Below are 72,089 nucleotides of genomic sequence, written 5' to 3' on the forward strand. Positions count from 1 at the left end.
AACATGAGACAACGACGGTACGTCGAGCTACTCAGTGATTACGAATGCAAAATTCGTTATCATCCCGGCAAGGCCAACGTAGTAGCTGACGTCTTAAGTCGGAAAGAATACTCTGGTCGTAGAGTCAAATCATTGACTATGACTATCCATTCACACGTGTCCACACAAATTAATGAGGCTCAGCTCGATGCTTTAAAACCTGAAAATGTGGCAGGTGAATCCCTGAGAGGGATGGATAAGAACTTGGAAGTCAAGGGTGGCGGAGCTTTATATTTCATGGATTAAATCTGGACACCGAAACACGGTGACTTTAGAGACGTGGTCATGACCGAAGCGCACAACACTCGATATTCCGTCCACCCAGGTTTGGATAAGATGTATCTAGATCTTAAAAAGTTATACTAGTGGCCTAACATGAAAAAAGAGATTTCTACCTTCGTAAGTAAATGCCTTACTTGCACCAAGGTTAAGGTCGAATACCAGAAACCATCAGGTTTACTTCAACAGCCGGAAATACCTGAGTGGAAGTGGGAGCGAATCACGATGGACTTCATAACCAAGTTGCCCAAGACTACGGGAAGTCTCGATACCATATGGGTGATCGTTGACAGGTTAGCATAATCTGCACACTTCCTGCCTATCAAAGAGACTGACAAGATAGAGAACCTAACAAGAACATACATTACAGAGATAGTACGAGTGCACGGTGTTCCCATATCCATTATCTATGATAGAGATAGTAGATTCACTTCGAGGTTCTGGCAATCGCTACAAAGTTCCCTTGGATTGAGGCTGGACATGAGTACAGCCTACCATCCACAAACCGACGGACAAAGTGAGAGGACTATCCAAACCTTGGAAGATATGTTGCGAGCCTGTGTGATCAACTTTAAGAAGGCATGGGATACTCATTTACCCCTTGTCGAGTTTTCCTACAACAACAGTTATCACACGAGCATAAAGGCTGCTCCATTCGAGGCCATCCATGGCCGAAAGTGCAGATCCCCTTTGTGCTGGGATGAGGTGGGTCACACCCAGTTATCTAAAGGACGGGTTTCTGAAAGCACTCTCACAGGTCTGGAGATCATCCGGGAAACAACAGAGAAGATCATTCAGATTCGTGAACGATTGAAAGCCTCTAGAGACCGACAAAAAATCTACTCAAACAAAGCGAAGGAAACCTTTGGAATTCCAGGTGGGAGACCGCGTTCTTTTGAAAGTCTCACCCTGGAAAGGCTTGATACGCTTCGGAAAGCATGGGAATCTAAATCCAATATACGTAGGGCCTTTCGATATTCTCGCTAGAATCGGCCCTGTAGCTTACAAACACAACCTACCTCATGAACTCAGTAACATACATTCTACTTTCCACGTCTCGAACTTGAAGTGTCTGTTCGATGAGAGTCTTGTAATCCCACTCGATGAGATCGAGATTAGCGAGAGCCTCAACATTATGGAAGAACCTGTAGAGATCATGGACCGAGAGTTCAAGAAAACAAAGCAAAGTCGTATCCCGATAGTGAAGGTTCATTGGAACACCAAGTGAGGACCTGAATTCACTTAGGAGCGCGAGGATCAAATGAAACTGAAATGTCCTCATCTGTTCACTTAGTTATTTATATTAACTTCATTGCTTAAACTCTAATTTCGGGACGTAATTCTCTCTTACGGGGGGATGATGTGGCAACCTGAAATTTCTATCTTGTACAACCATTCACTTCAATCAAAGTCAGACTTGTTTCTGCTAACTTTTAGCACTATTTAGAGTCTGTTTGAGTATTTTGAGACTAGTGCATCAATGGAATTAGTGTTTGGATTTGTCAGTTAAAGTTCTAAACCATCTAGCAAACCGTAAACCTCCTCAAAAGGAGTTTACGGTCAGGAAAGTTAGAGCTTACGGTCATGGTGACCGTAAACTCCCTCTATATACATAATTCATGATCATTTTGACCATTTCTTTCCTTTACAACCCAAAAATCTTGAAAAGTCTCTCAAGTATCATCTGACTTTTCTCTTAGATCTTCAAGATTGTAAGTATTTCCTCTCTTGATTTGTGGATATCCTTCTATATCTAGTGATTATACATGATTTCATCCATGAAATCTCTTCATTTTGATAGATCTTCAAGTGTTCTTCATTTCACCAAGAACACCAAGAACACACACTAGTGTTCTTGGATCCTCATCACCCTCACAAGCTTCTAATAAGTAAGTTCAATACCCTTAGCTTGTTATATACATGAATCACTTGTTAAACATCTAGAAAACATCAAGAAACTCAAGAACAAAAGGTGTTTATGGTCTAGTGCATCTTCATAGACCGTAAACCCTTATAAAGGGTGATCTTATAGCCTTTACCATTCCTAAGGCTAAGCATGGTCCCTAGAATCCGATACCTTTCATTGAAGCCCTTGAAAACCTTCATTTGTGAAAGAATTGGTGAGTTTGCGGTTGAATCTCCTTAGACCGTGAACTCCATAACCGTAAAGTCATTAGACCGTGAACACTTAGACCGTGAACACTTGGACCGTGAACTCCCTAGGTCATGCCATTTGGACCGTAAACTGAATAGGGTGGCCATACACCCTAGTTATAAAATCATATGTGATTGTATCCCTTCAATTTAACAGTTTCGTAGTCTATTAGGGTGTTATCCCTTATAATTAGTTGTTTATACACTAATCAAATATAGATACATGTCATTATAAGTTTATTAGGAGCTTTGTGTGCTCAAGGTTTCACCTGGCACTCTACATCCTTTTTCCAAACGTACTTCCGTATCACTCACTACAGGTGAGTTCATACCCCTTAATCTACCTTTTAAATGATTTTTAAATGCTTTTATGGGGAGGGGGCAATACAAGTTGAAACATTATAGTTATTATATAAATAACATGTGATTAATAACTATCAAACAAATGGATTTGCTATACTTTTAGCTGCTTTATCATACAAACTACTTCAAAAAGTTTATCAAACTCTTTTACATGTTAAACAATTTATCAAACTTGTTCTTACATGCCAAACCTTTTCTTTAAACTCTTTTAAACTTATATATTGTCAAAACTGTGCCTAATGCATATATAGTTATATTAGTAAGGTTGGAAAGACTTTGGACTGATAACTCACTTTATTTCCTGTTCCTTGTTTGGTTGTGGACTTAGAGTACCTTGTTGTTTGTCCGAGTGTCGTTTGACCCTTAGTTATATATTATTTATATATGTATAAGACATAAAAGCTTTTGTCTCAGTTCAGTACACTAAGTTATACAAACAACCTTACAAGTAAACTATCATAGGTATAGTTTAGGAAGTCACTATTCACTATTTCTAGTACAATGAAACATACAAGGAGTCAGTTCATACATGAGTCAATACATACTATTATGAAAAACTAAGAGAACATACTATTATGAGAAACTAAGAGAACATACTATACATGAGTCAATACATACTATACACTATACAAGAGAACATATTATGATGAGAAACAAAGAGAACACACTACATACTAGATAGAGAGAACATACATTACACTAGTACATACAATACATATACAAGAACACTATAACATAAATGTGAACCATTATTTCAGGGCATGGCATCACTACCATGGCTCGTTTTGTATCCAGAGTCTCCTGGAGGGAGAGCATGAATTTGTGTATAGAATTATACTAGATTGACTATCCTACACCTTGTTGTTCGCTACGGTGGGACTTGCAAGTCTACGGGTGCCAAATGTCATTTCTTCCGACGTCTTTCATCGTCGTGTTATTAGTCGATAGTATGGTGCAATCATATCACATTATACCTTAAATAACAATTGGTTTAAGGTAGTTGGTACAACAGTAGTTACTATAATACAACACTACAGTACTTTATTATTTCCCAATTGCATTCACATTGTGATCTTCTCACATAAACGGTAATGTAAAACTATATTTTTGGTTAATGATAGTCACAATTGGGAAAATACACACTCTTACAAGAAACAAACATACAGAACATTTGATGCCTTGTTAGAAGGCTACGTTTAGTAAAGAATATAGGATTTTCAAGGAGATACAAACATTTACTACAAACACCTAGAAACTTATACATCAAACATTTACCAACATTTTCATACAAACAATGACACTAAGATGCTTATGAACTCACTAGCTTTAAAGTTGATCAAATCTTTCAAAATAAGTTGTGTTCTCAGGTCATCAGTAGAGAGGTACCGATGCCAGGTTTTGAGAAGATGGAGCTCGTTCAATACTCCTCTCTTATTTTGATTTACATTTTTGGTGTCTTATAAACTTCACAGAACACACTTGTATTAAATTATATTATTAATTCAATGGATGATGTTGTTGCTTGTTTACTATTATGCTTTGTTGCGATACTGTACATGACGTCCTCCGCCCCCAAACGTTTCCGCCATTCCGGTTTTGGGGTGTGACAATGTGGGTGTAAGCACCTATCTGTGTTGAGCTGTGGAGCATGAGTATGTGAACTCAGTGTAGTGATGACTTGATGATGAGATTATGGGGTGATAAGAGAGCAAGTGGATCCGGGTGTGAGTAATCGCTTGGGATTATCAGGAGAAACCATGGAGTGAGCTCGTGGTGATTCGTTGAGCGAGAGAGTGTTGTAAGACTACGGGGAGCCGTAGCATCCATGAGTTAGTGGGAGAGGGTATCGTGGTATTGTGGGAAGTCGTAGTATTCACTAGTCAACGAGAGAGTGTCGTGATACTGCAGGGAGCCGTAGTATTCACTGGTTAGCGAGAGAGTGTTGTGATATTGCGGGGAGTCTTAGTACTCACTAGTCATTAAGAGAGTGGCGTGGTACTATGGGTAGCCGTAGTATTCACTGGTTAGCGAGAGAGTGTTGTGATACTGCGGGAAGTCGTAGCATTGATGAGCCAGTGAGAGGGTGTTGTAAGTCTGCAGGGGAGTCATAGCATTCATGAGTCAATAAAGGAGCATCTTAAGATTGCGAGGTGTAACACCCAAATTTTCAAATAATTTTTTCACATTTTAAAAACACACTTTCATTCATAATTGTTATAAAAATATCATTGTATCACATAATCAGTTCATAACATCACATCCCAAGATCATAAAATGTAAAAGCTCCTCATGTGTGTACTGATCAAGCTGGCGCCTTCCCACGATCGTCACTGGTACCTGAAACACACAACACAACACTGTAAGCATAAATGCAGAGTGAGTTCCCCAAAATACCGCACACAACAAATATTAGCCACTCGAGGCTATAACTTTGTTTGACCCTCTGGTCAATATGTCTCAGTGGGACCTTCCAGTCCCATAACTCTGTGGACCCTCTGGCCCTAACTCTGTGGACCTTCCGGTCCTAACTCTGAAAACTCTATAACATAAATAGCATAAATCACATAGAAACCACATCATGCAAAAGCATACAAAATACTCTGTCACATAACTCTAATTACCACTCTAGGTAAAGTATAGTGAGAAGACTCACCTCGGGTAACTCGGTAAATCTCAAACTCTCTAAAATCGGGTCTAGCCTCCGCCTAATCATGTGAAATAAACACTCTAAATCAATACAACTCTCAAGGCTAGACTATTCCTTCTCTTAGTACTCTCAGAAGGGTAAAAGACCATTTTAACCCTCACATGGCTCAAAGACCCTAAAGTTGACCAAACCCTAAAAGTCAACAAAAGTCAACTCTCTAGGTTATGTTGCACGTACCAAACATGTACGCTGGGCGTACCCAGCGTCCTCACAGAAACGGGGTGCGCGACCCCTTACGCCGGGCGTACTAGGATTACGCTCTACGTAAATCCCAATTTCAGACTCTAAGCTCTTGAGGTCTTAAACAATTAAGACCCACGTCCAACTTCTAGATCTGACCATTTCTAACCCTCTTAATCCATAAAGTCGGTGACTTTAAGCCTTTGCATGGCTGGACAAGTAACTAACTCCCATAACATTTCATTTCCCAACTCTAGAAAGCTCATAACTCAAGCATGACTTCATAACAACGACCAAGATGGAAACTTTTGATGGGTTTTGAGCATTCTAACACTTCCTAAGTGTACATGCAACCCTAATAAACCTTGGATCTATGTTTGTCTAAGATACATGCAAATAATTATTTTTCCAAGGTTCATATCCTAACTAGCATGGCATGGGGAACTTGAATCAAATAAAGCTAGTAGAAACACTTACCTTGTAGTTGTAGTTGATTCCTTGAAGTTTTAGAGCCTAGCACCAATAGTGTGGATGCCTCAAATGGAAATCACAAATCACCACAAACTTGGAACTTTGAGAGAATAGTCACTACTATCTTGAAATCGGCCCTCACCTCAACAAGTGTCAACTAGTATGATTTCAAGAACCAAAGCCTCCTTTATATAGTCTGATGGATTAGGGTTACATCCATGTAAACCCTAATACCCAAGTCTCTTCATTTCCATGAGATCCATGGGTCAAAGCTCCATGGAGTATCCATGGACTTTTCCATGCAAACCTAGCCCATTCCAAATAAGCACTAGCCCACACTATATAAATATAGAAGCCCATATTTACTTAGTAACATCTTTGATCTCTAAATTAATCCTAGATTAATTATATATCAATAATAATTAAATAATATGATCTTATATTAATATATTAGAACTTATAATATATTAATAAATCATAACCTGTACTATTCTCAAATATTATCCATAAATTGTTCGGGTGAAGTGCAACCCAAATGGACCATGCCGGGTCGGGTCAAGTACATACCAAATATAGTTATGAACTTAGACACTATATCCAACAGTCTCCCACTTGGATAAGTCTAATAACTATAGTTGCAAGTATGACTTCAGGAACCGATCAGCAATCGTAGCTCTTTAAACTCTGTTGAACTAGAACGCGCCATTTAGATAAGTGATCATATAATCCTCTGTTCTAGATATCAGCCGGACAAATACATGGAACATGGTCTTGCTTATTGTTCAGCATTTGTTTCCCGATTTCCGATTTGTTTGACAACGAACTCAACTGAACACATCAATTTAGTTCTGACCGGGCCCGGTATATAGGTTAAAACACAATCATCGAGGGGCCCAGATATCAGCTTCTAATCCAAGAAGGAACAAATAAACTTCGACTCAAATGTTTGTTCTACCACTCATTGAATTACACACAAAAGCACGTTTTATAACATCGAGTTACCAATGTGTTTTCGTACAATCAATGCATAACCAACTCGTAAGTAACAAATCATATCTCTAGGTTTGAAGACTTATATGATATTACCGTCTCACGATCACTCGAGATAAATTCCATGAAGTGATTCTGTAGCACCTGATTCCTGGTATGTATTCGTGATTATTAAATCTCTTTATTTTGCACAATTAGCCTTGGACTCGGTGAGTAGAGGGACTGACTCGCCGAGTAGAAGCAGGACCAGACGCGGGATCTACTCGGACTACTCGGCGAGTAGGTCCGATGGACTCGGCGAGTAGACCCTGTTTGGACTTAAACCCTAACCCGGGTGTTTGCACCCTATTTAATCGATCTAACCCAGCCTCCACTTCCCTTAGCACTCCCAAAGACCTTTTGAACAAAACCCTAGCCTCCTTTGTGTCCTTGTGGGTGATTGTTAACATTTTGAAGGTGATTTGGGGCTTGGGAGAAGAAGTAGAAGATTGAAGAGTGCAAGAAGGGAAGGAGATCCGGAATCTACTATGTGAAAGGCCTCCATTCAAGTAGAAAAGACCCTAACTTGATCTTTAGCTAGTTAGTCCCCTTTTGTCCCTAAGAAAAGAGGTTTTAATCCCTAAAAACCTAAATCTCTATGTGTTTATGGCTAATGTTCTGAAAGAACTTCGGATGTGGACCTTTTAGACTTCATAGTAGCATATAGTCTCTGTGGTTGAGGTAGTGGAAGTCCCCAATGAGCATAGGACCTCTTGTATAGCTTGGAAGTGCATGTTTGAGCTCATAGGGCCATGCATGCACGTAAAGTTTACAACTTTACGTGGTAATGAACCCTAGGACCATGGATCTGTGGTCTGGAAGTGTTGCATGTCCTAGATCTGGCCTACTCAGGAAGTGGGTTGAAGGACTCGGCGAGTCCCAAGGTGGAACTCGGCGAGTTCTATGAAGATGGTCGTCGACTCGGCGAGTTGGATGAACAAACTCAGCGAGTCCTATGAAGATTGCATGGAACTCGCCGAGTAGTTCTTCAAACTCGGCGAGTAATATAAACATCCATAGAACACGAGGGGTTTAAGCGTCAAAGGCCCAACCCTTCGTACCTATGCACGGAATTAACCGTATAACGTAGTCCCGAAACCCCCAAACCCTCGAATGGGGTGTTTTGGTGTGGATTGGAAGCAAGCAGAGGACCTGCTCGAGGAACTCGGCGAGTTGCTCGCAGGACTCGGCGAGTTGGTACTCGAGTCGGCCCCAAAGTCCCGAATAGCGAGTCAGGGGTGACTCAGTGAGTGAAAGAGGGACCTGGTGAGTGGGACCGGATCAGCGAGAGATGGACTCGGCGAGTTGCTCTCTGGACTCGGCGAGTCCAGTCAACTGGAAGTTGACTTTGACCTGGTCCTTGACTTGGTGAGGGGTAAAAGGGTCGTTTTACCCTAAGAACATCTAGCGTGTTTGATTGATCGTTTTATGGGAATTACAGTCGAGGGACGTTAGCAGCAGCAGCAGTAGTCAGCCAGTTCCCACACAGACCAGCAGCCTATTCCAGGTGAGTTACCTTCCAGTAGCGGTGGGTCTAAGGCCACAATGCCGACCCACCATTAGGAGACGTATGATAGATGATTGTCTTTGTGATATCATCTAGGTTGCTACTACTTGATATGTTATATGCTAGCATGATATGTTGCACGTGATAGTAGTCGAGTTCGGTTGTTAGGACCGAAGGGTAGTCAGACACCCCAGATACGTCTAACAGTATGTGATGATATGTTTGCATGCTGGCTTGTTATGTTATATGTGATAGAGGTAGTATGAGGGGACCAGTACTTGTGTTCGGTTGTTAGGACCGAAGGGTAGTCAGCACCCCAGAATGGCTTGACACGGGTAGTCAGCACCCCAGAATGGCTTGACATGGGTAGTCAGCACCCCAGAATGGCTTGACACGGGTAGGACGGCACCCCAGAACGGCCGTACCGGGTAGTCAGGCACCCCAGAATAGCCTGGCAGTATGCGTGTTAATTATTTGTATGATATGTGGTACGATGGGGGAACTCACTAAGCTTTGTGCTTACAGTTTATGGTTTTGGTTTCAGGTACCTCTTCGTCGAAGGGGAAGGAGCCGGCGCGATAGCGGCACATCATGCACACACACGGATTTCCGCACTTACGAGATTCTCTGGGATTCATACTCTGATATTATGATGATTGTATGATTTGATTTTTAGACATGGCTTACGTTTTGTTAGGGTTTGATCAATCAATGTTTTTAACAATTAATGTTTCTCTAAAGTAATGTTTTTAAAACGAAATTTTTGGTTGTGAAATTTGGGTCGTTACAAGTTGGTATCAAAGCCCTGGTTTGAGGGATTCGGACACGCCTTCAGGAGTTTCTGAACTCAAATCGAGGGATTAAAAGATTTTCTAAAAGAAAATGTTTTCTAAAATTGAGAAAAGAGTTTTGAGAAAGAACGAAGTGTGGGATGTGCGCGACCGGCCGAGCTCAAGTAAGTATACCCCAAAGTACCCATACAAGTTTATGTTATGTTTATCAGCTTTTGTAGAACAGCATGCTAGAATCGGACTGAGGACCTAGGAGTGATGCCTTATGTGCCTGCTTTATGTGTTCCAGTTGTATGAGAACTTGCATGCTAGTTGTTGAGTAAACAGTAAGTAGGATAGCCTGCTTAGGTTATGCCCGGTAGTATGAGCTTAGCACTTTATGCTAGCTCAGTTCCTGAGAGTAGATAGAGTTAATTGAGATTGTTACCCTTATCTGAATGCTTCTTGCATCGTGCTACGTGGGACTCTGAATAATGGGAGTTAGCCATTAGGCGAATGCGTCACGTCACATGTGATCAGGGTTGAATAATCTTAGAGTGCCGGATTTGATCCTACTGCGCAGCTCTTGTTTGAGTCCAACCGTTGTAGGGACGAGTCGGGTACTCGAAGGATTATCTGAGCCTCGTCACATGTGATGGTATTCGGGTAATGGCTAGTTGAGATTACAAGGAGGCCTGCAACAGCTGAGGACTGGTTAGAGTGGAATTAGAGATGTCCCTAGGGCAAGCCTAGGATGAGTATAGCAGTGATCAGCAGTAGTGAAAGGGATCTGGTGGAGTCGACGCATTTCTTGAAGAAGGTACGGATAAATGTGGAAGGTAGTATGGGCCCGTACTACTGAAAGTAGAGGATCCGTACCCGAACCAAGGAAGGCCAAGATAAGACCAGGGAACTTGTAAGTAGTTGTGATCCCTTAAGGAGTATGAGTATCACTAATGATTGTTGTGATGTATTGTAGAATGGTGGTACTCTGATCGAGGCCGGTAGATGGCGGTTCAGGAGAGGGGTCAGGTTCGGGATCAGGTTCCAAACCGGTTGATGAGGGACTACGCGAGTTCATCGCGTCAGAGATTACCAGAGGCATCCTTGAGTCGACCCCCATTCTCTTTGGGTCGATCAAGGAAGGGATCATGGAGTTGATGGAGGATCGCCTTCGGGCATTCAGGAGTGATATGGCATCTAGCCAGTCAGGATCTCGCACGCTGTCCTTCAAGGACTTCAGGGGCAGTGGTGCGCCGGATTTCCATGGGGTGAAAGACCCCATTGCTGCCAGGCGATGGATTGCAAACATCGAGTCTGCCCAGTTGACTAGCTTCTGCCCCGAGGGGTCGAAGGTGAGGTATGCAGCAGGATGTTTACGGGACCGAGCCCGGGATTGGTGGGAGTCAGTGGGTGACTCGTTGGGAGCCTCAGCTATCGAGGCGATGACCTGGTCGGACTTCGTGACCAGGTTTAGGGCAGAGTTTGCGCCGGCTGTCGAGCTTCAGCAGCTGGCCAGGGAGTTTCTTGACATGAGACAGACGACGGAGACTGTGGCGGAGATCACCGCCAAGTTCCGTGAGAGGGCTTTGTTGGTGCCCCAGTATGCCGGTGACGAGGACATGAGGAGGACTCGTTACCATGATATGCTACGAGCTGACATCCGGGAGCATGTTAGCTTTTCGGCTTGCCCTACCTTGGACTCTATGATTGCCAGGGCGAGGGAGAGGGAGATAGATTTGGAGCACATCCGGAAACGGAAATTGGAGGAGGGACAGGCAGGAAGGGCTTCAGGGAAGAAGCCTAAGGGATCAGATGGTAGGCCGAAAGGCCAGTCAGGACCGAGCCGTTGCAGGAAATGTGGCAGGCCGCACGAGGGGGCGTGCAGGATGGGATCATCAGGCTGCTACAAGTGCGGCAAGTCTGGGCACCTCAGCAGGGATTGCACTGCTCCGGCAGCAGTTATTTAGACATCAGAGTTGCTGTGTTTTCACTGCAACCAGAGGGGCCACAAGAAGGCCAATTGCCCCCAGTTGATAGTTTCAGCGCCGGTGAAGGCACCAGCTCCAACGACCCTGCAGATCACGGATGGTCGGCAGGGCAAGTCAGAGGCTCCAGTGGTGAGGAGCCGAGCATTTCAGCTGACTACCGAGGAGGCACGCGTCGTACCCGATGTGGTGACGGGTATGATTCTTTCCCTCTATCTTATTTTTATGATGTTATGTTATTGATATGTGCTCTGTATTATATGTATGCATTAGGATCGTTCCATGTGAACGACCTCCCAGTTCAGGTGTTATTTGATTCGGGTGCATCTTGATCATTCGTTTCCCTTGCGCTTAGCAAGAAGTTTCATGAGCCATCAGGCGAGTTAGGTTGCCCTTTGGAGGTGGAGATTGCTGATGATCGATCGGTGCGGGCATCGATGGTATCTCGAGACTGCGTGCTGAGTTTGTTCGAGGAGCGCTACTTGGTAGATTTGGTTCCCATCCCGTTGCGTGGGAACAAGGTGATTATAGGCATGGATTGGCTGAGCCCTAATGGGGCTGTGATAGATTGCGTGCAGCAGCTAGTGCGGGTCAGGACCCCAAGCGGGGGAGAGTTAGTGATTCATGGTGAGAGGCCCCAGTATGGACCCGCTGTATGTTCAGCAGCGAGGGCTAGGCGCTCCCTTCAGCAGGGATGCGTAGGATATGTCGCGTATGTGATGGATACCCGGGAGGCGGGTAAGGCGACAGTGAGCTAGGTTCCGGTGGTCCGAGACTTTGCAGATGCTTTCCCAGAGGAGCTTTCTGGGATACCTCCGGAGCGACAGGTGGAGTTCAGGATTGACCTTGTTCCTGGTGCGGCTCCGATAGCCAAGGCACCATATCGGTTGGCTCCTCCCGAGATGCAGGAGTTGTCTACGCAGCTGCAGGAGCTGCTAGACAAGGGATTTATTCGTCCGAGCAGTTTGCCCTGGGGAGCCCCGATTCTGTTTGTGAAGAAGAAGGACGGGTCGCATCGGATGTGTATAGATTATCGGGAGCTGAACAAGGTAACGGTGAAGAACCGTTACCCGCTTCCGAGGATTTATGACCTCTTTGACCAGCTTCAGGGAGCATCGTGGTTCTCCAAGATTGATTTGCGTTCGGGTTATCATCAGATGAGGGTCAGGGAGGAGGATATGCAGAAGACCGCGTTTCGGACGCGCTATGGCCACTATGAGTTCGTGGTGATGCCCTTTGGGCTCACCAATGATCCTGCCGCATTCATGGACCTCATGAACCGCGTATGCAGACCGATGCTGGACCGGTCTGTGATAGTCTTTATCGATGATATCTTGGTTTATTCCAAGACTCGGGAGAAACATGAGGAGCATCTGAGAGAGGTGTTAGAGACCCTGAGGAGGGAGAGCTTGTATGCCAAGTTCTCCAAGTGTGAGTTTTGGTTGCGCGAGGTGCAATTTCTTGGACACCTCGTCAACCAGAACGGGATTCTGGTCGATCCGGCCAAGGTCGAGGCCATGATGAGATGGGAGGTTCCGAAGTCTCCATCAGAGATTCGGAGTTTCCTGGGATTGGAAGGCTACTATCGGAGATTTATTCAGGATTTCTCCAAGATAGTCGTGCCCCTGACACGGCTGACGAAGAAAGTCGTGGTCTTTCGTTGGGGGCCCGAGCAGCAGGCTGCATTTGAGACGCTGAGACAGAGATTGTGCGAGGCGCCAATCTTAGCCCTGCCAGAGGGCGTGGAGGATTTTGTGGTTTATTGTGATGCATCCATTTCTGGGTTGGGCGCGGTACTGATGCAGAGGGGGCATGTTATTGCCTACGCTTCGAGGCAGCTCAAGCCTCACGAGGAGAACTACCCGACGCATGATTTGGAGTTGGGGGCGGTGGTTTTTGCCCTCAAGATTTGGCGACATTACCTCTACGGGGTTCGATGTACCATCTACACGGACCACAAGAGTTTGAGGTACCTCATGGATCAGTCAAATATGAACATGAGGCAGCGTCGGTGGTTGGATGTGGTGAAGGATTATGATTGCGAGATCCTTTACCACCCGGGGAAGGCCAACGTGGTGGCCGATGCGCTCAGCCGCAAGGCGGCGCCAATCAGGGACGTCTGCTTGAGGATGACCATGGTGACTCCCCTGTTGCAGCAAATTCGGGAGGCTCAGCAGGAGGCTATCAAGGAGGAACATCGGAAGAGCGAGCGTGTGGTGGGTCAGGTTTCCTCCTTTGACTATGATAGCAGAGGATTATTGACTTTGCACCGTAGGGTATGGGTGCCGTATCACGGGGGTGTGCGCCAGATTTGATGGAGGAGGCGCACAAGTCCCGATTCTCTATTCATCCCAGGGCGACGAAGATGTATAGGGATCTTCGTCTGGATTACTGGTGGCCCTGCATGAAGCGGGATGTGGCCTGGTACGTCGAACGGTGTTTGACATGCAGGAAGGTCAAGGCCGAACATCAGAGACCGCATGGCAAGATGCAGCCGTTGGATATTCCTCTGTGGAAATGGGAAGATATCACGATGGATTTTATCACGAAGCTTCCCAGGACCGCACGTGGAGTGGATTCGATTTGGGTCATCGTGGATAGATTGACCAAGAGTGCTCATTTTATTCCGATTCAGGAGAGCATATCGGTCGAGAAATTGGCCGACATCTATATCAGGGAGATTGTGGCACGGCATGGGGTGCCAGTAACGGTGATCTCGGACAGGGATTTGCGTTTTACTTCCAGATTTTGGAAGAGATTCCATGACGAGTTGGGCACTCGTCTGCATTTTAGCACTGCCTTTCACCCGAAGACGGATGGTCAGAGCGAGCGGACCATCCAGACTCTGGAGGATATGTTGCGGGCGTGCGTGCTAGAATTTGGTGGTAGCTGGGATACCTATCTTCCCCTGGCCGAGTTCTCCTCCTACAACAACCGCTATCACGCGAGTATCGACCGCCCTCCCTTCGAGATGTTGTATAGACGGAGGTGCAGGACCCCGATATGTTGGGTGAAGTTGGCCAGAGGGTCATGGGGAGCACCGAAGTGGTGCTCAAGACGACCGAGAGGATCCAGCAGGTCCGGAGCAGGCTTCATACTGCTCAGAGTCGGCAGAAAAGTTACACCGACAAGCGTCGATCGGACTTGGAGTTTCGAGTCGGGGATATGGTTCTCCTGAAGGTGTCGCCTTGGAAAGGCGTCATCCGATTCAGGAAGCGGGGCAAGTTGGGCCCGAGGTTCATTGGACCGTTCAGGGTTGTAGCCCGGGTGGGCAAGGTGGCGTATAGGTTGGATCTGCCAGCCGAGCTCAGCCAGATCCATAACACTTTCCATGTCTCTCAGCTGCGAAAGTGCTTAGTGGACGATTCAGCGGTAGTGCCGTTGGAGGATATTCAGGTTGATGACAGCCTGAATTACATCGAGCGCCCAGTCGCAATCCTCGACAGGAAGTCGAAGGATTTAAGGAACAAGAGGGTGGAGCTAGTGAAGGTGCAATGGCTGCACCGCAAGGGTTCGGAGTGGACTTGGGAGCCGGTGGACGAGATGATGGAGCACTATCCCGAGCTGTTTCAGGATCGAGCAGCAGACTTCGAGGACGAAGTCTAAAATAAGTGGGGGAGATTTGTAGCACCTGATTCCTGGTATGTATTCGTGATTATTAAATCTCTTTATTTTGCGCAATTAGCCTTGGACTCGGCGAGTAGAGGGACTGACTCGCCGAGTAGAAGCAGGACTAGACGCGGGATCTACTCGGACTACTCGGCGAGTAGGTCCGATGGACTCGGCGAGTAGACCCTGTTTGGACTTAAACCCTAACACGGGTGTTTGCACCCTATTTAATCGATCTAACCCATCCTCCACTTCCCTTAGCACTCCCAAAGACCTGTAGAACGAAACCGTAGCCTCCTTTGTGTCCTTGTGGGTGATTGTTAACATTTTGAAGGTGATTTGGGGCTTGGGAGAAGAAGTAGAAGATTGAAGAGTGCAAGAAGGGAAGGAGATCCGGAATCTACTCTGTGAAAGGCCTCCATTCAGGTAGAAAAGACCCTAACTTGATCTTTAGCTCGTTAGTCCCCTTTTGTCCCTAAGAAAAGAGGTTTTAAGCCCTAAAAACCTAAATCTCTATGTGTTTATGGCTAATGTTTTGCAAGAACTTCGGATGTGGACCTTTTGGACTACATAGTAGCATATAGTCTCTGTGGTTGAGGTAGTGGAAGTCCCCAATGAGCATAGGACCTCTTGTATAGCTTGGAAGTGCATGTTTGAGCTCATAGGGCCATGCATGCACGTAAAGTTTACAACTTTACGTGGTAAATGAACCCTAGGACCATGGATCTGTGGTCTGGAAGTGTTGCATGTCCTAGATCTGGCCTACTCAGGAAGTGGGTCGAAGGACTCGGCGACTCCCAAGGTGGAACTCGGCGAGTTCTATGAAGATGGTCGTCGACTCGGCGAGTTGGATGAACAAACTCGGCGAGTCCTATGAAGATTGCCTGGAACTCGCCGAGTAGTTCCTCAAAGTCGGCGAGTAATATGAACATCCATAGAACACGAGGGGTCTAAGCGTCAAAGGCCCAACCCTTCGTACCTGTGCACGGAATTAACCGTATAACGTAGTCCCGAAACCCCCAAACCCTCGAATGGGGTGTTTTGGTGTGGATTGGAAGCAAGCAGAGGACATGCTCGAGGAACTCGGCGAGTTGGTACTCGAGTCGGTCCCAAAGTCCCAGATAGCGACTCAGGGGTGACTCAGTGAGTGAAAGAGGGACCTGGTGAGTGGGACCGGATCAGCGAGAGGTGGACTCGGCGAGTTGTTCTCTGGACTCGGCGAGTCTAGTCAACTGGAAGTTGACTTTGACCTGGTCCTTGACTTGGTGAGGAGTTAAAGGGTCATTTTATCCTAAGAACATCTAGCATGTTTGACTGATCGTTTTGTGGGAATTACAGTCGAGGGACGTTGATGTTATGTTTATCAGCTTTTGTAGAACAGCATGCTAGAATAGGACTAAGGACCTAGGAGTGATGCCTTATGTGCCTGCTTTATGTGTTCCAGTTCTATGAGAACTTGCATGCTAGTTGTTGAGTAAACAATAAGTAGGATAGCCTGCTTAGGTTATGCCTGGTAGTATGAGCTTAGCACTTTATGCTAACTCAGTTCCTGAGAGTAGATAGAGTTAATTGAGATTGTTACCCTTATCTGAATGTTGCTTGCTTCGTGCTACGTGGGACTCTGAATAATAAGAGTTAGCCATTAGGCGAATGCGTCACGTCACATGTGATCAGGGTTGAATAATCTTAGAGTGCCGGATTTGATCCTACTGCGCAGCTCTTGTTTGAGTCCAACCGTTGTAGGGACGAGTCGGGTACTCGAAGGATTATCTGAGCCTCGTCACATGTGATCGTATTCGGGTAATGGCTAGTTGGCATTACAAGGAGGCCCGCAGCAGCTGAGGACTGGTTAGAGTGGAATTAGAGATTTCCCTAGGGCAAGCCTAGGATGAGTATAGCAGTGATCAGCAGTAGTGAAAGGGATCTGGTGGAGTCGAGGCATTTCTTGAAGAAGGTACGGATAGATGTGGAAGGTAGTATGGGCCCGTACTACTGAAAGTAGAGGATCCGTACCCGAACCAAGGAAGGCCAAGATAAGTCCAGGTAACTTGTAAGTAGTTGTGATCCCTTAGGGAGTATCAGTATCACTAATGATTGTTGTGATGTATTGCAGAATGGTGGTACTCCGATCGAGGCCGGTAGATGGCGGTTCAGGAGAGGGGTCAGGTTCGGGATCAGGTTCCGAACCGGTTGATGAGGGACTACGCGAGTTCATCGCGTCAGAGATTACCAAAGGCATCCTTGAGTCGACCCCCATTCTCTTTGGGTCGATCAAGGAAGGGATCATGGAGTTGATTGAGGATCGCCTTCGGGCATTCAGGAGTGATATGGCATCTAGCCAGTCAGGATCTCGCACGCTGTCCTTGAAGGACTTCAGGGGCAGTGGTGCGCCGGATTTCCATGGGGTGAAAGACCCCATTGCTGCCAGGCGATGGATTGCAAACATCGAGTCTGCCCAGTTGACTAGCTTCTGCCCCGAGGGGTCGAAGGTGAGGTATGCAACAGGATGTTTACGGGACCGAGCCCGAGATTGGTGGGAGTCAGTGGGTGACTCGTTGGGAGCCTCAGCTATCGAGGCGATGACCTGGTCGGACTTCGTGACCAGGTTTAGGGCAGAGTTTGCGCCGGCTGTCGAGCTTCAGCAGCTAGCCAGGGAGTTTCTTGACATGAGACAGACGACGGAGATTGTGGCGGAGATCACCGCCAAGTTCCGGGAGAGGCTTTGTTGGTGCCTTAGTATGCCGGTGACGAGGACATGAGGAGGACTCGTTACCATGATATGCTACGAGCTGACATTCGGGAGCATGTTAGCTTTTCAGCTTGCCCTACCTTGGACTCTATGATTGCCAGGGCGAGGGAGAGGGAGATAGACTTGGAGCACATCCGGAAACGGAAATTGGAGGAGGGACAGGCAGGAGGGGCTTCGGGGAAGAAGCCCAAGGGATCAGATGGTAGGCCGAAAGGCCAGTTAGGACCGAGCCGCTGTAGGAAATGCGGCAGGCCGCACGAGGGGGCGTGCAGGATGGGATCATCAGGCTGCTACAAGTGCGGCAAGTCTGGGCACACCAGCAGGGATTGCACTGCTCCGGCAATAGTTATTCAGACATCAGAGTTGCTGTGTTTTCACTGCAACCAGAGGGGCCACAAGAAGGCCAATTGCCCCCAGTTGATAGTTTCAGCGCCGGTGAAGGCGCCAGCTCCAGCGACCCTGCGGATCACGGATGGCCAGCAGGGCAAGTCAGAGGCTCCAGTGGTGAGGAGCCGAGCATTTCAGCTGACTACAGAGGTTGCCCTGTGGAGGTGGAGATTGTTGATGATCGATCGGTGCGGGCATCGATAGTATCTCGAGACTGCGTGCTGCATTTGTTCGAGGAATGCTACTTGGTAGATTTGGTTCCCATACCGTTGCGTGGGAACAAGGTGATTATAGGCATGGATTGGCTAAGCCCTAATGGGGCTGTGATAGATTGCGCGCAGCAGCTAGTGCGGGTCAGGACCCCAAGCGGGGGAGAGTTAGTGATTCATGGTGAGAGGCCCCAGTATGGACCCGCTGTATGTTCAGCAGCGAGGGCTAGGCGCTCCCTTCAGCAGGGATGCGCATGATATGTCGCGTATGTGATGGATACCCGGGAGGCGGGTAAGGCGACAGTGAGCGAGGTTCCAGTGGTCTGAGACTTTGCAGATGTTTTCCCAGAGGAGCTTCCTAGGATACCTCCGGAGCGACAGGTGGAGTTCAGGATTGTCCTTGTTCCTGGTGCGGCTCTGATAGCCAAGGCACCGTATCGGTTGGCTCCTCCCGAGATGCAGGAGTTGTCTACGCAGCTGCAGGAGCTGCTAGAAAAGGGATTTATTCGTCCGAGCAGTTCGCCCTGGGGAGCCCCGATTCTATTTGTGAAGAAAAAGGACGGGTCGCATCGGATGTGTATAGATTATCGGGAGCTGAACAAGGTAACGGTGAAGAACCGTTACCCGCTTCCGAGGATTGATGACCTCTTTGACCAGCTTCAGGGAGCATCTTGGTTCTCCAAGATTGATTTGCGTTCGGGTTATCATCAGATGAGGGTCAGGGAGGAGGATATGCAGAAGACCGCGTTTCGGACGCGCTATGGCCACTATGAGTTCGTGGTGATGTCGTTTGGGCTCACCAATGCTCCTGCCGCATTCATGGACCTCATGAACCGCGTATGCAGACCGATGTTGGACCGGTCTGTGATAGTCTTTATCGATGATATCTTGGTTTATTCCAAGACTCGGTAGGAACATGAGGAGCATCTGATAGAAGTGTTAGAGACCCTAAGGAGGGAGAGCTTGTATGCCAAGTTCTCCAAGTGTGAGTTTTGGTTGCGCGAGGTGCAATTTCTTGGACACCTCGTCAACCAGAACGGGATTCTGGTCGATCCGGCCAAGGTCGAGGCCGTGATGAGATGGGAGGTTCCGAAGTCTCCATTTGAGATTCGGAGTTTCCTGGGATTGGCAGGATACTATTGGAGATTTATTCAGGATTTCTCCAAGAGAGCTGTGCCCCTGACGCGGCTGACGAAGAAAGTCGTGGTCTTTCGGTGGGGGCCCGAGCAGCAGGCTGCATTTGAGACGCTGAGACAAAGATTGTGCGAGGCGCCAATCTTAGCCCTGCCAGAGGGCGTGGAGGATTTTGTGGTTTATTGTGATGCATCCATTTCTGGGTTGGGCGCGGTACTGATGCAGAGGGGGCATGTTATTGCCTACGCTTCGAGGAAGCTCAAGCCTCATGAGGCGAACTACCCGACGCATGATTTGGAGTTGGGAGCGGTGGTTTTTGCCCTCAAGATTTGGCGACATTACCTCTACGGGGTTCGATGTACCATCTACACGGACCACAAGAGTTTGAGGTACCTCATGGATCAGCCAAATCTGAACATGAGGCAGCGTCAGTGGTTGGATGTGGTGAAGGATTATGATTGCGAGATCCTTTACCACCCGGGGAAGGCCAACGTGGTGGCCGATGCGCTCAGCTGCAAGGCAGCGCCAATCAGGGACGTCTGCTTGACGATGACTGTGGTGACTCCCCTGTTGGAGCAAATTCGGGAGGCTCAGCAGGAGGCTATCAAGGAGGAACATCGGAAGAGCGAGCGTGTGGTGGGTCAGGTTTCCTCCTTTGACTATGATAGCAGAGGATTATTGACTTTGCACCGTAGGGTATGGCTGCCGTATCACGGGGGTGTGCGCCATAATTTGATGGAGGAGGCGCACAAGTTCCGATTCTCTATTCATCCCGGGGCGACGAAGATGTATAGGGTCTTCGTCTGGATTACTGGTGGCCCTGCATGAAGCGGGATGTGGCCTGGTACGTCGAACGGTGTATGCTACGGATGTGAATCGAGGATGTGTACTCGAGATCTTCGGTGTTGAGTTCCCGATAGATCTGGTCCTGATTGCAATGGGGGACGTGTGTGTTATAGGGGGCATGGATTGGTTGAGCCGATTTGGGGCTGTTATAGACAGCGAGCGACAGTTGGTGGCGATACGAGACCCTAGTGGGGGAGTACTTACGATGTATGGCGAGGGTACCCGATGTAGGTCAGCGGAGGAGGTGAAGACCGAGGCACCGAAGGCTCGTGGAGGAGGTCCGCGCAGCGCCCGATGTCGTGGCTGGTATGTATTATTTCATTTATTTATGCTGAGTTTGAGGTGTTGTGCTTATATTATGATATGCGTAGGTACTTTTCTTGTGAATTTTGTACCTGCTTTGGTGTTATTTGACTCGGGTGCGAGTCGGTCATTTGTTTCCTTAGCGTTTAGTCAACACATCAATATCTGACGAGAGGCCCCGAGTCAACCTCTACGAGTTTCTATAGACAGCGAGCGACAGTTGGTGACGATACGAGACCCTAGTGTGGGAGTACTTACGGTGTACGGCGAGGGTACTCGATGTAGGTCAGCGTTTTTTTCGACTTCCAGAGCGAGACAGAGTTTTCAGCAGGCCTGCAGCGGGTTTGTAGCCTATGTGATGGACACACGAGTGGCCGTTGGGAGGCCAAGTTCGATTGATGACGTTCTGATAATGCGTGAGTTCCCGGATTTTTTTGCCGAGGAGTTGTCGGGTGTGCCTCCCGAGAGGCAGGTAGAGTTCCGCATCGGTTTGGTTCCAGGGGCAACACCTATCGCCAAGGTGCCTTATCGCCTTGCACCGCCAGAGATGCAAGAGTTATCCTCGCTGCTTCAGGAGCTGCTGGGGAAGGGTTTATTAGACCGAGTAGCTCACCATGGGGAGCTCTGATTCTTTTTTTCAAGAGAAAGGATGGTTCACACCGGATGTGCATTGATTACCGGGAGTTGAACAAGTTGACGGTCAAGAACCGTTATCCATTACCGAGGATCGACGATCTGTTCGATCAGTTGCAGGGAGTGTCTTGGTTCTCCAAGATAGACTTGAGGTCGGGATATCATCAGATGAGAGTGCGGGATTAAGATATCCAGGAGACGGCATTCAAAACTTGTTATGGGCATTACAAGTTCGTGGTGATGCCTTTTGGGCTCACCAATGCGTCAGCACCATTCATGGATCTCATGAATAGGGTATGCAGGCCGATGCTGGATCGGTCGGTGATTGTGTTCATCGACGATATTCTGGTATATTCCAAATCTAGAGAGCAGCATGAGGAGCATCTGAGAGAGATTCTTTGGGTATTCAGGATGGAGAGGCTTTTCGCCAAATTCCCCAAGTGTGATTTTTGGTTACGAGAGGTCCAGTTCTTGGGACACCTCGTTAACCAGAATGGGATATTGGTCGATTCGGCCAAGATTGAGGCGGTTATGAGGTGGGAGGTGCCGAGATCACCCACCGAGATCAGGAGCTTTCTGGGATTGTCCGGCTACTATCAGAGATTTATCAAGGATTTCTCCAAAATTGTCGTGCCACTCACCAGGTTGACCCAGAAGGGTGTTGCTTTTTCGTGGGGTCCGGAGCAGCAGACCTCATTTGAGACTCTTCGCCAGAGGTTGTGCGAAGCCCCGGTGTTAACCCTTCCAGAGGGAATGGAGGATTTTGTGGTGTACTGCGACGCATCGAAATCGGGGTTGGGTGCGGTGCTTATCCAGAGAGGGCACGTGATAGCGTATGCATCGAGGCAACTGAAGCCTCATGAGACGAGGTATCCCACCCACGATTTGGAGTTGGGGGCAGTGGTGTTCGCCCTCAAGATCTGGCGTCACTATCTGTATGGGGTTCGGTGTACCGTACGCACGGACCACAAGAGTTTGAAGTATTTGACGGATTAGTCCAACCTAATTATGCACCAGAGGATATGGTTGGATGTGGTAAAGGATTATGATTGTGAGATCCTTTACCACCCGGTCAAGGATAACGTTGTAGCCGATGCCCTAAGCCGTAGGGCGGAGAGTGACCTGATACGGGATGTTTGTATGAGGTTGACGGTGATGACTCCGGTGTGGGACACCATTCGGGAGGCCCAAGCAGAGGCTGTGAGACCGGAGAACCGTAAGAGAGAGTGTATGATTAGGCAGATATCTGAGTTCGTTACCGATAGCCGTGGGCTTATGACCTTTCAGGGTCGAATTTAGGTGTCGTATGCAGGCGGGGCACGTAACACTTTGATGGAGGACGCGCATAGATCGAGATTCTCAATCCATCCCGGGGACACTAAGATGTATTTAGACCTGAAAAAGAGAGTATTGGTGGCCCTGTATGAAGAGCGATGTTGCGTGGTTTGTTGAGAGGTGCTTGACGTGTCGCAGGGTTAAGGCCGAGCACCAGCGTCTGCATGGCAAGTTGTAGCCACTTGAAGTTTCCCAATGGAAGTGGGAACATATTTCTATGGATTTCATCACCAAATTGCAGAGGACCGTGAGGGATGTCAATGCAATTTGGGTGATCGTCGATCGGCTGACGAAGAGTCCTCACTTTCTTGCTATCCGTGAGAGCTCTTCTGCAGAGAGGCTGGCAGTGTTTTATGTGAGGGAGGTGGTATCACGGCATGGAGTACCGATCTCGATTGTGTCAGATCGGGATGTATGTTTCACTTCCAGGTTCTGGAAGAAGTTCCACGAGGAGTTGGGCACGAGGCTGCATTTCAGTACCGCTTACCACCCACAGACGGACGGACAGAGTGAGCGGACGATTCAGACGCTCGAGGACATGCTTCGGGCGTGTGTGTTAGACTTCGGAGGGAGTTGGGACACGTATTTTCCATTGGTTGAGTTTTCCTATAACAAAAGTCACCATTCGAGCATTGGTATGCCTCCCTTCGAGTTGTTGTATGGGAGGAGGTATCGGACTCCCATCAGTTGGGAAGAGGTAGGGCAGCGAGTGATGGGCAACACTGAGATAGTGCTTCAGACGACAGAGCAGATACAACAGGCCAGACAGAGGTTGCTGATAGCTTAGAGTCGCCAGAAGAGTTATGCGGATAGGCGACGATCCGAGCTCGAGTTTCAGGTCAGAGATTTTGTACTCCTGAAGGTGTCCCCGTCGAAAGGAGTGATCTGATTCAGGAAGAGGAGCAATTTGGGGCCCCCGTACATCGATCCATTCAGGGTGACCGCGAGGGTGGGCAGGGTAGCGTACCATTTGGAGCTACCTGTGGAGTTGAGTCAGATACATGATACCTTCCACGTGTCTCAGCTGAGGAAGTGTATAGCCGACGAGTCGTCGGTGGTGCCGCTGGAGGATATTCAGGTGGATGCGAGCCTAAATTATGTTGAGAGACCGATTGCGATCTTGGATCGGAAGATCAAGGTTCTGAGGAACAAGGAGGAGCCCCTGGTTCAGGTCCAGTGACAACATTGGAGGGGTCCGAGCTGCTTGGCAGCCGGAGTTAGAGATGCGGGAGCTGCATCCGGAGGTGTTTACAACATGAGACTTCGAGGGTGAAGTCTGGTTCTAGTGGGGGAGAATTGTAACATCCCAAAATTCAGGTACAACTATTTAACCCTTCTCTTTTGTCAACTTGTCAAAATTAGCCCTTGAGTGGAAAATGTTGCAAATGAGTACGCTGGGGGTACTGGAGAGTACATTGCGCATACTCATGCGCTTGATATGCACGCGGACTCTTTAAGGTACGCTTGGCGTACCAAAGTTACGCTGGGCATAACTGGTCCAGATGCAAACCCTAAATGAGACTTGAGCCCTATATAAAGAAAGCTATGGCCTTATCCTCAGCCACCATTTAAGAGAGTGAAACCCTAAGAGAGAATCTACATTCGTTCTAAGCTTGTGTGTGTGTGTGTGTTTTGAGCTTGAAGTTCCTTTGAGTGTTTGTGAAGAAGAAGAAGAAAGGACCTTGGTGGAAGCTAGTCTTGGTGTGCAAGCTTTGGATCTGAGCTTTTCAGAGGGGGAAACATCACTTGGAGGTAAAAAGCTCAGAACTTTTCCCTTCATTTTGGATTGGTGTATTATGGGTCATTTTTAGGGTTAAAGTCCCAAAGGTGGAGACTTTATGAACAAAAGGGAATCCATGGACCTAGATCTGTCCCATTTCAGTGATATATGTGTTGTAGATCCATAAAAATCCCAACTTGGTCGTCATTAAGGAGTCATGCTTGAGTTAAGGGCTTTTAAGTGTTGGAAATGGAATGATATGGGTGTTGGTGACTTTTACATCCATGCAAAGGCTTAAAGTCACTGACTTTATGGATTAAGAGGCTTAGGGACAGTCAGATCTGAAAGTTGGATGTGTGTCTCAACCGTTTAAGACCCAAAATCTAAAGGAGTATGAAACTGGGATTTACGCGGGGCATAATCCCAGTACGCGTAGCGTAGGGGGCCGCGTTCCCCGATTCTATGAAGTCGCCGGGTATGCCTAACGTACAGATTGGTACGTGTACGTAACCCAGAGGGTTGACTTTCGTTGACTTTTAGGGTTTTGGTCAACATTTGGACTTTTGGGTCAGGGAGGGGTAAAAAGGTCTTTTACCCTTCTGTGGGATTGTAGGAATGGATTTACTCTAGCCTTTAATAGCCATTATTTATTTGAGAGTATTGTTTATGTGATTAGGCGGGGGCTAGATCAGTGTTCTCGTGTGCGAGATTATTCGAGACACCCGAGGTGAGTCTTCTCACTATATTGTACCTGGAAGGGTACCTATGTGTGACCGGAAGGTCTTGTATGCTATGAGATGTATGTGCTATATGCTGTTATGTGATATGTATGTGTGATGTATGTTATGTAGGATAAGGACCGAAAGGTCAAGATGACTTGGACCGGAAGGTCAGGAGGTTACGGACTGGAAGGTCGATACTGGTAGGACCGGAAGGTTTACCGAGATTCGGGATGGAAGTCCCCTGAGACACTTGGACCGGAAGGTCCCACAGAGTTATGGCCTGGATAGGCGTATGTGTTGTATGTGGTATTTTGGGGAACTCACTAAGCATTTATGCTTATAGTTGTTGTGTTGTGTGTTTCAGGTACTAGCGAGGACTGTGGGAAGGTGCCGACATGATCCGTACACACTGAGAGGATTTATGTATTTGAGATCTTGGGATTTGTTTTTTTATGATAACATTCGATACATTATGTTTTGATATGGTTTAGATGATTAAAAGAATGGTTTAAAAATGAAAAATTGTTTTGGATATTTGCATTGTTATAAAATGAATCCAATTGCACCACATTGTTTGTATGATGGAATTAGAATCCTAAATGAAGCAACTTTTCATCAAACTAGGGAAAAACTTTCCTTCAATAAGATGAAATTAATTCTTCCTATGAAAGAAAATTGACATTTGACCTTATTACCCTATTTTTTTCCATTAAAGAACATCGATATGATCATCGTCTCTAACCTAATGAGCGCTCCAACTCCATCATTCATATTTTCTTTCTAACTCGACTTCGTTGTTTAATTTTACATAGAGGGTTGACTTCTAATTTTTAAAATATCAATATTTTTTACATTGATTTTGAGCATTTAAAGTTTGAAATAATGTGTCATGCTCATGGTTCCTTTTTCTTTTTCCTTTTTTTTTTTTGCTGAAAAAATAATGTGGCAAAACCGTTGGAGTTAACACTTTTCATATTATTATATCATTTTTTGGGAGCGGCAGGGATTGTATTAAAAACTAGAAAGAAGCTAGAAAAGACCAATTAGAAAAGAATGGAAGCTAAAGTTTGATTATCAAGCCAAATAGTCCAACCAATCTTAGTTTTACTACACCTACTGAAAATCCAAAAATACGACCTATATATGACATTATAAAAAATAAGAGAGTTCCATGGTAAAATCTATCCAAAAAGAGAGGAATTTTGAAAATTCAAAAGACACCAAAAACTAGTCAAAATCACAGCATCAACCACCTTTCGTTGGCCTCTCATCAACATAACGTGGTCCACCCAAGAGAGTAAGGTCTAAATAGAAATATGATCTAGAAGATGAACATCCCACAATATAGCAATACGGGTCCGAATGTCACACAATTCACTACGACCATAAAATAGATGATCAATAGTCTCCATACCATTATGGCATATAGGGGACAAAATCGAATCCACCTCAATACCTCTATAATCTCTCTTGGGTAGGAATGACGTGAAAAGACAACCTCCGGATAAGAACATTGAGTTTAATGGGAACCCAATTATTCCATCTACTCTTTAATCCTTCTGCTAAAAGAAATCTATTGTTAAGAAGTGAACAAGTAGAAGCAACAATAAACGTGTTTGACACATCATTGAGCCACCCTAATCTATCTGGTGCGGTATGTAGCTGAACACTCTACATCAACAACATGAACTGGTCCCATTGATTCTGCTCAATACTACCCCTTGGAAAACACCGATAATTTTCCTCACCTCAACCTAGAGACACCCGATCTCTAATAGAAGCATGCTTATGATTATCCAGAGTGTAGATCCCATGAAAAGTCAACATAATATGAAAATTTCCCTTCCAAATGTCCTGCCAAAAGGACGTAGCCGACCCATTACCCACTCGAATTGGACAAAGGGAATGAAACTTAATCCCATAATCACAAAGATGAGCTAGTATCTGAGGCATACTATTGCAAGGTCCTATCCCAAACCTCAATGGAGTCAAATCAACTCAACCCCTATCAGAACCATAAATAACTTTAACAACCCTCACCCAAACAAGATCAGGAGAATGAAAAAATCTCCAACGTCGAAAAATCATTGATCTATTAAAAGAAACAAACTCACACTCCCAACCCTCCATTAATTTTAGAGGCCAACACTTTTCCCCATTTAACCTAGTGCATGCGTCTACCATCCAAATTTGCCCCCCAAAGAATCTAGCCCCTAAGAATTTTAAGAGACTAAGAATCGTGACTAGTGTAACACCGTAAATTTTTTAAACAAAATTTTCATTTTTAGAATCACATAATTCTCATCACACATTTCACAAAAATCTCTTTTATTTAATTTAAAAAACGCAACTCCATAATTGTTTGATTTATAATCTAGGATCCTTGAAACATAACTATTTCTTTGGTCTGTACAATCAAGCCGACACCTTCCCACGATCCTGAGAAAAACCTGAAACACATATCACATAACACGGTAAGCACGAAGCTTAGAGATTTCCCCAAAATACCACACATATTACATTAGCCACTCGAGGCTAACTCAATACGAACCTCTGATCAAAGTGTCTCAGTGGAGGCCCTCCGGTCCCACAACTCGGGTGGACCCTCCGGTCCTAATATAATAAGCTCATAACAATAAAACTCAACATAAATCACAAAGACATAATGCAAAATATCACAATACACAGGTAAGCACATAAGACATCACGGTCACACAAAGATACCACTCATGGTAAGTATAGTGAGAAGACTCACCTCGGATGATTAACAACTCCTATAAACAGTGTTGTTGCACACCGGCCTCTATCTCTGAGCCAAACCCACAATTAACCCAATTAGGAACTAATTCCAAACTCTCACTCAAGGTTTAAAGGTAGCCCACTAACCGGCCCATCCATAACCCAAAACCCATTGGGCCCACCAAGGCCTAATAATAAATGGTTCTCCCGAGGCCCAACTCTCAAGTCTAGATGGCAAGCCCAATACAAGGGCCCAAGGCATATATATATATATATATATATATATATATATATATATATATATATATATATATATATATATGATATTCCTCTGATCCAAATATGTAGTACACAAGCCCAAAAATCCAGGCCCAACCCTCAACGCCCAAAACTAGACTTAGACCAAAAGTCCATAGTGAGGTTACGTGGGGCGTACCTCCCTTGGTACGCTTAGCGTAGTCACGAATCCTGATTGGCCGTTAGGGACACTTGGTCAGTACGTGAGGCGTATTAGAATTACGCTCAGTGTACTTCCCAGTTTCACTCTTTCTACTCATTTGGTCTTAATCAGTTAAGACCTTGGCTCATATCACAGATTTGGACTCCCTAAAGGCTCTTACTCCGTAAAGTTAGTAACATTAAACCATTGCATGGATGATAAGGTCAAAAACACACAAAACTCTCACTCTTCTATCACAAAATGCTCATATCTCATGCATGGCTTGATTCCAATGTCCAAGTCTTGATTTTAATGACACTACACCACTAAATACACTCAAAGGGATTGATCATAGTCTCTGGAGCTCAAATATCACATAAAGTCTCCAACTTTTGGGACAAATCCCTAAAATACTCTATTATGATGCACAAAACAAAAGATTGAGAAAGCTTGGAGCTTTATACCTCTAGATGAAGCTCCCAACTCAGTTATGCTCAAATCTAAGGCTTGGACTCTCACTCCTTCTTCTCCAAAGCTCCTTCATCACTCCAAGAACACACAAAATTACTTAATCAATCTCAAATGGACACTCACAAGCTCAAGAACAAGGATTAGGGGTTGAGAGGGTTTATTTTCTAAGGATGGTGGCCAGGAATGAGGCCATCTCATTCTTTATATAGGGACACCCCTCATTTAGGGTTTTCATTATGTGCCTAGTACGCCCATCGTACCCTCTGGTATGCCCAGCATACTAGGTGGCTCCACTTAAAAGTCATGCACATGAGTACGCTAAGCGTACACACACATATGCCCAACGTACTCAACTACCACCTTTCTTAAATAAGGGACTTATCCCGCCAAAACTTCAAACTTCCATAGCTTCCTCGATATAACTCCGTTTCCAATGAACCTCATATCCCCGGAAAGGTGACAAGATGCCCTATGTTGCTAGCAACTTGTCGCAACCCCGAGGCTTCGTCATGCTCAGGTTGCAGGCCACAAACCCTAATCACGGACAATCTGAAACGGTATGTTACAATTCTCCCTCGCTTGAATTAGATTTTGCCCTTGAAATTGCTCCTTATCACATATAGATCGAATCTAATAACCCAAAAAGCACCACCGAAAGGAACTCATATCATACAACAATATCTTCCAAAGACACCTGAACCCAACAGAAACTCTCAACCCTGAAGAAGGACAGACCCTTCTGCCGTTGCAGTACTCGATCTGTCTCTCAAGAACTTGGAAAATCTAGCGGTCTGTCTCTCTGTCAGACCACCCTCGCAAAATATCATCATGTTAACCGCTCATCGAATAGTAGACTCTAAGAACACTCTACCTAATCTGATTCTCTAATCGATCCCGATCGTAACTCAAAACGAAAGGAAGGGTCATATCCCACTAAGGACCCACCGCCTGAACAACTATCGGAAATCTTCTGAAGGAATAATCCTCAAAACTCTGTCCTCAAACAAGAAAGCGGTCAAGCCAGCTTAGAATGATCCTCTGACACCCTTAATCATAAGCCCCAATTCATCTCAAATGTCCCTTCCAACACTGAGCACCAGGTCAACTCCGACCCAATAGTTGAACCTCCAAAGGTTACCCACTGCACACCCAATAAAACGACTTATCGACTTCCTTCTCATAATAACTATCTCGGCTCATTGTGACACACAAGTCATGAAGTTCGCTTTACCCCAAGAGAATACTTCAACCCCGTCTAAAGTCGACTCACCTCCGACCTCTGTCATCTACCACCTACTGGTTTAATGCGTCTCGTGGTTCTTCCCATACCAACGAAACTGACCCACTCCGGTCCGAGACATCAGATGGAGATCAATACCCCTCAAAATGTAACCCATCTATGAATTCGGAACCTCATCTTGCCTACTCAATACACGAATTATCCCAAACTCAACTTGAGAGTCTGATTCAACAACATAACTGGAACCACTCATTTCCAATCTGATACTCAACCCATACCCATGATTCGTGAATTTATGCATACACCATCTTTCCACCTTACTTCCGATTACGGTAATCCCTCCACAACCCGGGATATAATAATTCCCGACCGCCATGGAGGCCCCATTCTCACCCCTGGTCCGGCAACCAGGTTCTCAAAGACTCAAGTGGTAAGGCTACCCAAGCCTAAGAACTCCTCTGCGTCATACTCTGACTAGTGAATACTACAGCTCCCTGCAGAAGAGTATTCACTCTTATCGACTACTGAGTATTACGGTCCCCCTCCTCCTCCCCCTTCGCGTAACATCCCAAAATTCAGGTAAGCTAATTAACCCTTCCATTTTTTTTAAGATGTCAAGAATGGTCCCTTGTGAGAGTTCTTGTAGCAAATGAGTACGCTGGGCGTACTGGGGGGTACGTTGCGCTTACTCATGCACTTAATTTGGACACGGACTCGCCTGGGTACGCTGGGCTTAACGGGTCCAGATGCAAATCCTAAATGTTTGGCTTGTGCACTATTTAAAGGATGCTAAGGCTCATTTCTCAGCCTCCATATCAGAGAGTGAAACCCTAAGAGAGAGCCTTCCATCGTTGTTAGCTTGTGTGTGTGTTTTGGAGCTAAAAGTGTCTTGGTGTGTTAGTGAAGAAGGAGAAGAGCTTATGGAGGCTAGGGCTTGAAGTGCAAGTTTGGATCTGAGATCTATAGATAAAGGAGCTTCATCTAGAGGTATAGAGTTCAAAACTTTCCTCTTTATTTGGTTAGATGATTGCATGGACCATTTCTAGGGTTAAAAGTCCCAAAGGTGGAGACCTTATGAGTGTAATGTACTCCATGGACCTAGATCTGTCCGATTTCAGTGATATTTGTGTTATAGATCCATAAAGTTTCCATCTTGGTCGTTGTTATGAAGTCATGCTTGAGTTATGAGCTTTTTAGACTTGGGAAATGAAATGTTATGGGAGTTAGTGACTTGTCCATCCATGCAAAGGCTTAAAGTCACCAACTTTATGGATTAAGAAGCTTAGAAGTGGTCAGATCTAGAAGTTGGACGTGGGTCTTAATTGTTTAAGACCTCAAGAGCTTAGAGTCTGAAACTGGGATTTACATGGGGCGTAATCCCAGTATGCACGGAGTAAGGGGTCGCGCACCCCATTTCTATGAGGACACCGGGTACGCCCAATGTACATGTTTGGTACGCTCAGCGTAACCCGAAGAGTTGAATTCTGTTGACTTTTAGGGTTTGGTCAACTTTAGGGTCTTTGAGCCATGAGAGGGGTAACATTAGGGCTGTCAAATCGGGCAATCGTGTTGTGTTTTTGTCTGACATGACACGACACGACACACTTTTGTATAACACGAACACGACACGACACGATGTCGTGTTTTTTTCATTAACATGAAAACGAACCAATTAAAACACGACAACACGACACGATATGAAAAATATAATATTACATAACTATTAGTGTATTTTGTTCATACTTAAAGGTATATAACACGACGAAAACGACAAACACGAAAAACACGACAACCACATGCTTAATCGTGTCAATTTTGTGTCGATTTATGAACATGAACATGACACAACACAACATCGTGTTTTTTAATCTTGACACGAAAAAGAAACAAACATGAATTCAAATTTTGATTTCATCCCGATTTCGTTTCGTTTCGTGTATTTTTGTCGTGTCGTGTCATAAATTGACATTCCTTGGTAAAATGGTCTTTTACCCTTCTTAGAGTACTAAGAGAAGGAATAGTCTAGCCTTGAGAGATGTATTGATTTAGAGTGTTTATTTCACATGATTAGGCGGAGGCTAGACCCGATTTTACAGAGTTCGAGATTTACCGAGTTACCCGAGGTGAGTCTTCTCACTATACTTTACCTAGAGTGGTAATTAGAGTTATGTGACAGAGTATTTTGTATGCTTTTGCATGATGTGATGTCTATGTGATTTATGGTATGTATGTTATAGAGTTTTCAGAGTTAGGACCGGAAGGTCCACAGAGTTAGGGCCAGAGGGCCCACAGAGTTATGGCACTGGAGGGTGCCACTGAGACATATTGACCAGAGGGTCAAACAAAGTTATAGGCTCGATTGGCTAATATGTCTTGTGTGCGGTATTTTGGGGAACTCACTAAGCATTTATGCTTACAGTGTTGTGTTGTGTGTTTCAGGTACCAGTGAGGATCGCGGGAGGGCGCCAGCTTGATCAGTACACACATGAGGTGCTTTTACATTTTATGATCTTGGGATGCGATTTTATGAACTGATTATGTGATACAATGATATTTTTATAACAATTATGAATGAAAGTGTGTTTTTAAAATTTTGAAAAAATTATTTGAAAATTTGGGTGTTACAAGTTGGTATCCGAGCCTTGGTTTGAGTGATTCGGGTGCACCTTCGGGCATATCTAAACTCAAACTGAGGATTTGAGAGATTTTCAAATAAAAATCACAAAATTTTTCTCAAGAGTAAAAAGTTTTTGAAAGAACAGAGCAGAGCAGTTTGTACGATCAGCCAGCGCCCGAACGTTGATTTCCCAAAATACCCTTACATTATGAGTTATGAGATATGTTATGACATGATATGCATGCTAGAGTAGGCTAGGTATTCTTATTAGGACTAGAGTGGCCTGATTTGTGATGCCTTAGCCTAGGGGTTTTGCTGCTAGGAGATGCTTGAGAGTGAATAGATAGCAGCGAGGAGCTTATGAGAGATCTGCTAGAGAGTAGACTATGTATAGAGAGAGAATAGAGTACTTGGGATTTGGGATCCTAGGAGGAGGACTTGGGGTGAATATTGATGCGGTGTGGACGGTAGTATTGGGCCCGTACTACCGAAGGCATCGGATCAGTGCACAACCCAAGTAAGAATCCTTAGGGTACCAGGGATCAAGTAGGATTAGGATATCGAGTGTGTGTACACTCGAGCAAGTATCTGAATCTTGTGTTGTATTTCAGAGAGACATCATGGTGGGGACACGCCACATACCAGAGACTAGCGAGGGGGTGTGAGCGATGAGGAGCTCCGCCTGATGATTCATGATGAGGTGGCTGCTGCCATCCGCGTTGAGATTCTTGAGATGTTTGGATCTATCAAGACCACACTAATTGAGACTTTTGATGAGCGGTATGCTGCTCTTACTGATGTTGTTGTTGCTGCGGCCACTGCAGCCGTTGCTACTACCAGGCCGCAGGGGGTGACGCGTTGCTATACCGGGTGTTCAGTAACACGAATCCACCAGAGTTTGATCGGACTCAGGATCCGATAGCCGCGATGAGGTGGATCTCTGACATTGAGGGGTGCTTCTACACATGTTCATGTTTGGAGCATCTGAGAGTTCGGTTCGCGTTGAACCAGCTTCGCTTGGGGGCGAAGGACTGGTGGAAGTTTGTGACAACGCACTATTCTTCTGCAGAGCTTTCTGCGGTGACCTGGGAGAGGTTCACCGCTATGTTTCGTGATGAGTACGTTCTTTAATGCCCGCAGATCCAGACTAGCCAATTTAGAGACAATGAGCGTCAAATATGAGTTTTTAATGGAAGATTATTTAGAATAAATAATCCTAACTAAGTTGTAGAATATGTCTCAAAGGTTCCGTACATATAAAGAACACCGAAATCCGAGTTATAACGATGAAGTTATGGCCCGTCGAAGTTTTACAGCAAAATCGGCACGGCATCGGGATGCGTAAAAAGTGAATTTATGATAGAAGACTTTTTAGCCTTAGTAGTCTAAACCAAATTCGTAGAGTATGTTAAAACGAGAAAATCCATAAAACGAACGCCCAAATCTGACTTCGTATGATGAAGTTATGATTTTCCAAAGTTTCGGCTTAGCAGTGTACAACCCGAAACTCGAATTTTAGTTCGAGCGGTTTTTCGATTACACAACCTAAATGAGAGTTAAAGATCTCATTAATAGGAACTCAACGGTAAAAATACATATGAAAACGAAGTCCGTATGAAGGAGTTACGAATTCTTCGCGGTCATTTAGCAGTGTAATCTCCTCGTACTTTTAAATTTAAGATTGGTCGAGAATTAGCCGATGGAGTCTAAATGAAAGTTGTAGATCTTGTTTTTACCTATGCATGGAAAAAAAACGTCGAAAACGGAGCTCGTATGAGAAAGTTACGCGGTTTAGAAGTCGGCAGGGTGCTGCCGTAAAAGGGGTGACGTGGTTGAATATGGGCCAAGGCTTTCTCCCCAAGAAAAGCCATCAAGTGATGACACATGGCACCGACTCGGCGAGTCCGTGAACCGACTCGGCGAGTCTGTCAGGATTTCACCCTATAAATAGAGGTATCGGGTTCCCTCATTTTCTTACCCCTTAACCCTCTTCTTTCTCTCTCTAAACTCTCTCTCTAAGCTCCCTAACCCCCCTAAAAGCCTAGGTAAACCCCCGAGGCTCCTGGAGTCCCAAGAAAAAGGGTCTTTCAGCTCGGAAACGTTGCTCCAGCGAAGCTCGGTTTTGTGAAAAAAACCCGCTGTAAGTGAGCTACGCCTACGCTATTTTTAATATGGCTTCTAATTAATTATAGTAACATTATTAGGACCTTAAAACAATTATTTGGGCTATTATTATGAGTTATATAGTGTTGCTTAACGCCTATATAATAATAATAACAACTAGACTATTAAATTAGTCTCGGTAAATACTGAACTAAACCCTAATGGTAATGATACTAGGTTTTGTTGAGGGAAATTGTTTTAAGAGTAATGAAGTGTTGTCCAAGTACCGAGTCACCATAATATCAGGTGAGTGCATAGTCCCTTTCATGAACATTATTTTAATAAAAGTATTGATTGAAGTATTAATTATATGTCTATGTGCGAGTTAATTGATGTTGCCTGAAATACATGTTAAAGAAAATACCTGATTATATATGATGATTTAGGATAAAGAGTAGACCTAAATTAATTATGAGGAATACTGGGGAGTATTGTCTTATGAGTACAAGTGAGTGATACTCAAAGAATAGAACTTTAGTATATGTCATTTATCCGAGAGTATGGATTATACACAGTCATTGTCCCTAGTCCGAGAGTATGGATTGGACATAGTCAACTGTCATTAATCCGGGAGTATGGATTAAGACATAGTCAGTTGTCCTTAGTCCGGGAGTATGGATTAAGACATAGTCATTCGTCCCTAGTCCGAGAGTATGGATTAGGCACAATCATTCGTCATTAATCTGAGAGTATGGATTAGTCATTCGTCCCTAGTCCGAGAGTATGGATTAGGCATAACCATTCCTCATTAATCTGAGAGTATGGATTTGGTAAAGCCGTTCATTTCTGATCCGGGAGTATGGATTAGGTAAAACGGTTAATCTTAGGTTTGAGAGTATGGATAGTCTCATTGTAAGGATCAACAGGTGGGGATAAAAGTTGCTTATACATATATTGTCAAATTTTATATTTTGTGAGTTCTAAATTATACATATGATATAACATTGTGGGATTGAAATCCCTATGTACTCACCAGGTTTCCCAACCTGACCCACTCAGTTTATTTATATCACAAGTGTCGATACGAAGCTACTTTACACTGAGAGATTAAGGAGATATAAATCACTAGTGATAATGAATGTAAGTTCTGTTTATGTTTATGTTTCTATATTGACGATGACATCCCAAATGTTTTAAAATGAATAAAAATACTTTTATTCGAAAATGATTTGATAACATATTTATCATGTTTTACTGGGAACAAATTCAGCAACATTTTTCTTAAAAAGAGGTACTCTGATTTTTATAAAGCATAAACAAAATCGGTCTTTTCTGGCCGTGAAAATGGGGATGTCACAGTTGGTATCAGAGCATTAGTTTAAGCGAACTAGGAATAAGGATTTATTTCTAGACTTAAACTTAGAATGCTAAGAGATGATCGTGAGGAGTGTGTCTAGTATATTTAGATAATACACCTTAATAGACACAAGAACTATATTATTTAGGGAAGATGCCTAAAATGCTTTTATGTGCTAACTGATTTATGATGCTTTATGATGTTATTATTTGATCGGATCTATGGTCTATTGCCGATCGGATCTAGAAACTTTATGTGTTCAGATTTCTAAACGTTGAATTACGGTATTAGAATTGGCATGTAACTTTTCGGAGTAATAAGGAGGATTACACGTCTAAATCTTCTCTATCTATATTCTTGTCTTGATTCACTGAACGCATGCTTCCGTGAACGTAACGTCATGGTGAAGGCTGGTAGCAAATTACGTAAATGGTGGAAATGAAAAGGCTTATGATAGTGAATGACATCTATCGGAAGATATCGTAAGAGTGGTATCTTGTCTTTAGAATATGTATGGTAAAATAACAGTGCGTTTAGAGGAGTACAGTATGTCCAAAGTACACCTTCGATTGGCAGGATAATGGAATGATTGACATCATTCATGAAGTTGATCCATCGTATGGCATTTCCACCGAGCTAAAGCAGAATTGATGATTGAAGATACGCATGGAAGAAGTCCTAGTAGAATCTTGGGAAAATTTTGTGATTGTTTGGACACATTTTTATGTGATAAAATTGTTTTTGTGATGATAACTTGGAAAACTGAGAGACAATACTTGGGACGAGTATGAGTAGGTGTGAAAGCTAGTAGATGCCTATACTACCAGAAGCACAGGACTCACACTTGGGTCAGGGAAAGTCACAAGGTTACCAAGAAGCTAGTAATTGATACCATTTTATTCAAGTATGTCATTACCATTGTTTCAGTAATAACTAAGAAGATTGTTGTTATTCCGACCCTAGTGGTCATATCAAATCGAGTCCGACTAAGATGAACATGCTACGTGGTTCAGAGAACCAAGTTTAATGTAGCATATGACTTAAGTTGGAAGATTGAAATAAAAGATAATCGAAGCAATCAATAGAAGTATCGCGGATCGCCGTTAAAATAAGAAGCTTAGCTAGAAATACTACATGTTAGAATGTGATTATATCACATTAGAACATGAAGGAAAGTATATTCCATTCCAGAATTTGACTCTAAGAGACCTGAGTCTATGCGTTACGACATACGATGACAAGTCATTGGAACATGATCCATCAGTCTATTGTGGGAATCAAACACCTTATCTTAAGTTGTTAAGAAGAAGAAGGAGTCTTCAGTAAGGATCGAGATTGTGACTTGAAGGTCATAATTTGGAGTCTATTGTGAGATAGGGAGCAAGTACAAGATCGAGCACCGCCTGCAGTCAAGGAGTCCAAGAGTTAGATACTCATTCGAAGAAACAATTAAGTTACGATTATTACCTAGGATGAAGAGATAACGTATGGAGTCATTATACTGCCCTGTTTCGTTGATGATTGCGGGACGTAATCATCCTAAGGGGGAGATAATTTTAATGCCCGTAGATCCGGGCTAGCCAATTTAGAGACAATGAGCGTCAAAAATGAGTTTTTAATTGAATATTATTTAGAATAAATAATCTTAACTAAGTTATAGAATATGTCTCAAGGGTTCCGTACATATAAAGAACGCCAAAATCCGAGTTATAACGACGGAGTTATGGCCCGTCGAATTTTTACAGCAAAACCGGCACGACATCAGGAAGCGTAAAAAGTGAATTTACGATAGAAGACTTTTTAGCCTTAGTAGTCCAAACCAAAGTCGTAGAGTATGTTAAAACGAGAAAATCCATAAAAAGAACGCCCAAATCTGACTTCGTATGAGGAAGTTATGATTTTTCAAAGTTTCGGCTTAGCAGTGTACAGCCCGAAACTCGAATTTTAATTCGAGCGGTTTTTGGCTTACACGACCTAAATGAGAGTTGAAGATCTCATTAATAGGAACTCAACGGTAAAAATACATACGAAAACGGAGTCCGTATGAAGGAGTTACGAATTCTTCGCTGTTATTTAGCAGTCTAATCTGCTCGTACTATTAAATTTAAGATCGGTCGAGAATTAGCCGACGGAGTCTAAATGAAAGTTGTAGATCTTGTATTTACTTGTGCATGGAAAAAAAGAACGTCGAAAACGGAGCTCGTATGAGAAAGTTACGGGGTTTAGAAGTCGGCAAGGTGCTGCCGTAAAAGGGGTGACGTGGCTGAATATGCGCCAAGGCTTTCTCCCCAAGAAAAGCCATCGTTGATGACACATGGCACCGACTTGGCGAGTCTATGAACCGACTCAGCGAGTCCATCAGGATTCCACCCTATAAATAGAGGTGTCGGGTTCCCTCATTTTCTTACCCCTCAACCCTCTTCTTTCTCTCTCTAAACTCTCTCTCTAAGCTCCCTAACCCCCCTAAAAGCCTAGGTAAACCCCCTATCACCCGAAGGAAGCCCCGAGGCTCCCGGAGTCCCAACAAAAAGGGTCTTTCAGCTCGGATACGCTGGTCCAGCGAAGCCCGATTTTGTGAAAAAGAACCCGCTCTAAGTGAGCTACGCCTACGCTATTTTTAATATAGCTTCTAATTAATTATAGTAACATTATTACGACCTTAAAATAATTATTTGGGCTATTATTATGAGTTATATAGTGCTGTTTAACGCCTATATAATAATAATAACAGCTAGACTATTAAATTAGTCTCGGTAAATACTGAACTAAACCCTAATGGTAATGATACTAGGTTTTGTTGAGGGAAATTGTTTTAAGCGTAACGAAGTGCTGTCCAAGTATCGAGTCACCACCATATCAGGTGAGTGCATAGACCCTTTCATGAACATGATTTTAATACAAGTATTATTTGAAGTATTAATTATATGTCTATGTGCGAGTTTATTGATGTTGCCTAAAATACGTGTTAAAGAACATACCTGATTATATATGATGATTTAGGATAAAGAGTAGACCTAAATTAATTATGAGGAATATTGGGTAGTATTCTCTTACGAGTACAAGTGACTTATACTCAAAGAATAGAACTTTAGTATATGTCATTTATCCGGGAGCATGGATTAGACACAGTCATTGTCCCTAGTCCGAGAGTATGGATTGGACATAGTCAACTGTCATTAATCTGGGAGTATGGATTAAGACATAGTTAGTTGTCCTTAGTCTGGGAGTATGGATTAAGACATAGTCATTCGTCCCTAGTCCGAGAGTATGGATTAGGCACAATCATTCGTCATTAATCCGAGAGTATGGATTAGTCATTCATCCCTAGTCCGAGAGTATGGATTAGGCATAACCATTCCTCATTAATCTGAGTGTATGGATTAGGTAAATCCGTTCATTTCTGATCCGGGAGTATGGATTAGGTAAAACGGTTAATCTTAGGTTTGAGAGTATGGATAGTCTCATTGTAAGGATCAACAGGGTGGGATAAGAGTTGCTTATACATATATTATCAAATTATATATTTTGTGAGTTCTAAATTATATATATGATATAACATTGTGGGATTGAAATCCCTATGTACTCACTAGGTTTCCCAACCTGACCCACTCAGTTTATTTATATCACAGGTGTCGATATGATGCTACTTTACACAGAGAGATTAAGGAGATATAAATCACTAGTGATAATGAATGTAAGTTCTGTTTATGCTTATGTTTCTATATTGACGATGAATTCCCAATTGTTTTAAAATGAATAAAAATACTTTTATTCGAAAATGCTTTGATAACGTATTTATCATGTTTTACTGGGAACAAATTCCGCAACGTTTTTCTTAAAAAGAGGTACTCTGATTTTTATAAAGCATAAACAAAATCGGTCTTTTCTGGCCGTAAAAGTGGGGATGTCACACGTTCCCCCGGTGGAAAGGGAGCGTTTGGCCCAGGAGTTCATGACCCTCAAGCAGGGTACTGAGTCTGTTACTATAATCACCAGGATGTTTCATGAGAGGGAGATGTTCTGCCCTAAGCACGTGTCTTCCGAGCAGGCACGTATTAGTCGGTATTTGAGTATTTTGAGGAGAGACATCCGCAAGTTCGTGGTGAAATCGACGTACCAGACATTTTTCGAGCTTCAGGCAAATGCCCAAAAGATGGAGATTGAGCTAGAGACTCAGGCCAGGGTGGAGGCGGAGTCTCAGGGGAGGGATTGGCGACCGACACAGTCCTAGCCGGCTGCCAAGCGGGCTAAGCCCGCCGATTCGATATTAGGGAACTAGAAAGGCCGCACTTGTGGCAAGTTCGGCAATAGTCGTGAAGGGTTGTGCAGAGCAGGGTCTTGCTACAAGTGTCGCAAGGAGGGGCACATGGCCAAGGATTGCCCCAAGGGGTTTACAGTTTGTTTTCACTGCAACCATTACGGACACCGGAAGGCTGAGTGTCCGTAGTTAAGAGGGTCAGCTCAGGGAGCTTCTCAAGGATCTATCCCTGCTGCTGTTCGAGCTACAGAGAGTCGGCCGGTGAAGGCCGAGGCGCCGAAGGCTCACGGGAGAGCCTTCCAGTTGACAGCGAAGGAGGTCCACGCAGCAACCAATGTTGTGGCTGGTATGTATTCTTTCCTCTGTTTATTTTGAGTTTGTGGTGTTATGTTTATGTTATGATATGCATAGGTACATTTCTTGTGTGTTGTGTACCTGCTTTGGTGTTATTTGAATCGGGTGCGAGTCGGTCTTTTGTTTCCTTAGCCTTTAGTCAGCACATCAGTATTCGTCGTGAGGCGTTGAGTCTACCTTTGCGAGTTTCCATAGCTGACGAGAGAGCGGTGTATGCCACTGATGTGATTCGAGGATGTGTACTCGAGATCTTCGGCATTGAGTTTCCAATTGATTTGGTCCTGATTGCTATGGGAGATGTCTGTGTCATCGTAGGCATGGACTGGTTGAGCATATTTGGAGCGGTTATCGACTGCGAGCAACAATTGGTGACCATTCGAGACCCTAGTGGGGGAGTTCTTACGGTTTATGGCGAGGGTACCTGTTCTGGGTCGGCATTTTGTTCAGCCGCGAGGGTGAGGCAGAGTCTACAGCAGGGCTGTAGTGGGTATGTGGCTTATGTGGTGGATACGAGGGTAGGTGCAGAGAGATCGAGGTCGGTCGATGTGGTCCCGATAGTGCGTGAGTTCCCGGATGTTTTCCCCGAGGAGTTGCCGGGTGTGCCTCCCGAGAGGCAGGTGGAGTTCCGTATGGATTTGGTTTTGGGGGCAGCGCCTATCGCCAAGGTGCCCTATCGCCTTGCACCTCCAGAGATGCAAGAGTTATCCTCGTAGTTTCAGGAGCTGCTGGAAAAGGGGTTTATATGGCCGAGTAGCTCGAAGTGGGGAGCGCCGATCCTTTTTGTCACGAAAAAGGATGGTTCACACCGGATGTGCATTGATTACCGGGAATTGAACAAGCTGACGTTCAAGAACCGTTACCCCTTACCAAGGATCGACGATTTGTTCGATCAGTTGCAGGGAGCGTCTTGGTTATCCAAGATTGATTTGAGGTCTGGATATCATCAGATGAGGGTGCGTGATGAGGATATCCAGAAGACAGCATTCAGGACTCGTTATGGGCATTATGAGTTCGTGGTGACGCCTCTCGGACTCACCAATGCACCGGCGGCGTTCATGGATCTCATTAACAGGGTGTGCAGGCCGATGTTGGATCGTTCGGTGATCGTGTTCATTGATGATATATTGGTATATTCGAGGTCCAGAGAGAAGCATGAGGAGCATTTGAGGGAGATCCTCGGAGTTCTGATATCGGAAAGGCTTTACGCCAAATTCTCCATGTGCGATTTCTGGTTACGAGAGGTCCAGTTTCTAGGACAACTTGTCAACCAGAATGGGATATTGGTTGATCCGACCAAGATTGAGGCGGTGATGAGTTGGGAGGTGCCGAGATCCCCTTCGGAGATCAGGATTTTCCTAGGGTTGGCTGGTTATTATCGGAGATTCATCCAGGATTTCTCCAGGATTGTTGTTCCTCTCACCAGACTGACCCAGAAGGGTGTGGTTTTTAGTTGGGGCCCGGAGTAGCAGGCCATATTCGAGACACTTCGCCAAAGATTGTGCGAAGCCCCAGTGTAGGCCCTTCCGGAGGGAATGGAGGAATTTGTGGGATATTGTGACGCGTCGATATCGGGATTGGGTGCGGTGCTGATCCAGAGAGGGCATGTGATATCATACGCATCGAGGAAGCTGAAGCCTCATGAGATGAGGTATCCTACTCATGATCTGGAGTTGGGGGCTATGGTGTTCGCCCTCAAGATCTGGCGTCAGTACTTTTATGGGGTTTGGTGTACTATATACACGGACCATAAGAGCTTGAAGTATCTGATGGATCAGCCCAACCTCCTGAACATGCGTCAGAAGAGATGGTTGGACGTGGTAAAGCATTATGAGTGTGAGATCCTGTTCCACCTGGGCAAGGCTAACATGGTAGCTGATGCCTTGAGTCGCAGGGCAGAGAGTGCCCCTTTGCGAGATGTTTATATGAGGTTGACAATGATGACTTTGGTGTTGGACACCATTCGGGAGGCCCAGGTGGAGGCCATGAGACCAGAGAACCGAAAGCGAAAGTGGGTAATTGGTCAGATATCTAAGTTCATTGCCGATAGCCGGGGGCTTATGACCTTCCAGGGCCAGATTTGGGTGCCATTTGAGGGTGGGGCACGTGCCATTTTGATGGAGGAGGTGATGGGTTTTGAGCATTCTAACACTTCCTAAGTGTACATGCAACCCTAATAACCTTGGATCTATGTTTGTCTAATTATCATGCAAAGTTGAATTCCAAGGTTATATTCCTATCTAGCATACATGTGGAACAATTTTTAACTTGAATGAAAGATAGAATAACATACCTTGTTGTTGCTTATGATCCTTGAAACCTTGTGATCCTAGCACCCCATGTGTGATGCCTCAAATGCTTCACACAACACCAAATGCAAAGGAGTAAACTTTTTGAGAGAATACACACTTGAAAAATAGGCCTAGCCCTCACTTGTTCTTGTGTAGCCGATTTTGATGGAGAATGGGTTACACCATGTAAACCCTAATGTGTCATGACTCTTCATTTCCATGACCCATGGGTCTGAAACCCCCATGGGGCATCCATGGAACATCCTATGGGTTTAACCCAACTTGATAATCCATGGAGCCTCTTAGCGCACTATACAAGTTATGGATGATTTACATAATCAACCCATATATTTAATTAGTTATCGTTTGATAACTTAATTAATTCTAAATTAATTCTTGATCAAACTAATTAAATAATATTATTAATATATTAGAACATATAATATATTAATAAACCATAAGTGTTATTTCTCTCATTTTAGTTTATCCAATTGCATGGTGCCATGCAACCCAAAAGGATCATGCCGGGTCGGGTCAAGTACATACCAGAAATAGTTATGGACTTAGACACCTTATCCAACATTCTCCCACTTGGATAAGTCTAATAACTATAACTGCAATACTTCAGGAACCGATCGGCAATCATAAGTGATCATATAATCCTCTGTTCTAGATATTAGCCGGACAAATACATGGAACAATGTCTTACTTATTGTCCAGCAGTTTGTTTCCTGATTTTTGATTTTTTTGACAAAGAAATTAATTGAACACATCAACTTAGTTCTGACTGGGCCTGGTACATAGGCCAAAACAAAATCATCGAGGGGCCAAAATATCAGCTTCTAATCCAAGAAGGAACAGATAAACTTCGACTCATATGTTTGTTCTACTACTCACTGAATTATACACAAGAGCACGTTTTATAACATCGAGTTACCAATGCGTTTTCGTACAATCAATGCATAACCAACTCATAACTAACAAATCATATCTCTAGGTTTGAAGACTTACATGATATTACCGTCTCACGATCGCTCGAGATAAATTCCATGAAGTGATTCAGTGAGCGTGGGTTGAGTCCAATGCTCAGAACTTATGAGCACTCATGATTGTTGTAGCCATGTCCAACACCTTAGACCTCTGCAACCAATCATGACAGTCTTAATTCATACCTACTTCCGACATATGACCGACTGTGGAGGTTTGAATAATATGTTATACCAAACAAAATTATTCTGGAAGTCAAAACATGCAAAAGAAATATATTAAACGATCGACAAGAGATAGCAACACTTTACTCATAAATAAAACACCTTTTATTCATCATCAAATGTCAATTACACTTTACAAATTTCATAATTTATCTAACTACTAAAAACTTATATCATCCTTTAGCCCTATGCTCCGAGCATGCTGGAGATGCTTAACCTTACTCAGTCCCTTCGTGAGGGGATCTGCTGGGTTCTCATCTGATGATACCCTCTTCGCCACGAGGATCCCTTCTTCTATTCGATGTCTGATGAAGTGATATTTTCTGTCAATGTGTCTGGATCTCCCATGATCTCTTGGTTCCTTGGCTAAGGCAACCGCACTATTGCTGTCACAGAAAATATCCATTGGCTCTTTTATAGCTGGTACAACTCCAAGGTCTCCGATGAAGTTCTTTAGCCATATAGCCTCCTTTTTTGCCTCGCTTGCCGCTATATACTCTGATTCACAAGTGGAATCAACCACTGTCTCCTGCTTGGAACTCTTCCAAGTGATTGCTCCTCCGTTTAGGGTAAAGACCCAGCCCGACTGAGAGCGGAAATTATCCCTATCAGTCTGGAAGCTAGCATCACTATACCCTACAACTCTCAAGTCATCACTCCCACCGAAGGTAAGGACCCAGTCCTTAGTCCTCCATAGGTACTTGAGGATATTCTTTACTGCAGTCCAATGTGCCTTGCCAGGGTTCGCCTGATACCTGTTAACCATGCTCAAAGCAGAGGCTACATCAGGTCGAGTACACGTCATAGCATACATGATCGATCCTACAGCTGAAGCATAAGGGAGTCGACTCATTTCTGCTATCTCAGCCTCAGTACTAGGGCTTTGTGTCTTACTCAATCTGGCGTTACACTGAATGGGTAACTCACCTTTCTTGGAGTTATGCATGTTGAATCTTTTCAACACTTTGTCCAAGTAGGTACTTTGACTAAGTCCAATTAGTCTTTTACTCCTGTTTCTCAAAATCTTTATCCCTAGGATATAGGCAGCTTCACCAAGGTCCTTCATAGCGAAACACTTCCCAAGCCAGGACTTTACTTCCTGCAGGGTTGGGATGTCATTTCCTATGAGTAGTATGTCATCCACGTACAATACCAAAAAACTGACTATGCTCCCACTAGCCTTGATATAGACGCAAGATTCATCTTCACTCCCTGAAAAGCCAAATTCCTTGACTTTCTCATCAAAGCAAAGATTCCACCTGCGAGGTGCTTGCTTCAATCCATAAATGAATTTCTCAAGCTTACACACTCTATTAGCGTACTCGTTGCTGACAAAACCCTCTGGCTGACTCATGTAAACATCTTCAGCCAACTTTCCATTAAGGAAAGCGGTTTTGACATCCATTTGCCATATTTCATAGTCATGAAATGCAGCTATGGCCAACAGAACCCGGATAGACTTAATCTTGGCTACTGGAGAAAAGGTCTCATCATAGTCCACTCTAGGAATTTGAGAGAAGCCCTTTGCAACCAGTCTAGCCTTATAAGTGTGTACATTACCATCCATGTCGGTCTTCTTCTTGAAGACCCATTTGCACCCTACAGTCTTACGACCAGGTACATTCTCAACCAAGTTCCAAACTTGATTGTCATACATGGATTGTATCTCGTTGTCCATAGCCTCTTTCCATTTAGCAGCCTCAGGGCCTGCCATGGCTTCCGTGTAGCTGTTAGGTTCATCCAGACCTACTAGTGTCTCATCACTAATAAGTGTCTCACCTTCCGCAGTAATATGGAAACCATAATAAAGCTCAGGTGCATTCCTAACTCTCGTGGAACGCCTCAGAGGTACAGGCACATCAATTGGCTCAAAAGGAGTTTCCTCCTCAAGTTGAGGGCTAGGGTTTGAAGTTCCTTCACCACTTGACTCTTGAATTTCTTCAAGATAAATTTGCCTCCCACTGTTTCCTTGGCTTATAAATTCTCTCTCTCGAAAAACTCCTCTTCTTGCTATAAAGACCACATTATCACTAGGTCTGTAGAAGAGGTAACCAAAGGATTGTTGTGCGTAGCCGATGAAAATACACCTCTCGCTTCGAGGTTCGAGCTTATCATGAGTCTCGCGTCTCACGAAAGCCTCGCAACCCCAAATCTTGATGTGGTCTATTTTAGGTACTTTACCAGTCCACATCTCGTGAGGAGTTTTGGCAACTTTCTTTGTAGGGACCAGATTAAGAATATGGGCGGCAGTCTCTAAGGCATACCCCCAGAATGAGATTGGTAGCGTATCTCGAATCATCATGGAACGAACCATATCTAACAAGGTTCGATTATGCCTCTTAGCTACACCATTCAACTGTGGTGTCCTGGGAGGTGTCAATTGTGAGACAATCCCACATTCCCTAAGATAGTCGAGGAACTCTGAACTAAGATACTCACCACCACGATCGGATCGAAGCATCTTAATGTTCCTACCCAATTGATTCTCGACTTCCTATTTAAATTCCTTAAACTTCTCGAAAGTCTCTGACTTATGCTTGATTAGGTAGACATATCCATATCTATTGTAATCATCAGTAAAAGTCAAATAATAATGATTAGCATCCCTTGTGGCATGTTTGAATGGTCCACACACATCCGTGTGTACAAGGTCCAACAAACCTTCACCCCTCTCACATGAGCCTATGAAGGGTTACTTTGTCATTTTTCCAAGTAAGCATGATTCGCAACTATCATCTGACTTTAGGTCAAATGACTCCAAAACTCCATCCTTTTGGAGTTGGTTTATGCGTTTCTTGCTTATATGTCCAAGACGACAATGCCATAATGATGCTTTATCCAAGTTATTATTATTAATAGAATCAATACACAAAACATTATTTCCTAATTTATCTACAACATATACAGCTTCATACACACCATCACAAGGTAATGCTTTAAAATAAAGAACATTATTAAAGAAAGCATCAATAGAACCAACTTCATTATTAAACGAAAAGGTAAACCCTTGTTTGTACAAAGCATGAAAGGAAATAATATTTCTTGCCATTCTTGGCGAATAACAACATTTATTCAAATCTAAACTAAACCCACTACTTAGCGATAAAGTATAAACTCCAATCTTGGTGACAGGTGAAGCTTTCCTATTCCCCATGATCAAGTTTATTCTTCCTTGCTCCACATTCTCACTTCTTCTTAGTCCCTGCAAGTCACAACAAATATGAATACCAAAACCGGTATCAAGGACCCAAGATTTAGAATGGGGTGAGTTATTAGATAAGATAGTGTAAATACCTGCATGGTTGGGTTTAACTTTCCCATCCTTCACATCCTGCTGGTACTTTGGACAGTTCCGCTTCCAATGTGATTTTTCATGGCAATAGAAGCATTCAGCCTCTTTTGGGTCAGGAGAAGGAGTGATGAAACCTTTCTTGGTTCCACTTGAAGAAGAGCCATCAAGGGTCCGAGCCTTGGTACCCTTCGAAGAGCTCTTCCTTTTCTTCCCTCGACTTTTCCCAATTGCCAAAACCGGAGTAGAGTTTGGAGTAGGAGTGTTAACAACCGACTTCCCCTTAAGACCTGTTTATGCGGTCTTGAGAAGCCCTGAAGTTTGCTGAGTGTGACCTCTTCCTTATTCATGTGATATGTCATGCGGAATTGATCATAGCACGATGGTAAGGAGTGCAAAATGATATCTATTGCAAGATCCTCAGGGAAGTTCACATTAAGCTTCAGCAAACGATCCACATACCTTTGCATTTTCTGCATGTGGCTCGTGATGGATTCCCCGTCCTTCATCATGGCTGTTATCATGGAGCAGATGATTTCATACCTCTCTTGTCGTGCACTTTGATGTTATCTTTCCATCAAATCTTGGTGCATTTCATAAGGGTAGAAATCCTCATAAGACTTTTGGAGTTCCGCTGTCATCGTGGCCATCATGATGCATGCCATTTTCGTAGCATCCCTTTCATGTGCCTGAAAGTCAGCGATCTCCTGAGGAGTTGCAGTGGTCTCATCAATCTCCTTAAGCTCCTTGTCAAGAAAATATTCTTTGTCCTCGTAGCGAGTAATCATCCTGATGTTTCTGATCCACTCATTGAAGTTGGATCCATCAAAGGTGACTTTCCCAAACAAATTCATAAGAGTAAAGGAGCCATTAGGATTAGAGCCAGAAGCATTGTTTGAAGACATCTGAAAGAAGAGAACAAGATTAGTTTAGATATTAAGAGAGTCCTTAATAAAACACACAAATGTAATATTAAGGCTAGGATCCAATCACAATATATTATAACTTAGAAGAGGTATGCCGTAATCTAAGCTATAACATATTTGAAAGGTAGGTGAATGACGATTCACCAATTTCCACCACGAAAACCGAAATATTTAAATATTAGGTTTTTTTTATTGGTTATTAGAAATTCCTAGATTCTTTGAGATTCAATGAACTTTTCAAAGGCATGTTTCAATCTCGAGTGTGCCCTCCAAGTTTTGTGACTGGGATGCCGAGGATCACAAAACGAGGTGTGAAGTAACCATGCAAATCACTTGGTAGCCTTAAGTTTTATCACTCAATCAATGTGCCGGTAAACCACACACGCTCCATCGATACTATAATAAACCTTAAGTCACCCTTTACCTACCTTGTTAAGTCCAAGTTAGTGTGCCGGTTAACCACACACGCTCCACCAACGACTTAAACAAAGTGTAAAGTGTAATTCCATGAAATTACACTTTACACTTTGTTTAAGTCGTTCGTGGAGCGTGTGTGGTTAACCGGCACACTAACTTGGACTTAACAAGGTAGGTAAAGGGTGACTTAAGGTTTATCATAGTATCGGTGGAGCGTGTGTGGTTTACCGGCACATCGATTAAGTGATAAACTTTAAGGGTACCTAGTGATTTGCATGGTTACTTCACACCTCATTTTGTGATCCTTAGTATCCCAGTCACAACACTTAGAGGGCTCACTCGAGATTGAAACATGCCTTTGAAAAAGTTCATTGAATCTTAAAAGAATCTAGGAATTTCTAAGAACCAATTAAAAACCTAATATCTATATTTCGTTTTTCATGGTGGAAATTAGTGAATCGTCATTCACCTACCTTTCAAATATGTTATAGCTTGGATTACGACATACCTCTTCTAAGTTATAATATACTGTGATTGGATCCTAGTCTTAATATTACATTTGGGTGTTTTATTAAGGACTCTCTTAATATCTAAACTAATCTTGTTCTCTTCTTTCAGATGTCTTCAAACAATGTTGCTTCTCGCTCTAATCCTAATGGCTCCTTTACCCTTATGAACTTGTGTGGGAAAGTCACCTTTGATGGATCCATCATCAATGAAACACCAGGATGAATACCCGCTACGAGGACAAAGAATATGTCCTCGACAAGGAGCTTAAGGAGATTGATGAGACCACTGCAACTCCCCAGGAGATCGCTGACTTCCGGGCACATGAAAGGGATGCTACCAAAGTGGCATGCATCATGTTGGCCACCATGACAACGGAACTCCAAAAGTCCTATGAGGACTTCTACTCTTTTGAAATGCACGAAGATCTGATGGAAAGATACCATCAAAGTGCAAGACAAGAGAGGTATGAAATCATCTACTCCATCATAACAACCATGATGAAGGAAGGGGAATCCGTCACGAGCCACATGCAGAAAATGAAAAGTTATGTGGATTGGTTACTGAAGCTTAATGTGAACTTCCCTAAGGAGCTTGCAATAGATATCATTTTGCACTCCTTACCATCATGCTATGATCAATTCCGCATGACATATCACATGAATAAGGAACAGGTCACACTCAGCAAACTTCAGGGACTTCTCAAGACCGCAGAAACAGGTCTTAAGGGTAAGTCGGTTGTTAACACTCCTACTCCAAACTCTGCCACAGTTTTGGCAATCGGGAAAGGTCAAGGGAAGAAGAGGAAGAGCTCTTCGAAGGGTACCAAGGCTAGAACCCTTGATGGCTCTTCTTCAAGTGGAACCAAGAAAGGTTTCATCACTCCTTCTTCTGACCCAAAAGAGGCTGAATGCTTCTATTGCCATCAAAAATCACATTGGAAACGGAACTGCCCAAAGTACCAGCAAGATGTGAAGGATGGGAAAGTTAAGCCCAACCATGCAGGTATTTACACTATCTTATCTAATAACTCACCCATTCTAAATCTTGGGTCCTTGATACCGGTTGTGGTATTCATATCTGTTCTGATTTGCAGGGACTAAGAAGAAGTGAGAATGTGGAGCATGGAAGAATAAACTTAATCATGGGGAATAGGAGAACTTTACTTGTGACCAAGATTGGAGTTTATAATTTATCGCTAAGTAGTGGGTTTAGTTTAGATTTGAATAAATGTTGTTATTCGCCAGAAATGGCTAGAAATATTATTTCCTTTCATTCATTGTATAAACAAGGTTTTACCTTTTCATTTGATAATGAAGTTGGTTCGATTAATGCTTTCGTTAAATAATGTTCTTTATTTTAAAGCATTACCTTGTGAGGGTGTGTATGAAACTGTATATGTGGTTGATAACTTAGGAAATAATGTATTGTGTATTGATTCCGTTAATGTTAATAACTTGGATAAAGCATCATTATGGAATTGTTGTCTTGGACATATAAGCAAGAAACGCATAGGCCAACTCCAAAAGGATGGAGTATTGGATTCATTTGACCTAAAGTCAGATGATATTTGCGAATCATGCTTACTTGGAAAAATGACAAAGTCACCCTTCACAGGTTCTTGTGAGAGGGATGAAGGTTTGTTGGATCTTGTACACATGGATATGTGTGGACCCTTAAAACATGCCACAAGGGATGCTAATCGTTATTATTTGACTTTTATTGATGATTACAGTAGATATGGATATGTCTACTTAATCAAGCATAAGTCAGAGACTTTTGAAAGGTCTAAAGAATTTAAACAGGAAGTCAAGAATCAATTGGGCAGGAACATTAAGATGCTTCGATTCGATCTAGGTGGTGAGTATCTTAGTTCAGAGTTCCTTGACTATCTTAGGGAATGTGGGATTGTCTCACAATTGACACCTCCCAGGACACCGCAGTTGAATGGTGTGGCTGAGAGGCGTAATCGAACCTTGTTGGATATGGTTCGTTCCATGATGAGTCGAGCTTCGCTACCAATCTCATTTTGGGGGTATACGATAAAGACTATCGCCCATATCCTTAATCTAGTCCCTACAAAGAAAGTTGCCAAAACTCCTCATGAGATGTGGACTGGTAAAGTACCCAAACTAGACCACATCAAGATTTGGGGTTGCGAGGCTTTCGTGAGATGCGAGACTCATGATAAGCTCGAACCTCGAAGCGAGAGGTGTATTTTCATCGGCTACCCACAGCAATCCTTTGGTTACCTCTTCTACAAACCTAGTGAAAATGTGGTCTTTGTAGCTAGGAGGGTTGTCTTGAGAGAGAGAGAGAGAGAGTTCATAAGCCAAGGAAATAATGGGAGGCCTTGAAGAAATTCAAGAGTCAAGTGTTGAAGGAACTTCAAACCCTAGCACTCAACTTGAGGAGGAAACCCCTGTTGAGCCAATTGACAAGTCTATACCTCTGATGTGTTCCACAAGGGTTAGGAATGCAACTGAGCATTACTATGGATTCCATATTACTGCGGAAGGTGATACACTTATCAGAGATGAGACACTGATAGGTCTGGACGAACCTAACAGTTACGCAGAAGCCATGGCAGGCCCTGAGTCAGCCAAGTGGAAAGAGGCAATGGACAACGAGTTACAGTCCATGTATGACAATCAAGTTTGGAACTTGGTTGAGAATGTACCAGGTCGTAAGACTGTAGGGTGCAAATGGATCTTCAAGAAGAACACCGACATGGATGGTAATGTACACACTTATAAGGCACAACTGGTTGTGAAGGGTTCCACACAAACTCCAAGAGTTGATTATGATGAGACCTTTTCTCCAGTGGCCAATATTAAGTCTATTAGGGTTCTGTTAGCCATAGCCACATTTCATGACTATGAAATATGGAAAATGGATGTCAAAACCGCTTTCCTTAATGGAAAGTTGGCTGAGGACGTTTACATGAGTCAGCCAGAGGCTTTTGTCAACACAGAGTACCCTAATAGAGTGTGTAAGCTTGAGAAATCCATTTACGGGTTAAAGCAAGCACCTTGCAAATGGAATCTTTGCTTTGATGAGAAAGTCAAAGAATTTAGCTTTTCTAGGAGTGAAGATGAATCATGTGTATATGTCAAGGCTAGTGGGAGTATAGTTAGCTTTTTGGTATTGTATCTGGATGGCATACTACTCATAGGAAATGACATCCCAACTCTGTAGGAAGTTAAGTCCTGGCTTGGGAAGTGTTTCTCTATGAAAGACCTAGGAGAAGCTGCCTATATTCTAGGGATAAGGATCTTGAGAGACCGGAGTAAAAGACTAATTGGACTTAGTCAGAGTACCTACTTGGATAAGGTGCTGAAGAGATTCAGCATGTAGAACTCCAAGAAAGGAGAGTTACCCATCCAGAGTAACGCCAGATTGAGTAAGACACAAAGCCCTAGTACTGAGGCTGAGATAGCAGAAATGAGTCGAATAACTTATGCTTCAGCTATAGGATCGATCATGTATGCTATGACGTGTACTCGACCTTATATAGGCTTTGCCTTGAGCATGGTTAGCAGGTATCAGGGGAACCCTGGCAAGGCACACTAGACTGCGGTAAAGAATATCCTCAAGTACCTACGGAGGACTAAGGACTGGGTTCTTACCCTAGGTGGGAGTGATGACTTGAGAGTTGTAGGGTATAGTGATGCTAGCTTCCAGACTGATAGGGATAATTTCCGCTCTCAGTCAGGCTGGGTCTTTACCTTAAACGAAGGAGCAATTTCTTTGAAGAGTTCCAAGCAAGAGACAGTGGCTGATTCAACTTGCGAATCAGAGTATATAGCAGCTAGCGAGACAGCAAAGGAGGCGATATGGCTGAAGAACTTCATTTGAGACCTTGGAGTTGTACCAGCTATTAAGGAGCCAATGGAAATTTTATGTGATAGTGAAAGTGCAGTTGCCTTAGCCAAGGAACCAAGGGATCACGGGAGATCCAGACACATCGACAGAAAATACCATTTCATCAGACATCGAATAGAAGAAGGACTCCTCGTAGCAAAGAGGGTATCATCGGATGAGAATCCAGCAGATCCCCTCACGAAGGGACTGACTCTGGTTAAGCATCTCCAACATGCTCGGAGCATAGGGCTGAAGGATGATATTAGATTTAGTAGTTAGATAACCTTGAAATTTGTAAAGTGTAATTGACATTAGATGATGAATAAAAGGTGTTTTATTTATGAGTAAAGTGTTGTTATCTCTTGTCGATCGTTTACTATATTTCTTTTGCATGTTTTGACTTCCAGAATAATTATGTTTGGTATATCATATTATTCAAACCTCCACAGTCGGTCATATGTCGGAAGTAGGTATGAATTAAGACTGTCATGATTGGTTGCAGAGGTCTAAGGTGTTGGACATGGCTACAACAATCATGAGTGCTCATAAGTTCTGAGCATTGGACTCAACCCACGATCACTGAATCACTTCATGGAATTTATCTCGAGCGATTGTGAGACGGTAATATCATATAAGTCTTCAAACCTAGAGATATGATTTGTTACTTATGAGTTGGTTATGCATTGATTGTACGAAAACGCATTGGTAACTCGATGTTATAAAACGTGCTCTTGTGTATAATTCAGTGAGTAGTAGAACAAACATATGAGTCGAAGTTTATCTGTTCCTTCTTGGATTAGAAGCTGATATTTTGGCCCCTCGATGATTTTGTTTTGACCTATGTACCGGGCCCGGTCAGAACTAAGTTGATGTGTTCAATTAAGTTCTTTGTCAAACAAATCGGAAATCGGGAAACAAAGTGTTGGACAATAAGTAAGACATTGTTCCATGTATTTGTCCGGCTAATATCTAGAACAGAGGATTATATGATCACTTATGATTTTCAATCGGTTCCTGAAGTATTGCAGTTATAGTTATTAGACTTATCCAAGTGGGAGAATGTTGGATAAGGTGTCTAAGTCCATAAAAATTTCTGGTATGTACTTGACCTGACCCGGCATGATCCTTTTGGGTTGCATGGCACCATGCAATTGGATAAACTAAAATGAGAGAAATAACACTTATGGTTTATTAATATATTATATGTTCTAATATATTAATAATATTATTTAATTAGTTTGATCAAGAATTAATTTAGAATTAATTAAGTGATCAAACGATAACTAATTAAATATATGGGTTGATTATGTAAATCATCCATAACTTGTATAGTGCGCTAAGAGGCTCCATGGATTATCAAGTTGGGTTAAACCCATAGGATGTTCCATGGATGCCCCATGGGAGTTACAAACCCATGGGTCATGGAAATGAAGAGTCATGACACATTAGGGTTTACATGGTGTAACCCTAGATGTGTCAACACTATATAAGGAACCCATTCTCCACCAAAATCGACTACACAAGAACAAGTGAGGGCTAGGCTGATTTTTCAAGTGTGTATTCTCTCAAAAAGTTTACTCCTTTGCATTTGGTGTTGTGTGAAGCATTTGAGGCATCACACTTGGGGTGCTAGGCTCACAAGGTTTCAAGGATCATAAGCAACAACAAGGTATGTTATTCTATCTTTCATTCAAGTAAAAAATTGTTCCACATGTATGCTAGATAGGAATATAACCTTGGAATTCAACTTTGCATGATAATTAGACAAACATAGATCCAAGGTTATTAGGGTTGCATGTACACTTAGGAAGTGTTAGAATGCTCAAAACTCATCACCTCCTCCATCAAAATGGCACGTGCCCCACCCTCAAATGGAACCCAAATCTGGCCCTGGAAGGTCATAAGCCCCCGGCTATCGGCAATGAACTCAGATATCTAACCAATTACCCACTTTCGCTTTCGGTTCTCTGGTCTCATGGCCTCCACCTGGGCCTCCCGAATGGTGTCCAACACCAAAGTCATCATTGTCAACCTCATACAAACATCTCGCAAAGGGGCACTCTCTGCCCTATGACTCAAGGCATCGGCTACCATGTTAGCCTTGCCCAGGTGGAACAGGATCTCACACTCATAATGCTTTACCACGTCCAACCATCTCTTCTGACGCATGTTCAGGAGGTTGGGCTGATCCATCAGATACTTCAAGCTCTTGTGGTCCGTGTATATAGTACACCAAACCCCATACAAGTACTGACGCCAGATCTTAAGGGCGAACACCATAGCCCCCAACTCCAGATCATGAGTAGGATACCTCATCTCATGAGGCTTCAGCTTCCTCGATGCGTATGCTATCACATGCCCTCTCTGGATCAGCACCGCACCCAATCCCGATATCGACGCGTCACAATATCCCACAAAGTCCTCCATTCCCTCTGGAAGGGCCAACACTGGGGCTTCGCACAATCTTTGGCAAAGTGTCTCGAATATGGCCTGCTACTCCGGGCCCCAACTAAAAACCACACCCTTCTGGGTCAGTCTGGTGAGAGGAACAACAATCCTGGAGAAATCCTGGATGAATCTCCGATAATAACCAGCCAACCCTAGGAAAATCCTGATCTCCGAAGGGGATCTCGGCACCTCCCAACTCATCACCGCCTCAATCTTGGTCGGATCAACCAATATCCCATTCTGGTTGACAAGGTGTCCTAGAAACTGGACCTCTCGTAACCAGAAATCGCACTTGGAGAATTTGGCGTAAAGCCTTTCCGATCTCAGAACTCCGACGATATCCCTCAAATGCTCCTCATGCTTCTCTCTGGACCTCGAATATACCAATATATCATCAATGAACACGATCACCGAACGATCCAACATCGGCCTGCACACCCTGTTAATGAGATCCATGAACGCCGCCGGTGCATTGGTGAGTCCGAGAGGCGTCACCACGAACTCATAATGCCCATAACGATTCCTGAATGCTGTCTTCTGGATATCCTCATCACGCACCCTCATCTGATGATATCCAGACCTCAAATCAATCTTGGATAACCAAGACGCTCCCTGCAACTGATCGAACAAATCGTCGATCCTCGGTAAGGGGTAACGGTTCTTGAACGTCAGCTTGTTCAACTCCCGGTAATCAATGCACATCCGGTGTGAACCATCCTTTTTCGTGACAAAAAGGATTGGCGCTCCCCACTGCGAGCTACTCGGCCGTATAAACCCTTTTTCCAGCAGCTCCTGAAACTACGAGGATAACTCTTGCATCTCTGGAGGTGCAAGGCGATAGGGCACCTTGGCGATAGGCACTGCCCCCAAAACCAAATAGATACGGAACTCCACTTGCCTCTCGGGAGGCACACCCGGCAACTCCTCGGGGAAAACATCCGGGAACTCACGCACTATCGGGACCACATCGACCGACCTCGGTCTCTCTGCACCTACCCTCATATCCACCACATAAGCCACATACCCACTACAGCCCTGCTGTAGACTCTGCCTCACCCTCGCGGCTGAACAAAATGCCGACCCAGAACAGGTACCCTCGCCATAAACCGTAAGAACTCCCCCACTAGGGTCTCGAATGGTCACCAATTGTCGCTCGCAGTCGATAACCGCTCCAAATATGCTCAACCAGTCCATGCCCACGATGACACAGACATCTCCCATAGCAATCAGGACCAAATCAATTGGAAACTCAATGCCGAAGATCTCGAGTACACATCCTCGAATCACATCAGTGGCATACACCGCTCTCTCGTCAGCTATGGAAACTCGCAAAGGTCGACTCAACGCCTCACGACGAATACTGATGTGCTGACTAAAGGCTAAGGAAACAAAAGACCGACTCGCACCCGATTCAAATAACACCAAAGCAGGTACACAACACACAAGAAATGTACCTATGCATATCACAACATAAACATAACACCACAAACTCAAAATAAACAGAGGAAAGAATACATACCAGCCACAACATTGGTTGCTGCGTGGACCTCCTTCGCTGTCAACTGGAAGGCTCTCCCGTGAGCCTTCGGCGCCTCGGCCTTCACCGGCCGACTCTCTGTAGCTCGAACAGCAGCAGGGATAGATCCTTGAGAAGCTCCCTGAGCTGACCCTCTTAACTACGGACACTCAGCCTTCCGGTGTCCGTAATGGTTGCAGTGAAAACAAACTGTAAACCCCTTAGGGCAATCCTTGGCCATGTGCCCCTCCTTGCCACACTTGTAGCAAGACCCTGCTCTGCACAACCCTTCACGACTATTGCCGCACTTGCCACAAGTGCGGCCTTTCTAGTTCCCTGATATCGAATCGGCGGGCTTAGCCCGCTTGGCAGCCGGCTGGGACTGTGTCGGTCGCCGATCCCTCCCCTAAGACTCCGCCTCCTCCCTGGCCTGAGTCTCTAGCTCAATCTCCATCTTTCGGGCATTTGCCTGAATTTCGAAAATTGTCTGGTACGTCTATTTCGCCACGAACTCGCGGATGTCTCTCCTCAAAATACTCAAATACCGACTAATACGTGCCTGCTCGGAAGACACGTGCTCAGGGCAGAACATCGCCCTCTCTTGAAACATCCTGGTGATTATAGTAACAGACTCAGTACCCTGCTTGAGGGTCATGAACTCCTGGGCCAAACGCTCCCTTTCCACCGGGGGAACGTGTGACATCCCCACTTCCACGGCCAGAAAAGACCGATTTTGTTTATGCTTTATAAAAATCAGAGTACCTCTTTTTAAGAAAAACGTTGCGGAATTTGTTCCCAGTAAAACATGATAAATACGTTATCAAAGCATTTTCGAATAAAAGTATTTTTATTCTTTTTAAAACATTTGGGAATTCATCGTCAATATAGAAACATAAGCATAAACAGAACTTACATTCATTATCACTAGTGATTTATATCTCCTTAATCTCTCTGTGTAAAGTAGCTTCATATCGACACCTGTGATATATATATATATATATAAACTGAGTGGGTCAGGTTGGGAAACCTAGTGAGTACATAGGGATTTCAATCCCACAATGTTATATCATATATATAATTTAGAACTCACAAAATATACAATTTGATAATATATGTATAAGCAACTCTTATCCCACCTTGTTGATCCTTACAATGAGACTATCCATACTCTCAAACCTAAGATTAACCGTTTTACCTAATCCATACTCCTGGATCAGAAATGAACGGCTTTACCTAATCCATACACTCAGATTAATGAGGAATGGTTATGCCTAATCCATACTCTCGGACTAGGGACGAATGACTAATCCATACTCTCGGATTAATGACGAATGATTGTGCCTAATCCATACTCTCGGACTAGGGACGAATGACTATGTCTTAATCCATACTCCCAGACTAAGGACAACTAACTATGTCTTAATCCATACTCCCGGATTAATGACAGTTGACTATGTCCAATCCATACTCTCGGACTAGGGACAATGACTGTGTCTAATCCATGCTCCCGGATAAATGACATATACTAAAGTTCTATTCTTTGAGTATAAGTCACTTGTACTCGTAAGAGAATACTACCCAATATTCCTCATAATTAATTTAGGTCTACTCTTTATCCTAAATCATCATATATAATCAGGTATGTTCTTTAACACGTATTTTAGGCAACATCAATAAACTCGCACATAGACATATAATTAATACTTCAATCAATACTTGTATTAAAATCATGTTCATGAAAGGGACTATGCACTCACCTGATATGGTGGTGACTCAATACTTCGACAGCACTTCGTTACGCTTAAAACAATTTCCCTCAACAAAACCTAGTATCATTACCATTAGGGTTTAGTTCAGTATTTACCGAGACTAATTTAATAGTCTAGCTGTTATTATTATTATATAGGCGTTAAACAACACTATATAACTCATAATAATAGCCCAAATAATTATTTTAAGGTCGTAATAATGTTACTATAATTAATTAGAAGCTATATTAAAAATAGCGTAGGCGTAGCTCACTTAGAGCGGGTTATTTTTCACAAAATCGGGCTTCGCTGGACCAGCGTATCCGAGCTGAAAGACCCTTTTTCTTGGGACTTCGGGAGCCTCGGGGCTTCCTTCGGGTGCTAGGGGGTTTACCTAGGCTTTTAGGGGGGTTAGGGAGCTTAGAGAGAGAATTTAGAGAGAGAAAGAAGAGGGTTGAGGGGTAAGAAAATGAGGGAACCGGGCACCTCTATTTATAGGGTGAAATCCTGATGGACTCGCTGAGTCGGTTCACAGACTCGCCAAGTCGGTGCCATGTGTCATCAACAATGGCTTTTCTTGGGGAGAAAGCCTTGGCGCATATTCAGCCACGTCACCCCTTTTATAGCAGCACCTTGCCGACTTCTAAACCCCGTAACTTTCTCATACGAGCTCCGTTTTCGACGTTCTTTTTTTCCATGCATAGGTAAATACAAGATCTACAACTTTCATTTAGACTCCGTCGGCTAATTCTCGACCGATCTTAAATTTAATAGTACGAGCAGATTAGACTGCTAAATAACAGCGAAGAATTCGTAACTCCTTCATACGGACTCCGTTTTCGTATGTATTTTTACCGTTGAGTTCCTATTAATGAAATCTTCAACTCTCATTTAGTTCGTGTAAGCCAAAAACCGCTCGAATTAAAATTCGAGTTTCGGGCTGTACACTGCTAAGCCGAAACTTTGAAAAATCATAACTTCCTCATACGAAGTCAGATTTGGGCGTTCTTTTTATGGATTTTCTCGTTTTAACATACTCTACGACTTTGGTTTGGACTACTAAGGCTAAACAGTCTTCTATCGTAAATTCACTTTTTACGCTTCCTAATGTCGTGCCGGTTTTGCTGTAAAAATTCGACGGGCCATAACTCCGTCGTTATAACTCGGATTTTGGCATTCTTTATATGTACGGAACCCTTGAGACATATTCTATAACTTAGTTAAGATTATTTATTCTAAATAATCTTCAATTAAAAACTCATTTTTGATGCTCATTGTCTCTAAATTGGCTAGCCCGGATCTGCGGGCATTAAAATTATCTCCCCCTTAGGATGATTACGTCCCGCAATCATCAACGAAACAGGGCAGTATAATGACTCCATACGTTATCTCTTCATCCTAGGTAATAATCGTAACTTAATTGTTTCTTCGAATGAGTATCTAACTCTTGGACTCCTTGACTACAGGCGGTGCTCGATTTTGTACTTGCTCCCTATCTCACATTAGACTCCAAATTATGACCTTCAAGTCACAATCTCGATCCTTACTGAAGACTCCTTCTTCTTAACAACTTAAGATAAGGTGTTTGATTCCCACAATAGACTGATGGATCATGTTCCAATGACTTGTCATCGTATGTCGTAACGCTTAGACTCAGGTCTCTTAGAGTCAAATTCTGGAATGGAATATACTTTCCTTCATGTTCTAATGTGATATAATCACATTCTAACATGTAGTATTTCTAGCTAAGCTTCTTATTTTAACGGCGATCCGCGATACTTCTATTGATTGCTTCGATTATCTTTTATTTCAATCTTCCAACTTAAGTCATATGCTACATTAAACTTGGTTCTCTGAACCACGTAGCATGTTCATCTTAGTCGGACTCGATTTGATATGACCACTAGGGTCGGAATAACAACAATCTTCTTAGTTATTACTGAAACAATGGTAACGACATACTTGAATAAAATGGCATCAATTACTAGCTTCTTGGTAACCTTGTGACTTTCCCTGACCCAAGTGTGAGTGTTGTGCTTCTGGTAGTATAGGCATCTACTACCTTTCACACCTACTCATACTCGTCCCAAGTATTGTCTCTCAGTTTTCCAAGTTATCATCACAAAAACAATTTTATCACATAAAAATGTGTCCAAACAATCAAAAAATTTTCCCAAGATTCTACTAGGACTTCTTCCATGCGTATCTTCAATCATCAATTCTACTTTAGCTCGGTGGAAATGCCATACGATGGATCAACTTCATGAATGATGTCAATCATTCCATCATCCTGCCAATCGAAGGTGTACTTCGGACATACTGTACTCCTCTAAACGCACTGTTATTTTACCATACATATTCTAAAGGCAAGATACCACTCTTACGATATCTTCTGATAGATGTCATTCACTATCATAAGCCTTTTCATTTACACAATTTGCTACCAGCCTTCACCATGACGTTACGTTCACGGAAGCATGCGTTCAGTGAATCAAGACAAGAATATAGATAGAGAAGATTTAGACGTGTAATCCTCCTTATTACTCCGAAAAGTTACATGCCAATTCTAATACCGTAATTCAACGTTTAGAAATCTGAACACATAAAGTTTCTACATCCGGTCGGCAATAGACCATATATCCGATCAAATAATAACATCATAAAGCATCAAAAATCAGTTAGCACATAAAAGCAGTTTAGGCATCTTCCCTAAATAATATAGTTCTTGTGTCTATTAAGGTGTATTATCTAAATATACTAGACACACTCCTCACGATCATCGGTTAGCATTCTAAGTTTAAGTCTAGAAATAAATCCTTATTCCTAGTTCACTTAAACTAATGCTCTGATACCAACTGTGACATCCCCATTTTCACGGCCAGAAAAGACCGATTTTGTTTATGCTTTATAAAAATCAGAGTACCTCTTTTTAAGAAAAACATTGCTGAATTTGTTCCCAGTAAAACATGATAAATACGTTATCAAATCATTTTCGAATAAAAGTATTTTTATTCATTTTAAAACATTTGGGATGTCATCGTCAATACAGAAACATAAACATAAACAGAACTTACATTCATTATCACTAGTGATTTATATCTCCTTAATCTCTCAGTGTAAAGTAGCTTCGTATCGACACTTGTGATATAAATAAACTGAGTGGGTCAGGTTGGGAAACCTGGTGAGTACATAGGGATTTCAATCCCACAATGTTATATCATATGTATAATTTAGAACTCACAAAATATAAAATTTGACAATATATGTATAAGCAACTCTTATCCCCACCTGTTGATCCTTACAATGAGACTATCCATACTCTCAAACCTAAGATTAACCGTTTTACCTAATCCATACTCCCGGATTAGAACTGAACGGCTTTACCAAATCCATACTCTCAGATTAATGAGGAATGGTTATGCCTAATCCATACTCTCGGACTAGGGACGAATGACTAATCCATACTCTCAGATTAATGACGAATGATTGTGCCTAATCCATACTCTCGGACTAGGGACGAATGACTATGTCTTAATCCATACTCCCGGACTAAGGACAACTGACTATGTCTTAATCCATACTCCCGGATTAATGACAGTTGACTATGTCCAATCCATACTCTCGGACTAAGGACAATGACTGTGTATAATCCATACTCTTGGATAAATGACATATACTAAAGTTCTATTCTTTGAGTATCACTCACTTGTACTCATAAGACAATACTCCCCAATATTCCTCATAATTAATTTAGGTCTACTCTTTATCCTAAATCATCATATATAATCAGGTATGTTCTTTAACATGTATTTCAGGCAACATCAATTAACTCGCACATAGACATATAATTAATACTTCAATCAATACTTGTATTAAAATAATGTTCATGAAAGGGACTATGCACTCACCTGATATTATGGTGACTCTGTACTTGGACAACACTTCATTACTCTTAAAACAATTTCCCTCAACAAAACCTAGTATCATTACCATTAGGGTTTAGTTCAGTATTTACCGAGACTAATTTAATAGTCTAGTTGTTATTATTATTATATAGGCGTTAAACAACACTATATAACTCATAATAATAGCCCAAATAATTGTTTTAAGGTCCTAATAATGTTACTATAATTAATTAGAAGCTATATTAAAAATAGCGTAGGCGTAGCTCACTTACAGCGGGTTTTTTTCACAAAACCGGGCTTCGCTGGAGCAGCGTTTCCGAGCTGAAAGACCCTTTTTCTTGGGACTCCAGGAGCCTCGGGGGTTTACCTAGGCTTTTAGGGGGGTTAGGGAGCTTAGAGAGAGAGTTTAGAGAGAGAGAAAGAAGAGGGTTAAGGGGTAAGAAAATGAGGGAACCCGACACCTCTATTTATAGGGTGAAATCCTGACAGACTCGCCGAGTCGGTTCACGGACTCACCGAGTCGGTGCCATGTGTCATCACTTGATGGCTTTTCTTGGGGAGAAAGCCTCGGCCCATATTCAGCCACGTCACCCCTTTTACGGCAGCAGCCTGCCGACTTCTAAACCGCATAACTTTCTCATACGAGCTCCGTTTTCGACATTCTTTTTTTCCATGCATAGGTAAAAACAAGATCTACAACTTTCATTTAGACTCCATCGGCTAATTCTCGACCGATCTTAAATTTAAAAGTACGAGGAGATTACACTGCTAAATGACCGCGAAGAATTTGTAACTCCTTCATACGGACTTCGTTTTCATATGTATTTTTACCGTTGAGTTCCTATTAATGAGATCTTTAACTCTCATTTAGGTCGTGTAAGCGAAAAACCGCTCGAACTAAAATTCGAGTTTCGGGTTGTACACTGCTAAGCCGAAACTTTGGAAAATCATAACTTCATCATACGAAGTCAGATTTGGGCGTTCGTTTTATGGATTTTCTTGTTTTAACATACTCTACGAATTTGGTTTAGACTACTAAGGCTAAAAAGTCTTCTATCACAAATTCACTTTTTACGCATCCCGATGCCGTGCCGATTTTGCTGTAAAACTTCGACGGGCCATAACTTCATCGTTATAAGTCGGATTTCGGTGTTCTTTATATGTACGGAACCTTTGAGACATATTCTACAACTTAGTTAGGATTATTTATTCTAAATAATCTTCCATTAAAAACTCATATTTGACGCTCATTGTCTCTAAATTGGCTAGTCTGGATCTGCGGGCATTAAAGAACGTACTCATCACGAAACATAGCGGTGAACCTCTCCCAGGTCACCGTAGAAAGCTCTGCAGAAGAATAGTGCGTTGTCTCAATTAGTGTGGTCTTGATAGATCCAAACATCTCAAGAATCTCAGCGCGGATGGCAGCAGCCACCTCATCATGAATCGTCAGGCGGAGCTCCTCATCACTCACACCCCCTCGCTAGTCTCTGGTCTGTGGCGTGTCCCTACCATGATGTCTCTCTGAAATACAGCACAAGATTCAGATACTTGCTCGAGTGTACACACACTCGATATCATAATCCTACTTGATCCCTGGTACCCTAAGGATTCTTACTTGGGTTGTGCACTGATCCAGTGTCTTCGGTAGTACGGGCCCAATACTACCGTCCACACCGCATCAATATTCACCCCAAGTCCTCCTCCTAGGATCTCAAATCCCAAGTACTCTATTCTCTCTCTATACATAGTCTACTCTCTAGCAGATCTCTCATAAGCTCCTCGCTGCTATCTATTCACTCTCAAGCATCTCCTAGCAGCAAAACCCCTAGGCTAAGGCATCACAAATCAGGCCACTCTAGTCCTAATAAGAATACCTAGCCTACTCTAGCATGCATATCATATCATAACATATCTCATAACTCATAATGTAAGGGTATTTTGGGAAATCACCGTTCGGGCGCTGGCTGATCGTACACACTGCTCTGCTCTGTTCTTTCAAAAACTTTTTACTCTTGAGAAAAATTTTGTGATTTTTATTTGAAAATCTCTCAAATCCTCAGTTTGAGTTTAGATATGCCCGAAGGTGCACCCGAATCACTCAAACCAAGGCTCTGATACCAACTTGTAACACCCAAATTTTCAAATAATTTTTTCAAAATTTTAAAAACACACTTTCATTCATAATTGTTATAAAAATATCATTGTATCACATAATCAGTTCATAACATCGCATCCCAAGATCATAAAATGTAAAAGCTCCTCATGTGTGTACTGATCAAGCTGGCGCCCTCCCGCGATCCTCACTGGTACCTGAAACACACAACACAACACTGTAAGCATAAATGCTTAGTGAGTTCCCCAAAATACCGCACACAACACATATTAGCCACTCGAGCCTATAACTTTGTTTGACCCTCTGGTCAATATGTCCCAGTGGCACCCTCCAGTGCCATAACTCTGTGGGCCCTCTGGCCCTAACTCTGTGGACCTTCCGGTCCTAACTCTGAAAACTCTATAACATACATACCATAAATCACATAGAAATCACATCATGCAAAAGTATACAAAATACTCTGTCACATAACTCTAATTACCACTCTAGGTAAAGTATAGTGAGAAGACTCACCTCGGGTAACTCGGTAAATCTTGAACTCTGTAAAATCAGGTCTAGCCTCCGCCTAATCATGTGAAATAAACACTCTAAATCAATACATCTCTCAAGGCTAGACTATTCCTTCTCTTAGTACTCTCAGAAGGGTAAAAGACCATTTTACCAAGGAATGTCAATTTATGACACGACACGACAAAAATACACGAAACGAAATGAAATCGGGATGAAATCAAAATTTGAATTCATGTTTGTTTCGTTTTCGTGTCAAGATTAAAAAACACGATGTTGTGTTGTGTCGTGTTCATGTTCATAAATCGACACAAAAATGACACGATTAAGCATGTGGTTGTCGTGTTTTTCGTGTTTGTCGTTTTCGTCGTGTTATATACCTTTAAGTATGAACAAAATACACTAATAGTTATGTAATATTATATTTTTCATATCGTGTCGTGTTGTCGTGTTTTAATTGGTTCGTTTTCATGTTAATGAAAAAAACACGACATCGTGTCGTGTCGTGTTCGTGTTATACAAAAGTGTGTCGTGTCGTGTCATGTCAGAAAAAAACACGACACGATTGCCCGATTTGACAGCCCTAATTTTACCCATCTCATGGCTCAAAGACCCTAAAGTTGACCAAACCCTAAAAGTCAACAGAATTCAACTCTCCGGGTTACGCTGAGCGTACCAAACATGTACATTGGGCGTACCCGGCGTCCTCACAGAAACGGGGTGCGCGACCCCTTACTCCGTGCATACTGGGATTACGCCCCACGTAAATCCCAGTTTCAGACTCTAAGCTCTTGAGGTCTTAATCAGTTAAGACCCACGTCCAACTTCTAGATCTGACCACTTCTAAGCTTCTTAATCCATAAAGTTGGTGACTTTAAGCCTTTGCATGGATGGACAAGTCACTAACTCCCATAACATTTCATTTCCCAACTCTAAAAAGCTCATAACTCAAGCATGACTTCATAACAACGACCAAGATGGAAACTTTATGGATCTATAACACAAATATCACTGAAATCGGACAGATCTAGGTCCATGGAGTACATTACACTCATAAGGTCTCCACCTTTGGGACTTTTAACCCTAGAAATGGTCCATGCAATCATCTAACCAAATAAAGAGGAAAGTTTTGAACTCTATACCTCTAGATGAAGCTCCTTTCTCTATAGATCTCAGATCCAAACTTGCACTTCAAGCCCTAGCCTCCATAAGCTCTTCTCCTTCTTCACTAACACATCAAGACACTTTTAGCTCCAAAACACACACACTAGCTAAGAACGATGGAAGGCTCTCTCTTAGGGTTTCACTCTCTGATATGGAGGCTGAGAAATGAGCCTTAGCATCCTTTAAATAGTGCACAAGCCAAACATTTAGGATTTGCATCTGGACCCGTTACGCCCAGCGTACCCAGACGAGTCCGCGTCCAAATTAAGCGCATGAGTAAGCGCAACGTACCCCCCAGTACGCCCAGCGTACTCATTTGCTACAAGAACTCTCACAAGGGACCATTCTTGACAACTTGAAAAAATGGAAGGGTTAATTAGCTTACCTGAATTTTGGGATGTTACGCGAAGGGGGAGGAGGAGGGGAACCATAATACTCAGTAGTCGATAAGAGTGAATACTCTTCTGCAGGGAGCTGTAGTATTCACTAGTCAGAGTATGACGCAGAGGAGTTCTTAGGCTTGGGTAGCCTTACCACTTGAGTCTTCGAGAACCTGGTTGTCAGACCAGGGTTGAGAATGGGGCCTCCATGGCGGTCGGGAATTATTATATCCCGGGTTGTGGAGGGATTACCGTAATCGGAAGTAAGGTGGAAAGATGGTGTATGCATAAATTCACGAATCATGGGTATGGGTTGAGTATCAGATTGGAAATGAGTGGTTCCAGTTATGTTGTTGAATCAGACTCTCAAGTTGAGTTTGGGATAATTTGTGTATTGAGTAGGCGAGATGAGGTTCCGAATTCATAGATGGGTTACATTTTGAGGGGTATTGATCTCCATCTGATGTCTCGGACCGGAGTGGGTCAGTTTCGTTGGTATGGGAAGAACCACGAGACGCATTAAACCAGTAGGTGGTAGACGACAGAGGTCGGAGGTGAGTCGAATTTAGACGGGGTTGAAGTATTCTCTTGGGGTAAAGCGAACTTCATGACTTGTGTGTCACAATAAGCTGAGATAGTTATTATGAGAAGGAAGTCGATAAGTCGTTTTATTGGGTGTGCAGTGGGTAACCTTTGGAGGTTCAACTATTGGGTCGGAGTTGACCTGGTGCTCAGTGTTGGAAGGGACATTTGAGATGAACTGGGGCTTATGATTAAGGGTGTCAGAGGATCATTCTGAGCTGGCTTGACCGCTTTCTTGTTTGAGGACAGAGTTTTGAGGATTATTCCTTCAGAAGATTTCCGATAGTTGTTCAGGCGGTGGGTCCTTAGTAGGATATGACCCTTCCTTTCGTTTTGAGTTACGATCGGGATCGATTAGAGAATCAGATTAGGTAGTGTGTTCTTAGAGTCTATTACTCGATGAGCGATTAACATGATGATATTTTGCGAGGGCGGTCTGACAGAGAGACAGACCGCTAGATTTTCCAAGTTCTGGAGAGACAGATCGAGTACCGCAACGGCAGAAGGGTCTGTCCTTCTTCAGGGTTGAGAGTTTCTGTTGGGTTCAGGTGTCTTTGGAAGATATTGTTGTATGATATGAGTTCCTTTCGGTGGTGCTTTTCGGGTTATTAGATTCGATCTATATGTGATAAGGAGCAATTTCAAGGGCAAAATCTAATTCAAGCGAGGGAGAATTGTAACATACTGTTTCAGATTGTCCGTGATTAGGGTTTGTGGCCTACAACCTGAGCATGACGAAGCCTCGGGGTTGCTACAAGTTGCTAGAAGCATAGGGCATCTTGTTACCTTTCCGGGGATATGAGGTTCATTGGAAACGGAGTTATATCGAGGAAGCTATGGAAGTTTGAAGTTTTGGCGGGATAAGTCCCTTATTTAAGAAAGGTGGTAGTTGAGTACGTTGGGCATATGTGTGTGTACGCTTAGCGTACTCATGTGCATGACTTTTAAGTGGAGCCACCTAGTATGCTGGGCATACCAGAGGGTACGATGGGCGTACTAGGCACATAATGAAAACCCTAAATGAGGGGTGTCCCTATATAAAGAATGAGATGGCCTCATTCCTGGCCACCATCCTTAGAAAATAAAACCTCTCAACTCCTAATCCTTGTTCTTGAGCTTGTGAGTGTCCATTTGAGATCGATTAAGTGATTTTGTGTGTTCTTGGAGTGATGAAGGAGCTTTGGAGAAGAAGGAGTGAGAGTCCAAGCCTTAGATTTGAGCATAACTGAGTTGGGAGCTTCATCTAGAGGTATAAAGCTCCAAGCTTTCTCACTCTTTTGTTTTGTGCATCATAATAGAGTATTTTAGGGATTTGTCCCAAAAGTTGGAGACTTTATGTGATATTTGAGCTCCAGAGACTATGATCAATCCCTTTGAGTGTATTTAGTGGTGTAGTGTCATTAAAATTAAGACTTGGACATTGGAATCAAGCCATGCATGAGATATGAGCATTTTGTGATAGAAGAGTGAGAGTTTTGTGTGTTTTTGACCTTATCATCCATGCAATGGTTTAAAGTTACTAACTTTATGGAGTAAGAGGCTTTAAGGAGTCCAAATCTGTGATATGAGCCAAGGTCTTAACTGATTAAGACCAAATGAGTAGAAAGAGTGAAACTGGGAAGTACACTGAGCGTAATTCTAATACGCCTCACGTACTGACCAAGTGTCCCTGACGGCCAATCAGGATTCGTGAGTACGCTAAGCGTACCAAGGGAGGTACGCCCCACGTAACCTCACTATGGACTTTTGCTCTAAGTCTAGTTTTGGGCGTTGAGGGTTGGGCCTGGATTTTTGGGCTTGTGTACTACATATTTGGATCAGAGGAATATCATATATATATATATATATATATATATATATATATATATATGCCTTGGGCCCTTGTATTGGGCTTGCCATCTAGACTTGAGAGTTGGGCCTCGGGAGAACCATTTATTATTAGGCCTTGGTGGGCCCAATGGGTTTTGGGTTATGGATGGGCCGGTTAGTGGGCTACCTTTAAACCTTGAGTGAGAGTTTGGACTTAGTTCCTAATTGGGTTAATTGTCGGTTTGGCTCAGAGATAGAGGTCGGTGTGCAGCAACACTGTTTATAGGAGTTGTTAATCATCCGAGGTGAATCTTCTCACTATACTTACCATGAGTGGTATTTTTGTGTGACCGTGATGTCTTATGTGCTTACCTGTGTATTGTGATATTTTTCATTATGTCTTTTTGATTTATGTTGAGTTTTATTGTTATGAGCTTATTGTATTAGGACCGGAGGGTCCACCCGAGTTGTGGGACCGGAGGGCCTCCACTAAGACACATTGATCGGAGGGTCGTATTGAGTTAGCCTCAAGTGGCTAATGTAATATGTGTGGTATTTTGGGGAAATCTCTAAGCTTCGTGCTTACCGTGTTATGTGATATGTGTTTCAGGTTTTTCTCAGGATCGTGGGAAGGTGTCGGCTTGATTGTACAGACCAAAGAAATAGTTATGTTTCAAGGATCCTAGATTATAAATCAAACAATTATGGAGTTGCGTTTTTTAAATTAAATAAAAGAGATTTTTGTGAAATGTGTGATGAGAATTATGTGATTCTAAAAATGAAAATTTTGTTTAAAAAATTTACGGTGTTACACTAGTCACGATTCTTAGTCTCTTAAAATTCTTAGGGGCTAGATTCTTTGGGGGGGCACATTTGGATGGTAGACGCATGCACTAGGTTAAATGGGGAAAAGTGTTGGCCTCTAAAAGTAATGGAGGGTTGGGAGTGTGAGTTTGTTTCTTTTAATAGATCAATGATTTTTCGACGTTGGAGATTTTTTCATTCTCCTGATCTTGTTTGGGTGAGGGTTGTTAAAGTTATTTATGGTTCTGATAGGGGTTGAGTTGATTTGACTCCATTGAGGTTTGGGATAGGACCTTGCAATAGTATGCCTCAGATACTAGCTCGTCTTTGTGATTATGGGATTAAGTTTCATTCCCTTTGTCCAATTCGAGTGGGTAATGGGTCGGCTACGTCCTTTTGGCAGGACATTTGGAAGGGAAATTTTCATATTATGTTGACTTTTCATGGGATCTATACTCTGGATAATCATAAGCATGCTTCTATTAGAGATCGGGTGTCTCTAGGTTGAGGTGAGGAAAATTATCGGTGTTTTCCAAGGGGTAGTATTGAGCAGAATCAGTGGGACCAGTTCATGTTGTTGATGTAGAGTGTTCAGCTACATACCGCACCAGATAGATTGGGGTGGCTCAATGATGTGTCAAACACGTTTATTGTTGCTTCGACTTGTTCACTTCTTAACAATAGATTTCTTTTAGCAGAAGGATTAAAGAGTAGATGGAATAATTGGGTTCCCATTAAACTCAATGTTCTTATCCGGAGGTTGTCTTTTCACGTCATTCCTACCCAAGAGAGATTATAGAGGTATTGAGGTGGATTCGATTTTGTCCCCTATATGCCATAATGGTATGGAGACTATTGATCATCTATTTTATGGTTGTAGTGAATTGTGTGACATTCGGACCCGTATTTCTATATTGTGGGATGTTCATCTTCTAGATCATATTTCTATTTAGACCTTACTCTCTTGGGTGGACCACGTTATGTTGATGAGAGGCCAACGAAAGGTGGTTGATGTTGTGATTTTGACTAGTTTTTGGTGTCTTTTGAATTTTCGAAATTCCTCTCTTTTTGGATAGATTTTACCATGGAACTCTCTTATTTTTTATAATGTCATATATAGGTCGTATTTTTGGATTTTCAGTAGGTGTAGTAAAACTAAGATTGGTTGGACTATTTGGCTTGATAATCAAACTTTAGCTTCTATTCTTTTCGAATGGGTCTTTTCTAGCTTCTTTCTAGTTTTTAATACAATCCCCGCCGCTCCCAAAAAATGATATAATAATATGAAAAGTGTTAACTCCAATGGTTTTGCCACATTATTTTTTCAGCAAAAAAAAAAGGAAAAAGAAAAAGGAACCATGAGCATGACACATTACTTCAAACTTTAAATGCTCAAAATCAATGTAAAAAATATTGATATTTTAAAAATTAGAAGTCAACCCTTTATGTAAAATTAAACAACGAAGTCGAGTTAGAAAGAAAATATGAATGATGGAGTTGGAGCGCTCATTAGGTTAAAGACGATGATCATATCGATGTTCTTTAATGGAAAAAATAGGGTAATAAGGTAAAATGTCAATTTTCTTTCATAGTAAGAATTAATTTCATCTTATTGAAGGAAAGTTTTTCCCCAGTTTCATGAAAAGTTGCTTCATTTAGGATTCTAATTCCATCATAGAAACAATGTGGTGCAATTGGATTCATTGTGTAACAATGCAAATATCCAAAACAATTTTTCATTTTTAAACCATTCTTTTAATCATCAAAACCATATCAAAACATAATGTATCGAATGTTATCATAACAAAACAAATCCCAAGATCTCAAATACATAAATCCTCTCAGTGTGTACGGATCATGTCGGCACCTTCCCACAGTCCTCGCTAGTACCTGAAA

This window comes from Lactuca serriola, chromosome 1 (genome assembly GCF_051521515.1).
Source record: "Lactuca serriola cultivar US96UC23 chromosome 1, Lser_US96UC23_V15, whole genome shotgun sequence".
NCBI classification, from domain to species: Eukaryota; Viridiplantae; Streptophyta; class Magnoliopsida; order Asterales; family Asteraceae; genus Lactuca; species Lactuca serriola.